The sequence below is a fragment of the Enhydra lutris genome, unplaced genomic scaffold (assembly GCF_002288905.1).
Source record: "Enhydra lutris kenyoni isolate GAN:26980312 unplaced genomic scaffold, ASM228890v2 scaffoldscaffold22, whole genome shotgun sequence".
NCBI lineage: Eukaryota > Metazoa > Chordata > Mammalia > Carnivora > Mustelidae > Enhydra > Enhydra lutris.
Window position 1 is genome coordinate 24,239,562 of NW_019154106.1, and position 72,089 is coordinate 24,311,650.

Sequence of the window (72,089 nt, forward strand, 5' to 3'; positions counted from 1 at the left end):
ATCTATAATTGGTATTTAAATCCAAAGTAAAAAAAAAAAAAAATCCATTAGTCCATAGTGATAGATATAAAGGATGCATAAATAAGTAATGATGAATCTTTAATGTAGAAGAATTCCGAATAATTTATGTCAATACTTTGCTTTTAAGGAGGTGAAGTGTAACTCTCCATTACTTAAGTGAAGGCTGTGTGTAGTGACCTCCTTCTAAAGACTAGAGTATGGAAAGAGAAGGGGGAAAAAATAGGGACAACCTACAGTGGAAAAACAAGACTAATACTGCCTCAAGCCAGGTGATTAGGTTTAAATCTGCACCCATATATTATACTGATACTGATATACAAGTATGTACTCTTGATGTGATGTGAAGAATACAGCACTTACCTCTGTGGTCTTCCTCCCCCAAAACCCATAGTCCTAGACTAACCATGACAGAAACATCAAATAAACCAAATTTAAGGCTATTCTATAAAATATCTGAGCAGCATTCCTCAAAACTCTCACAGAAAGTCTGACAAACTGTATCAGCCAAGAGGAGTCTTGGGAGATATGACTACTAATGCACTGTATTACCCTGGATGGGATCCTGAAACAGAAAAAGGATATGAAGGGGAAACTGAGGACATTTTAATAGAATAGAGACTTTCGTTGATAACAGTGTATCAATATTGCTCCATTGATTGTGACAGTTGTACCATATTAGTGCCAGATAACAACAGCAGAAACTGGGTGTGGGATAGCCACCAACTTTCTGTACTACCCATATAATTCTGTAAAACTATAAAACTGTCCTATATGTTATATTAAAAATGGCATTTAAGAGAAACTAAAAGAAGGAAACTGTGGGAATGAAGCATCTTAAGGGAGATATACTGCAGCATAAACTGAGAGACGTGAATTCAAAGATGATTTACTGACTGCCTTCCTTTGCGACTGTGCCCGGGCAGGAAGCACTGTGATCCTCATCCTCCTGGAGCTTTAACATTTCTAGTGGGATGGTGGGACAGTAAGCCATTAAACCCATAAATGAAAAAAATCATCACATATAGTGATCGTTCCTGTGAAGGAAATAGGCAAAACACCTACATGTAAGCTGAATAGGGACCCAAATGTTATTCACTTTTTTGTATTTCCCCCACCTACAGCACCCCTCAGCCCTGATGACAGAGCCTGCTTGTCAACTCTGGAGATCTGTAATGGGCCAGTGCATTTGCAGATGCAGATACAGTAAATAAATTTCTAATTGTCCCTGGGTGTGTTCACGTGTATGTGTTTTTTTCTTTATTATGTTCAGTTAGCCAAGATACAGTATATCATTGGCTTTTGATGTAGTGTTCAATGGCTTATTAGTTGCATATAACACCCAGTGCTCATCATAGCATGTGCCCTCCTCTATACCCATCACCCTTTACCCCCACCCCCTACCCTCTAAAACCCTCAGTTTGTTTCCCAGAGTCCAGAGGCTCTCATGGCTTGTCTCTCTCTCTGATTTCTCCCCTTTCATTTTTCCCTCCCTTCTGCTATGGTCCTCCATGCTATTCCTTATGTTCCACATATGAATGAAACCATATGATAATTGTCTTTAAAAATAGAGCTACCCTATGGTCCAGCAATTGCACTATTAGATATTTACCCCAAAGATACAGATGTAGTGAAAAGAACGCTCACATGCATCCCATCATTCATAGCAGCAATGTCCACAACAACTGAACTGTGGAAGGAGCAGAGATGCCCTTCAATAGATGAATGGATAAAGAAGATGTGGTTCATACATACAATGGAATATTACTCAGCCATCAGAAAAGTGAATACCTGGGGCTCCTGGGTGGCTCAGTGGGTTAAAGCCTCTGCCTTCAGCTCGGGTCATGATCCCAGGGTCCTAGGATTGAGCCCCACATCAGGCTCTCTGCTCAACGGGGAGCCTGCTTCCTCCTCTCTCTCTGCCTGCCTCTCTGCCTACTTGTGATCTGTCTGTCAAATAAACAAATAAAATCTTGAGAAAAAAAAAGGGGGGGTGAATATTCACGATTTGCATCAACATGGATGGAACTGGAGGGGATTATGGTAAGTGAAGTAAGTCAAGCAGAGACAGACAATTATCACATGTGTTTGTTTTTAAACAGGGTGGGAAGAGCTGGTACATGGGTCCTCATTTCAGTTTGGGAAAACAAGCACAGAAATGAAATTGTGACAAACCTGGAGATAAAGCAAATGTGAATGGTAATTTTTCCCTCTACAGAAACAAAAGAGATGTGTGAAATGTGGGTTGTTTTTTTTTTTTTTTTCAATCTTACTAGTTCTCTAGGATGTATTTTACTCTTCACTCTTTCTAGCATATTTTAATATATATTTTAGAAGCATAGCTACATAGATTCTAAAAAATGTTCACTTTTTTTTTTCTTTCTTTTTTAGAAGGCTTTCTCTCACCCTATAAGAGCGTTGAATTCTGAAGGACCATAGACCAAGACCGGGGGAAGGAAAGGAAGCTACCTAAACTGGGCAGACTGGGAAAATCAACCATGGCCTTCAGTTCACTGTGAAACATCACAGTCTCCCATCTATGTCCAGCTACTTTTAAGATATTTCAGTTTGCTGATTGAGATAAAAGCAGAATTTCATTTTCATTTGTTTTAAATGTAGTTCCATATAATCAACTTTTGCTTTCCTGAAAATTGTGTTTTAAAACTTAGTTTTGCATAATCAATAATATAAAGCAAACTTGCTTAGAGGAAGACAAATTTTTTGAAAAATTATTAGTGGACTTTTACAATTTTTTTCATGATCGCTCTCTCATTTGATAAGTGTGTTACAGTTTTGTTTAGAATTCTCATGTTGAATAACAATAAACAAAGTGAGCACTCAGTTTCAGAGATGCACCCATCCAACAAATTACACTGTAAAACTGAGTTTGGATTTGAATTGATCTTATGTTTGAAGTTTTGTCATTTCATTCATTTTGTTTCATTTCTTAAGCTGATGAGGTCACAGGCCATACCAAAGACGTTGAAGCTTCTGGGTGTCCTAACTTTTTGGACTTGAGACCATGGAGCTTCTAGAGCTATTTAGTTTGAAGAGAATTAGATAGAAAACACTGTTTCATCTTTGAAAGTGTCGACTGCATAATTCCAGAGTCATAAGGGAAGCAAGACAAATTTTCTAAGGGTGACCCAGCACAAGTAAACATCCTGGTGAGGAAATTCTTAAGATTGCTAACCCCTAGGTTAGAGGGCAACATTGGTTCAATGATTGCAGAGCAATGAAAAAGGGAAAAAATAAGACCGTTATTCAAAATATTTTGGAAAATACACTTTTTATAGGTATTCAGCTTGAAAAAAGGAATGAGTTAGAATGAGAATGAAAGAGGCTTGTGGATAGAGCTATTTCGAAATGGTTTTATACAAAGAATAATACTCTGATTTACCCAATTTAATTTCTCTTAAAGAAAATGAAAAGCCACAGAACAGACATGTGAGGATTATCTTACCAACACCTACCTATTCTCTTCTGAGAACATCTTTATTTCCTTTAAGTTTGTTTGTTTATTTATCAGACAGAGATCAAAAGAAAGCCAGCACACAAATGGGGAGGGGCAGGCAGAGGGAGAAGCAGGCTCCCTACTGAGCAAGGAGCCCAACTTGGGGCTGGATTCGAGGACCCTGGGATCATGACCCCAGGTGAAGGGAGAGGCTTAACCGACTGAGCCACACAGTGTTCCTTTTCCTTTATTTTATCTGATTAGCTCAGATAAAAACTGGGACATGGTCATCAAGAAATGATTATTAAAACCAGAGCAATCAGTCTTTAAATTTTTCAAATTGGAAAATGGGGGGAAAATTATCTGTGTATGTAATTCTTGGGTAGGGAAAAAAAACTCACTGAATATATAAGCTGAGAGTTAACAAAAGTAATTTAATTCTCAATAAGGGAGCTGAAAATATCATAATGGAGTAAGAAAACGTCAATAGTGAAGAATATGTTGTTACCAGTCAAATCCCTGTTCCCAGATATTTTCAGGGTCTTACTCCATGCCCTTCCAGTGGTTTTGTGGTTCAGCATTTCCTTCCTTACTGACTCAATAAACGACCTTTTTTTATATTTGTGAGTGTTCTTCCTACTTAACCATCTATCTCCTCCACCTTTTCCTCTTACTCATTACTGGCATTTAAGGTCGTTGAAGTATGTGTTGTAGAGATCCATTTTAGTTTATTAATCTTCACTACTTTTCAGGGTGGAAGGTTCTTTATTTCATTGATAATATAAATAATATAGATAAAACCAATGTTTTTTCTTCTCATTTCTTTTGTTTTACTTTGTTCTATTGCCTTTTTCCCAGCTCTTTTATTTCTTTTATTTCAGTGCCTAAGTTATTTAAAAAATAAATTTTAAAAATTTAAATTTTAAAAAACCCTATTATTATTATTATTATTATTATTATTAGGGGGGAAATAGTCTGCTTCTCCCTCTCCCTCTGCCCGTGTTCACCCCCACTCATGCTCTCTCTCTCTCACTCTATTCGCTCTCTCTCAAATAAATAAAACCTTTAAAAAAATAAACTATTTCAAAGTTCTTTATCTATATTTCCCTGGAGGTTTGTCTGTTGATGTTTTGTTATTTGTATTTCTTTTTATGATGGCTTTGTTTTGTTCAGTTGTTCTTTTATTGGTTTCTATTTTCTTCTTTCCTGATTTTTTTTTCATTTTTTCTGAATGAAACAATTAGAAACCCAACTTTGTTTTGCTTCATATTTTAATCTTTTCCTATTTTCTAAAATTTCAGTTTTTTTCAAATTTTATTGTTTTTTTCATCTTTTGAGAACATGTTGAAATTTTTAAAATTAATTTGAAAAAGTATTGTTTTTGCATCATGATTTTTTCCCTATATTTTCCCAAGTACTAGTATATCAAAACTCACTTTGAGCACTGATTTCTATTTCCTTGTTCTTTGTTTTGTTTTGTTTTGTTTTGATTTTGTCTATTAAGTTTTCTTCTGTCTTAAGATCTATATTATTTTTCTCTCAGTTACTCTCCTAATGCATACAGCATTTTACCCACTGATTTGTTTACTCAATATTTATATTGTGCAATAATATAGTTACTAGAATATTCTCTCATTTTACCTGTAAGTATCATTCTGAAATATTGTTAAAATTTTATTTTCTGTGTTTTTACAGACATACTTTCTTGTTTTGGAATAAGATACTTTCAGATAGTAATGCATTTTCATAAATTATTTGATTGACCTTTAATCTTATATCATTTTTCACACCTGTTTAATTATCTATTTTTAAAACTTCATTCAAGTTGGTACAGCCACTTTGGAGAACAGTGTGGAGATTCCTTAAGAAATTAAAAATAGAGCTTCCCTATGACCCTGCCATTGCACTACTGGGTATTTACCCCAAAGATACAGATGTAGTGAAAAGAAGGGCCATCTGTACCCCAATGTTTATAGCAGCAATGGCCACGGTCGCCAAACTGTGGAAAGAACCAAGATGCCCTTCAACAGATGAATGGATAAGGAAGATGTGGTCCATATACACTATGGAGTATTATGCCTCTATCAGAAAGGATGAATACCCAACTTTTGTAGCAACATGGACGGGACTGGAAGAGATTAGGCTGAGTGAAATAAGTTAAGCAGAGAGAATCAATTATCATATGGTTTCACTTATTTGTGGAGCATAACAAATAACAAGGAGGACATAGGGAGATGGAGAGGAGAAGGGAGATGAAGGAAATTGGAAGGGGAGATGAACCATGAGAGACTACGGACTCTGAAAAACAATCTGAGGGTTTTGAAGGGGCAGGGGTGGGACGTTGGGGGAGCCAGGTGGTGGGTATTATGGAGGGCACATATGGCATGGAGCACTGGGTATGGTGCATGAACAATGAATTCTGTTATGCTGAAAAGAAATTAATAAAACAAAACAAAACAAACCTTCATTCAAGGTTTGCCTAGGTGGCTCAGTCAATTACGTGTCTGCCTTCATCTCAGGTCATAATCCTGGGGTCCTGGGATCAAGTCCAGCATCAGACTCCTTGCTCAGCAGGGTGCTTGCTTCTTCCTGTGCCTTCTCCTCCATGTTCTTGTGCTTTCCCTTTCTCTCTTTCTCTCTGACAAATAAATAAAATCTTTAAAATCTAAAAAAAAAAAAATCTTTAAAAAAAAAACTTCATTCAAGAGTATTTTCAAAACAGCTTTCAAACATCTAGCATGCCTTAGGGCATTTTTATTACCTTCTCATATTTAAATGAAAATTTAGATGATTATAAAATTGTAGAATGAACAAATTCTTTTTCCTCCCCATATTAACCAGAGTAAGCTATAGTGCATTGTTATAATAAGCTAACCTGAAGTATCACAATAAAGTTTATTTCTTGGTCATGTCTAAGGCAGATCAGACTGCCCTCCCATGGAGCCTTCTCCGTAGAGTGACTCATAGATCCACACGATACAGATTGCAGAAATCTGTGTTTCATTAGTATTCCATCAGCCTAAAAGAAAGCAATGTACTTAGTGAGGGCTCAAGAAATATTTGGTGCAGGGACGCCTGGGTGGCTCAGTTGGTTAAGCAGCTGCCTTCGGCTCGGGTCATGATCCCAGCATCCTGGGATCGAGTCCCACATCGGGCTCCTTGCTCATCAGGGAGCCTGCTTCTCCCTCTGCCTCTGCCTGCCATTCTGTCTGCCTGTGCTTGCTCTCTCTCCCTCTCTCTCTCTGACAAATAAATAAATAAAAATCTTTAAAAAAAAAAAAGAAATATTTGGTGCATTAATTAGTGTATCAAAAGTAAAGGAAAACATAGAAAAAGTTTGTAGAACTGTACTGTTGAGGAAGTTGATATTTATAAAATAATATGGTTTGTTTAATGTATCAACATATACGAAGATGAAGTGTGTAGGACTTTCTTCTCATTTAGAATACAATTCATTTGCATCTTTGAGTGTGAAAGGGTGCCTAGACACATAAATATGGTGGTGTTTTTCTTAAGAGTATGAGAAAACTTCCTAAAATACCAGTTAATTGAGTATTAGATGAGAAAAAATTGCAGAATATAGAGCATATGATGAATCTTATGATTTCTCAATTTCTCCATTGCTCCCCTGTTCCCTTCATCACTTCCTCCTTTAACTGTGCCCCATGGTTTACTATCCAATACATTTTCAATAGAATTATTGGGTAATATTTATTTGGGGTTTGGTACAACCCAAAATGAGTTGTAGTTAGTTGGTCATTTGTAATTGTTGAATTGAGTCTATTCACTTTTATTTCTAACTGTTGTAAATTTAATTATAATTCTTAAAGATATGTGTCAGTGTATAAAACACATAATCCCATAAATAAATTTGCCGGGGTATAGAAATGTAATAACTAATAAGAAATCACGATCTTAACCATCAGACTTTTTGTGTTCTATTCACGGCTATACATGAGAAAGCTCAAAATGGAGTTAAAGGACCCAAAAAATGTAGTTATATTTTCAAAGACCACTCTAAGAATTATTTTCACTCCATGTCCTATTAATAATACCCTATCAATAAGTCATTGCCACCCAAGAAGCACTGGAATGCCCTGTAGAGACAAGTTTCCTCACTTCTACTTTTAAAGCTAACCCCCCCGGGGCACCTGGGTGGCTCAGTGGGTTAAGCCTCTGCCTTCAGCTCAGGTCATGGTCCCAGGGTCCTGGGATCGAGCCCCGCATTGGGCTCTCTGCTCAGTGGGGAGCCTGCTTCTCCATCTCTCTCTGCCTGCCTCTCTGCCTACTTGTGATCTCTCTATCAAATAAATAAATAAAATCTTTAAAAATAAATAAATAAATAAATAAAATAAAGCTAACCCCCACCTTGCTGCTACTTTAGCAAAGTGACTTTCCTGACATTTCATAGATCATTAATTATTTTTCCATTTTGCTTAATCTTACCACCCTCAGTAATTTGTCATATCCTTTGAATTCAGACACATGTGGTGGCATGCTAAAGGGACTGAAACACATCAGGAATCTAATTTTTCTTGACAACTACAGTATGTCACCTCTAGCATTGGCATATTTTAAATTTCTGTTTTCTCCTGATTTGATTGACACATAGCATACTAAATTGCCTTAACTCTTGAATATACTTAATTATAGCCTCGAGAAATCCACCCCCTGATAAGTGAGTATGCTCTGATTTTTAGAAGCAAATATTCTTGTAATTAAAGGAAACCTCTCTGTTATCCTCACACAGCTGTGTCAAGGGATAGCTTTCAATTTAGGACTGGAGCTTCAAACTTATTGGCTTATACATACTATAATTCCGTTTGATGTGTGGAGTAACAAAATATTACTATTCTATAGTACTTAGCTTTTAGTTTATCTAAAATTTCACAGCAGTGTCTATTCTGTAAGAATTAATGACTGTGAGTTTATTTACTTTTTTCCTTTTAAACATTTTGTTTATTTATTTAAGAAAGAGACAGCAAGAGGAAACCAGGAGCACCAACGAGAGGCAGAAGCAGGGTCCCCACGAACAGGGAGCCCAACATGGGGCTCAATCCTAGGACCCTGGGATCAGGACCTGAGCCAAAGGCAGATGCTTAACCAACTGAGCCACCCAGGTATCCCTAGTTTCTTTACTTTTAAATGTAAAGAAACCTGAAAGAAACCTAATGAATATATTGAATTAACCTAGCAATATGCCGTGTTTACACCATACATCATTTTCCTGAAGAAAAACAAAGTGATAAGGAAACCATATTCACAACAACAGTTTAGCAATTTCTTTAAAGATATGAAAATAAGATCATTGTTTTTCTCCTTGAAACAAAAAGGATGTCTAAAAAGGGATACAAATTCAAATAATTTGGTTTTAAAAAATAGTTCTTGGTCTCAGTACTAGTTTCCTAGGGCTGTCTTAACAAATTACCACAAACTGGGTGGTTTCAAACAACAGAAATTTGTTCTTTCACCGTTCTGGAGACTGGAAGTACAAAATCAAGACATCTCTAAGGCCATGTTCCCTCTGAAGGCTCTAGGGAAGAATATTTAGTTGCCCTTTCCTGGTTTTGGGCAGCTCCCAGAAATTCCTACATTCCTTGGTTTATAACATCAAGCTAAATCTCAGCCTCTGTCTTCACATGGTTTTCTCCTCTCTTTATGTCCACGTGGCTTTCTTTTCTATATGTCTCTGTCTCTGAATCCTCCTCTTGTTTCTCTTACAAAACCCTGTGGTAGGCCCCCTGTGGTAGGGGCCACTGAATCCAACCTCTTCTTTTTTTTTTTTTTTTTTTTTTTTTTTTTTTTTTTTCCAACCTCTTCTTAAGGAAGCATATATGCGAGGACTGAATGAATGTCCACATAGTCACACTCTAAGTTTGTAGGTAGATATGAATTTGGGGAGATACTGCTCAAACCATTACCATCTGCATTTATAAAGTAGAATACATGAGAAAACACTTCCTGAAAATGAATCTGACAGACAAATCATTTTAGAATTAATATTACCTCAATTGCCCATTTTTTCACTTAATCCTAGTAATACTACCTCATAGGCCCCCACCAATGTGCCTATATTTATCTATTGCAGCATAAGAGACATCCCAGTACTCCACGTGCTTTTGCTGGGACCGTCCCTTTCCTGGTGTTGGCACTACCTGGCCGATCACTACAAACCAACTACTTACAGGACTAATTATAATGAAACAAGATGGGATCAGGAGGGAGACAAGCCATAAGAGACTCTTAATCTCATAAAACAAACTGAGGGTTGCCGGTGGGGAAGGAAGTAGGGAGAGGGTGGTGGGGTTATGGACATTCAGGAAGGTATGTGCTATGGTGAGTGCTGTGAAGTATGTAAGCCTGATGATTCACAGATCTGTACCCCTGGGGCAAATAATACATTATATGTTAATAAAATAATTTAAAAAAAGAAATCTATTAATTAGCTCATTGCTACTTATTTCCATATATATTTATTAATTAGCATATTACATATGCTAATTTCCATATATTATATATATATTTTCATATATATGGAATATATGGAATATATATGGAATATATATATATGGAATATATGGAATATATGGAAACTATATATATATGGAAATTTAATATATATAATATAATATAATGGGATTTATATATATATGTATATATATACATTATATATATATATAATTTCCATATATATATAGTCTCAGCACAAAACCCTTTAGGTCTTTACTCCAGTTTTCCCCACTCATTTGTAGAGTGATCTTATTCTTTGTCTTCTAAATCAGGCCACTTTAGAAAGTAGAGGAAACACTTAAGAATTAAACTAGACCAATAAGCACAAATGGAAACAGGCATGTGCTCACTCTACCAGTAACTGCCCCTCATCAAACAGGTCTTTATTCTTATGTTGCCAGTCACTAAACTAAATGCACGTGGGACTCCACCCTCTGCATTTTTCAAACCCTTCTGCTATGTCCTCTAGAATGTGCATGAGCCATCACCAGTGAACTGTGTGTTATCCCCAAACCCTGCATGCTCCCTTCCCCATTTTGTTCCATCTGAAACCTAGCTGCAAACACCTCGAGTGTGGATTATTCCAACATTTCCTCTTACCAAGGAGCCTGGGGTGAAGTTGATGTCTTCTCATTCTTCAAAATGCCATTTCCTTCCTAAAAGGCATAACCTTGCGCTACACCACTGGTGTATGCTGTATGGTTTTGTGGTTATCTAGCAATCTCCAAATCATCCTCTATCCTTTCTTGAAAATTATATTATCCAGTTCACTTTTTTTTTAAAGATTTTATTTATTTATTTGAGAGAGAGCAAGAGAAAGAGAGAGAGCAGGAGAGCACAGAGGGAGAGAGAAGCTGGCACCCCGCTGAGCAGTGAGCCCAATGTGGGGCTTGATCCCAGGAGTCTGGGATCATGACCTAAGCAGAAGGTAGATGCTTAACCGACTGAGCCACCCAGGTGCCCCCAGCTCACTATTTCTCTCTCCAGCACTACTTGGGTTGAGATTTTAACGGCCAATAATTCCAACTGGATCACCCATCTCACAACTTGGTTATTCCGTTCCATCAGTTGGCCACTTTTAACAATATTCACCTACACCTTTCATCAGCCACCTGCTCCCATGTGAGACAGCACTGTTCCCCATACAATCTCAGTTTTAAACACCCACCCAAATCACCCCTCCCATCTCTCAGTTTATCATTCCGTGATCTCTCCATTCCTTCTGTATCATCAATATGTCCACAGTGACTATTCTTGTCATCATATAAACAGGCTGCAATATTTCTCATCTAAGGTAGAAAAACACTCTTAATTCTCACCCTCTCCCCCCCATCAGCTCCTTTCTTTATCTGGTTCACTTTGTAGCAAAACTCACTGAAAGTGTTGTCTATCGACCTGCTCAATTGCTCTCAATAGTCACATTACACTTTCATCCCAATAACACTACTGAGAAGCAGGGGAGGGCTCTTGCTGCAGCCAAGAATTTTTATCTTGCCAACACGTTTGGACCTCTCAGCAGTGATGACACAATTGATTTCCTCCCCCTTCTCGGAATACCCACTTCACTCAGCAGCCTGGACACTACAAGCTCCTGTCTGTCCCCCTTCTATGCTGTCAGCTCCTTCGCAGGATCTTTTGCCCTTTTCTCTCAGCTGTCTGTATTCACTCCCCTGAGTCATCTCTTTCACTCCCATGGCATATGCTTCATGTATATCCAATCGATTACCACATTTCCCCCACTCTAACCTGGATGTCATTGCCCAGGGCTCCAGACTCACGTGTCTATTTACTTACCTATCATCTATCCTTGGAAGTCTAATACATATCCCAAGTTGAACAGAGCCAGCAGCTCTTGAAGCCACCCTCCAACTTTTTTTTCCCCCCTCATCGTTCTTCTATTAATCAGTAAAGACCACCATCATTCACCTAGTAAATCAGTCTAAACATTAAGGAAACACTGTCACATTTTGTTCCTTCCCTCTCATACCACATCCAATTTCTTAACACCGTTGGCTCTTCTTTCAAAATGTATCATAAATCAGGACACCTTTTTCCATTTGTTACCATCTTAGTCTAAGACACAACCAGGGTTCTTGTGAAATACAAACATAGTCTCCCTAGGGGGATTTTTTTCTTCCATTATTCTTATCTGAAATCTGTTTTCAGCACAGCAACCTCAGTAATCTTTTTCAAAGGCAACTAAAATCTAATTCTTCACTTTCTCCATCCTAACACAGGTAGAAAAGCCAATTCTTTACGTGGTCATCCCATGGCTGACTTGGCCTCTATGCTGCTGACCTCTCTCAAGTCACCTCCTACTTCTCTTTCTTATGGCTTATATCTTTCTTGATGCCTCCTCAAACATACCTAATTTTTCCTATTTTAGAATCTTTCCACTTTCTCCCTTCTTCCTTAAATGTTCTTTCCCTCGATATTCACATAGTCCACACCCATTTCTTACAAATCTTTGCACAGCTATATCCTCAAACCACAGCTACCTCTCTCCATTACCCTTAAAAAAAAGAAAAAAGGTAAAATCAAATCAAAACTTTCCTATGTCTGTAGTGTCATTTGTGAATATCTTCTCCCATTCCATGGGTTACCTCTTTGTTTTGTGGACTGTCTCCTCTGCTGTGCAGAAGCTTTTGATCCTGATGAAGTCCCAGAAGTTCATTTTCACTTTTGTTTCCTTTGTTTTTGGAGACATGTCTTAAAAGAAGTTGCTGTGGCTGATGTCGAACAGGATACTGCCTATGTTCTCCTTTAGGATTTTGATAGATTCCTACCTCACATTTAGGTCTTTTATCCATTTCAAGTTTATCTTTTTTTTTTTTTCAAGTTTATCTTTGTGTGTGGTGTAAGAGAACAGTTGAGTTTCATTCTTCCACACATAGCTGTCCAAATTTCCCAGCACTATTTATAGAAGAGACTGTCTTTTCTCCACTGTATATTTTTTCCTACTTTGTCGAAGATTATTTGACCATAGAGTTGAGGTTTCATATCTGGGCTCTCTACTCTGTTCCACTGGTCTATGTGTCCGTTTTTGTGCCAGTACCATGCTGTCTTGGTGATCACAGATTTGCAGTAAAGGTTAAAATCAGGCAACGTGATGTCCCCAGTTTTGTTTTCCTTTTTCAACATTTCCTTAGCAATTTGGTGTCTTTTCTGGTTCCATACAAATTTTAGGATTGTTTGTTCCAGCACTTTGAAAAATGCTGGTGGAATTTTGATTGGGATGGCATTGGAAGTATCAATGGCTCTAGGCAGTATAGACATTTTAATGATATTTATTCTTCCAATCCATGAGCATGGAATGGTCTTCCATCTTTTTGTGTCTTCTTCAGTTTCTTTCATGGGTGCTCTGTAGTTCTTTGAGTACAGATCCTTTACCTCTTTGGTTAGGTTTATTCCCAGGTTTCCTATGGTTCTTGGTGCTATAGTAAATGGAATTGATTCTCTAATTTCCCTTTTTATATTTTCATTGTTAGTACATAAGAAAGCAACTGATTTCTGTGCATTGATTTTGTATCGTACCACATTACTGAATTGCTGTATGAGTTCTAGTAGTTTGGGGGCAGAGTCTTTTGGGTTTTCCATAAAAAGTATCATGTCATCTCTGAAGAGAGAGAGTTTGACTTCTTCTTTGCCAATTTGAATAACTTTTATTTCTTTTTGTTGTCTGATTTCTTTTGCTAGGACTTCTAGTACTATGTTGAACAACCCATGGAATGAGAGAAGATATTTGCAAATGACACTACAAACAAAGTGCTGATATCTGAGATCTATAAAGAACTCCTCAAACTCACCAAAACAAATAATCACATCAAAAAATGGGCAGAAGACATGAGCAGAGACTTCTTCAAAGAAGACATACAAATGGCTAACAGGCACATAAAAAAACATTCATAGTCATTAGCCATCAGGGAGATTTAAATAAAAACCACATTGAGATACCACCTTACACCAGTTAGAATGGCCCAAATTAACAAGACAGGAAACAACAAGAGTTGGAGAGGATATGGAGAAAGGGGAACGCTCTTACACTGTTGGTGGGAATACAAGTTGGTATAGCCACTTTGGAACACTGTGGAGATTCTTTAAGAAATTCAAAATAGAGTTACCCTCTGACCCTGCAATTGCATTACTGGCTATTTACCCCAAAGATACAGATGTTGTGAAAAAAAGGGCCACCTATACCCCAATGTTCATAGCAGCAATGGCCACAGTAGCCAAACTGTGGAAAGAGCCAAGATGCCCTTCAACAGATGAATGGATAAAGAAGATATGGTTCATATATACAATGGAGTATTATGCCTCCATCAGAAAGGATGAATACCCAACTTTTGTATCAACATGGACGGGACTGGAGAAGATTATGCTGAGGGAAATAAGTCAAGCAGAGAGAGTCAAGTATCATATGGTTTCACTTACTTGTGGAGCATAAGGAATAACACAGAGGACATTGGGAGATAGAGAGAAGTGAGTTGGGGGAAATCAGATGGGGAGATAAACCATGAGAGACTGTGGACTGAGGAACTAACTGAGGGTTTTGGAGGGGACGAGGGTGGGGAGTTGGGTGAACTTGGTGGTGGGTATTATGGAGGGCATGTATTGCATGGAGCACTGGGTGTGGTGCATAAAAAATGAATTTTGGAACACTGAAAAAAAGTTAAATTTTTAAAAAATTTCCTAAAAGTATAAAGTCTAATAATATATCAAAGATAAAATTTAATTCATTGATTAGTGGAGGAACCAGCAAAATGTTATAAGTAGTTCAAAGGAAAATTTAAATAATCATACATATATATGCAATAAGGATTTCTGAAATAAATTTATAAATAGATGCCAAACCAGTCTATCCACAGGGCAGTGATCAACAGCATTCTGCCACATAGAATTTATTTGCATTTTTATGAATGCAATTTTTATTATTACCAGTTTTCTATATTTTAGAGTTGTAAATTAGCTAAAAGGCAATGAAAGGAAGAGATTACCTGGAAGAATACACTGTATAGGACTCATCATAGTCTTTTTCTTTTCCCACACTTCAAAGTCTTTCATAATGTTTACTGACATTTGCTATCTTCCTATCCTCCTTTACGTTCTCTCACAGAACTTATTACTAAATGAAAATATATTATATATGCACATTTTTTATTGTCCATCTCTCTCATTAGAAAATAAGCACCATGAAAGCATAAAATTTTTAAAGTTTGTGGCATATGGTAGATGTTCATAATTTTTTGAAGGTTGAAGAAATGTATATATTTCATAACAGATCTTAAATATCATCTGTTTGTGGTCATATGTATTTTTAAAGGGTAAATAATGACTCTCATCAAAACATAAATTCAATATATATCAAAGATTTTATTTAACTCTTTAGTTAGCCAGTAAGAAACCCGTTCAAGTTAAAAGTAAACTGTTAAAACTGGTTTGAAAGATAATTTAGAGTAAGCATACACACATAGGAAATCAGGAATGTTTCACAAGAAATGAATTGGTTATGAATTCAAAACTGGTGTGAGGGGCACCAGTCATACTGTAATTGGACACATCTATTTGCATTTCTATGAAAACCAATAACTGGCATTATTATCCATTTTCTACAACTTACAGAATTTTATTATAGCTCAAATATAATGAAAGGTGGAGATAATCTGTAATATTAGGATACCTGGTAATCTTTTATCCCATTTCAAAATATTTCAGTTTTTTATTTAACCTCATGTGGACTATAAAAATGTAAGAACATTATTATGGGAGAAAAAAAGAACAAAAATATTAGTGTGAGAATTATCCATATATAGGGAATATACCTAAAATCTGAATGCTAGCCCTCTCTTTGTCTGCATTCCCATTTTGCATATCAATTACCAGCCAAAATATAAGCAAGTCATAAGCCAAAGAAATATGATTTTTTCACCATTAATCTTGCATTTTTAATGTATGTTTTGCTAATTATCTTAGATGTCTCAGTTTACGCAGCAGTTAAATGAAGTGTGTTTGAGTATCTGTAGAGACTAGTTAGCTTTTCACTCTTCCTTAGTCATATTAAACCCTTAAGTCAGTTTTTTTTTCCTATGCAATAGATTCTTGGCCACAAGGGATTGTGGCAAAAGATTCCAATATTAACTTGAATCCTTGCTCATTGCTTTAATTGCAACTAATGCTATAATGTGGTATACTGAGACAGAATTCTGAAGTGGTTCCCCTTACCTGTTTATATGACCAGCAGAATCCTAGTTCTAATAATAAAATGGGGACCATCCATTCCAAAGATTTTTATATGACACAGTAATTATAAAGTTTGGCTAAACATCCATGAATTTGATTTAAAAAGTGATTTATTATATATATTGATTGTCCATAGCTATTGATAATGGCCTATAGAGAATTTCCTATTAATGTCATTTCTTCCTAGTGCATATTTCCAGTACCTGGTGATAACTCTGATCATTATAGGTAGTGATTTGTTTCTCATGCTGTTTTACCCCCCCCCCCCCCCCACCATGTGGCCTGACTGAGATATCAGCATATTATTTCAGGTCCTTCTTGCTGTGTCTTAGACTTAATCTTTACATTGACTCAAACTAGAGCCTCTAATCACTGACTATAATCTTCATAATGGCTGTTTTATGACAAAAAATCTGCCTCTAAATGCGAAGTCTTCAATGAACTCCATTCTTCAACTAGGCCATCTTCTGTTCTCTTAGTGAGCATTACAATGCTAAGGGGCTGAAACAATTTCTGAGAAGAATGTTTTCCTGATTGGAGACCAAACTGGAAAAAGAAATACATGTGAGGTGCATTAAATCATTTCCTTTAAAACACCATTAAGCATGTATCAACCAACACCCGTACATCAGAACATTACAATTAAAATATCTATATTCAAATGCCTGGGTGGCTCAGCTGGCTAAGTGTCTGCCTTCAGCTCAGATCATGATCCTAGGACTCTGGGATGGAATCCCACATCTTCCCACATTGTCCTACATTGGGCTCCCTGCTCAGCAGGATGTCTGCTTCTCCCTCTACCCTTCCTTCCTGCTTGTACACTCTTCTCTCTCTCAAATAAATAAATAAAATCTTCACAAAAAATATTATACACTCAGCATAGTATAGGTTACACTAGGATATGTTATAAAGTGCTGATCATTTATACAATTTATGAATAGAGCACAAGGTGTCTTATAGAATAGTCAATATATCATGAAAATTTCACTTTTTCCAGGACCAAATGAGTTTGTATACTTCAGTAATCTTTCTATATATCGTTTTAGCTTGCTATTCACTTCTCCTAAATATTGGAAAGTACATCAGTAAGAGATTTTTCCTTGGCCTTGGATCTGTTTAACACTGATTTTAATCAACAATATGATGCAAAATTAAACTGCACAGATAACCCATGGTATGATTAAATTATTATCAGACAGTAACTGATCTAGGCCAAGGAAGTTCACAGCATTTCAGCATTGGTGTACCAGTTGCCAAAATATCTACCTAAGCACACATTGCTTTTATTTTCTATATTCTAATCAATAACACTCTGCATAAATATGCATGTGTGTGTAAGGGCAGAAACATGTGCATATAGATATATTAGATCGCTATAACTGTACCTATAGCTACTGATACAATAGTTTCATCAGTGTCCTAAGAGTAGTTTTCCAAATTTTCAATGATTTATCTAAAACTCTTAGAATTTACCTGGAAGACATTTAAATAACAAAGTCAAATACTAAATGCATGAGAGAGCATCTGATTTTAATGGTATAGTTTTCAGCTTTTCCTCATTCTCCCATTAGCTTTTGTCTTTCACAATATGAATAGTAACACTACTAGAAAGAACATTATGCTCCGTAAGAAAAAACACCATGGTGATGAAATAATTTATCTAGGAGGTCTAGACTGACATCCTCAACTAGGTGGTTTCATACGTTTTACGTATAATTGCTTGCCTGGGAGCCTGTGACTCTCAGGAGAGCAGTCTTGTGGGTGTGTAGGGACTAGATGTCTATATCTATTTCCTTAATTCCTAGCATGCTGCTTATACCAGATGAGGTGCTCAATCTACATTCTCTGAACAAGCAGAAAAAAGATCATAGGAGTGAATAGCTGAAAACAATTTTCCTGAAGAATTAGTCTTACAATCAAGACAAGATGAGAGCAACCATGAGAACTGATAAATACACATCTCCATTAAAATATTAGGCTTCACCATCATTTGAACAAGGGTAGGAAAAAAAAAACACCAATTATTAATCATAATTTATTTTAAATTATATTATTTAAATTATTTAATTATATTTAAATTATATTATTATATTGTACTAAATATAAATGACCTAGGTGCTACATAGGAACAAGGATAAATGGTCTTTCTCCTAGTTCAGAATCAAATATGACATATTGCATATGAACTTTGTAGTACGGATTCTACGTAAGGTATACACCTCACGGGATAGACGAAGAGCCCTGATTAACATCAGAGGAAACAGGATAAAGGCATCTTGAGAGAGCAGAGCATGCAACCAAATATAAACTTAATAATGGGATATAGAGTAGGTGGAATTTAAGGGGAAAAAATGTGGATCAGTAGTAACTGAGTAGGCTTTTCATACTATCTACTGATTTGACTACTATGGAGATTGTTAGACATATGTGTTTCTATCTCAGATAAATTAATGAAGAGATAGTGGTAACAAATTGTAGCACCAGCACTTACAAAAATATATGTTTGGGTGGGAAAACCAAGTGTTTAGTTCCTTGATTTGATATAGAGAAATTTAATTTTCTAAGTAACAGAATATGAACCCGAAGCTACAATGTTTCTGAACTATAGTATTCTGCTCTTAGTTGTGATTTTACAAAGCTATAGTTAAGCAACAAAAATGTATCTAAAATTATTCATATGTATTCTTTTTGTCCTTGCATATCTCTAAATATCTTTTGTATTTTTATATTTCTATCTTAGCATCTTCTTTCTATTGACTTTTATATGTATATATGTATATATATACACACACACTTGCATATAAAAGGTCACATAATACAACTGTATTCTATGTCTATATGTAGACATCCAATAAAGTATTTATTAAATGTATAATATGTGCTAGAAATATGAACACATAAAGGAAAATAAGATATACTCTGGCCTTGTGGAGCCTGGTGTCAGTGTGGAGAGATGAATGCATTAAACAGTATGCAATAAACAATCTTTGATAGAAATTTATCTAACAATCTATGGCAGTCCAGGAAATGGATATGCAGGATATTTATTGCATAAGGGAGGCAAAGAAGGCTTTCACGGATGTTAAAATACTTGAGTGCAGTTTCTAAGAAAGAGAAAGAACACAGAGGGCATAAAAGGAAAAGAGGCAATGTTAGAAAGAAAATAACATTTGCAAAGGCACAGAGGGGCATGAAGTGAAACATGTAGAAAATCGCATGCAGATCAACCTGACGACCTATTGACCTGTTACAAATATATGCAGATATGTAAGATTTAAATAAATGCACGCATATTTTTTTTATTCTTCTATGTTTAGATACACACCTTGTTTAATATTTTTTTCTTTCCCCAACTGTAAGAAAAAAAAAAAATGCTTGCTTTTCAAGGACATACAGAAGAAATCTGGCTAATACTTCCTCAAGGCAATAATGCAACAGAGTAATGTAATTCAATCCAACAGCTACAGGATACTCTACTCCCCTTCATTACTCCATAAAACATTTTGCCTATTTGTGAGGAAAACATTTCACTTTTAAATTGAGATTCCAAACTACTATCATAAAATGGAGGTGCCTCATGCTTGAATATTTCTTTCTGTCTGTCTGTCATGGTTGTCATTTCTTGCTTGTCCTGGGAAAGGGCTATTTCCTCTCACCTACCGCAAGATTTTTTTTTTTTTTTAATCACAACAGGGGAATGAAATAAAATAAAATCATGATTTACTGGTTTCATCTTTAGTCAGAGAAGCATTTTGTCATTTCTTTCTAAACACTTTAAAAAGAATTTACATCTTCAATGATACCCAAGGTCATGTGAATCTCCGAGGCTATTTTTGATGGAATATTTTTACCAGGTCTGACAGCAGTGAACATAGCACTGAAGCTCACACCTTACAAATGTAATTTGGAGTGTTAATTGGAAAGGACCTAGCTGACCCAGTGATTTCTACTCTCTAAGAATTGGTGACAAGATATCCCATCCTTCCTTCAGAAGTCTAGTGGACAGAAAAGGTGAAGATCGTGAGGGATTTTGTTGGGGGAGGAAAAGGTACAAAATATGGGAAATAGGAGAAGGTAAATGTAAAAAAAGAAAAAAAAAGTTTTGATTACTTGGTTAAAATAAAGGAAAACAAATTATAGCACTTCTGAAAGTTTAAGCAAATGATCTAAGAATGGTTGAGACTAGTCCAGCTTCTATGCAGAATGTCTTTAAAATAGAGTCAAGAAGGAAACCCAGATGTTTTGTGATGGGAAAGTCCAGCAAAAAACAAAACAAAACAAAACAAAGCAAAAAAAAAAAAAAAAACAATAAAAGGGAGACTTGTCACTTCTCAATAGAAAGCGTAAGCTTATGTAGTTCACTGTCCGAGAGTCTTTCTCTCATAGTCTGTGAAGTCAGACATGCGTACCTTCCAGATTAGGCGAGCATGGGGAGCTTACTTTCAAAATCCTACAAAGTATGTTCTGGGTTAGAAATTTCTGGGGACCTGAGAAGGATCTTCTATGTGAATCAAAAGTGTATGAGAACATTGGGGTGCCGGGGCTGGGGGTAGGGGTAGAGTAGAAGTCATGGATTAGGAAAAGTCACCCAAGTATAGAGATAGTACATGTGCCATTTACTCTCCAACTGAACACTTTTCTCACTCATAAAAGTAGTCTCTTTAAGGGAAGAAAATTTACTCTGTATTAAACTCATGTCATTTGCAAGAAGAAATGTACTAGTTTAGATCATACACTATGCAAAAGGAAGAAATTGACAAAATTTTTCTTGTAAGACTTCTATCAGTACTGACTACTAAATAGATTGAGAAAATCATTCCTGTTCCTAGTCTTAAACTTTTATAGATGTTCCTAAAATGTTCATTTAGCTCACCTCTGGTAACAGATTGAGCAGGATGATTTATGAACAGGACTGATTTCCATACCATTGATGGATGCTTTCTTCACTTAATGATCACTGGCAAGTAGCAGCTACTATAAAACCTCAAGTGTCACTAATAGGACTTTTTAGCTCTTATACTGTAAAACACAATTTGTGATTTTTTTTTAAAGACATAAAGCCTCAAAAAAAAAAACAAAAAACAAAAAACAAAAAATAAAAAAAAAAACAAACAATAAAAAAACTTTACTTTTCCATGTACTAAACATTTAAACCTCAGATCATGTATCCAACTATTTGACTGCTATGTTTTCAGCAACATATATAAAAACCAGGTCGGATAATATATAAAAGATACATAATACACTAAGCTCCCTGTAATTAAGAAAGGGAATCTCTGACAAAATAAACAGAAATATCTCCTTTTGAAAAATTATCTATATAAATAAATGTTATATGCAAGTAATTGATGTTTCATAATACTATCAAATGCAGGTGGCTTTAACTGTATACCATGTACTGTATGTTATTTTCAGGTGTTGAATGTATGTGTGTGATTTTAGGGATTTGGGATAAGAAATTTTTTTAAATGTTTACTTTATATATTTTGCTGTTTCATTACAGAAGATACAAACCTGTCTGACTTTAAAAATCCAAGGGGCCTACTAGATATCATTGTCGAATTCAGTAATTCAGAGGGTTTTGTCAAATTTACTCCCATATCAGTGATTTATAGTAGGTATGGTGAGGAAGGCTGGTGCTTGACATTGTTTTCCATTTGATAGAGGGCATCATGACACCAAAACTGGTTATGTGGGTCTTGATATCTCAATATTCTCATCTGGGTACTGAAGGGGGGTAGACTAGCTGATCTCAGAGGGCTCTGACATCTCATACATTATTCAGTTCTATAAACCCAGAACATAAAATGAGACAGTCCACAAATTTAAAACAATAAAGTGTACGATGATTGACATTTCCTCAAAAAATTTATTACATCCATTTTGAAACCACAGTCTTTAGGGGGTATAAAGGAATTTGGTATAAAATTTGTATTAGGCCCCAAAATACAAGGCAAAGACCACCTCCTGTTTTCAGTGTTCATCGCCTTAACTATACCCGAGTGTGGTTATGTATCAAAGCACGATGGTCAGTTAAAAATTTACTAATATAAAAAAGATCACCTTCTTGATAAAGTGCCTATTTCCAAGGTGAGGGGGATAGAGGACTGGAGATGCTGACTTTCCACAGCACAGATTAACCTATCCCTAATAAAATGAGAAGGTTAAGGTTCCCACTCATGCTGCCCTTCATGTTATAATCATTCCAAACTTCCAGATAGCACACGATGCCTTTGTAGGGAGAAATAACTTTGAGTTGAATAATTTTTTGTTAAAAATCCATCTAGGAACTGACTCTCTCTCTTTTTTTTTTTTTTTAACCTGAATGAAACTGTTCTTTGACACACAAACGTAAAATATAATGATGAAAAAAATATAATTTAGCATCAATCAGAAACCAGAAAAATTAGAAATCATTTTCATTTCTTCATTTTTTTTTCGATTTCACCAAACTGCAGGAGTTACATGTCTGTAACTGGATTGGAGACTGGACTCTGTTTATTTAGAGAGAATAGTTAAGACAGAAGTTCACCTTAGGAACGTGAAGCACATAGACAAAGCAATTTATCACCTAAAGTTCAAGAGTAGCTAGGGCCTACTTGAAAAAAAGCAAAATGTCACCTCAGTGGACCAAAAGTAAGGAACTGAAAGGGGTCCAAGTCATAAAAGGATTGCATTGTAGATATTGTCAGTTAAATCCTACTTTATGGGCTCTTAACTCCTGCCTTGCCTTGTAATAGTTCCCGTACAGGAACAACTGTGTTAAGCGAGATACAGTAAGCTACCTGGGCCCATTTGCAGTGATTTGCCCTCCAGAGACATGGCCATGGGCTGAGCTTCACCTCTCTGTGCCCTCCCAACTCCAGTGAGGCACACCATCTCCAGGGTCCAAGATAGTCGTGTTTACCAAAGGACCATTTGGCAGCAAGTAGGAAACAGGTGTCATCTTGAAGGTTTTCTAGTATTAACAGTTGTTAAAAACAGAAGGAAGAGCCAACTATTTTGGCTGAACTTGGAAATATGGGTCCTGAAATTTTCTTCTCAGCTTAGTAAAAAGAATGGAGGTAGGACTTTTCCTCCTCCTCCCCTCCTCCTCCTCCTCCTCCTTCTTCTTTCAATAAAGGGCATCATACTCTTTGGAAGAAACATCTTTTGCATTGTTTGCAAAGTGAAAACAGCCTGTTATTATAGACTAGGAAAATAGAGAGTACCAGAAGCTCAAAACTATAAAAACTAACCAGCAAGAGAGTTTATCATTTCATGTTGTATTTAGCAGCAAGCAATGGAAAATCTTACAAAATGGGCTTTAGTAAGAGTATATTTCTCTTGCAGGACAAGAAGCCCAGATGAAGCTGATTACTGACTTTATCAGAGATGCAGTCTCTCTAAGCCCTTACTTAGCACATTGCCTTGGGTCACAAGATGATGGCTCCACTTTCAGGAATCACCTCAGATTCCAAGCAGGAAGAAGTAGGGATGGTGAAATCAAAGGGTCATGATGTACAAGTCTGTCTCTTTTTATCCCAGAGGCAAGAGCCTTGCCAAATGTCACCCCCAGGAAATTCCAGTTATAGGTCATTGACATGACCTAGGATTCATGGCTACCAACTACAGCTAGTGCCGGCCGTGGGGGTTGAGATTACCTTGATGGACTTTGTCCAGTGATGATTCACCCGTTAATTTTATTTCTTTATGTGAGAGATAGAATGAGAGAGAGGGAGAGAGCATGAAAGAGGGGAGAGTCAGAGGCAGAAGCAGACTTCCCGCTGAGCTGGGAGCCTGATAAAGGACTCAATCCTGAGACTCTAGGATCATGACCTGAGCCAAAGGCAGTCGCTAAGCCAACTGAGCCACCCAGGCTCCCCAATAGCTGAATTTCTTATATGCACTAATGCAAGAAAGAAGGTAGCCCCATTGCTCGAGAAGAGAGTCAGTGCAAATTAATGGGCGGGCAATGAACTTGAGTTTTTAAACTCCAGCTAGTTAATATTTCTGCTTCTATATATGTATTTTTAAGAGTCAAGGAATTGTTTTTATCTTACTTATGTTTGTTAGTTATACACTTTTCTTATAAAAATATCAAAAAACAGTTATTCTGTACTGTCCTAGCCTTCAGTTAAAAGTGAATATAACCTTGGCTTTGGAGCTCAAAGCCAAGTTGAATAATCACCTTGGATGCAAGGCAATGAAAGCCACAGACAGCATTCTATAGCGATACATGAGAAGGAAAGAGACCTTACCCTAGGAGACCAGAAAAATAATTTGTTTTGTTTAAGACAGTAAAAACTCCTCCACAAAATACAGAAATATTTACTAGTGACACTATAAATTACTATAAATAAAAACCTGACAAGGAGAGAAATATACTTTAAAAGCTAAATGAGAAAAGTAATGATTAACAGAAAAACATCTATGTAGAGGACTAGCAAAAATGGTCTGAATTAGGGGCACCTGGGTGGCTCAGTGGGTTAAAGCCTCTGCTTTCGGCTCAGGTCATGATCCCAGGGTCCTGGGATCAAGCCCCGTATTGGGCTCTCTGCTCAGCAGGGAGCTTGCTTCCTCCTCTCTCTCTGCCTGCTTCTCTGCCTACTTGTGATCTCTGTCTGTCAAATAAATAAATAAAATCTTTAAAAAAAAATGGTCTGAATTAGATTACATATGACTTTGTATTACCAAATAAGAGGTATGAAACATCCTGGTCTCACTAAATATATTTCTGCACAAGACATGTGAATTCTAAACTTCCAATCTCTTTACAGTAGATGTGCTTTAAATTATTTCCAACTTGCTTTACATAGTAAATGTAACCCTATGTTTTTATATCTCGACTCTGGTCATTACACATAAACAGAAAAAGGACTTGTAAAAAGTACTAGGGAAGTACAGAAGAAACTGTAGTAAACAAGTAGATATTGGGAGGGGCATTTAGGATGATTTCACGAGTACATGATGCTTCGTTAGAATATTCGATCATTCAGAAATTATTTAGGCATTCGAGACAGAGAGAACAGTGTGCTGTGCAACTAAAAAGTAAGAAATTGCATTAAAGTGTGTTTTGTGTGGATTTCCTAGTAGCTATATTTAGAAAGGCAACCTGTGAAAAGTGGTGGGAGATAGATCTAGGAAAAAACCAAAATCCACATCAACTTCTTTCAAAATCCAGCTCAAAGGATGCTTTCACCTCCCTATCTTACTAATTTAATCCCTGCCCCATAATTTCTCTCCTTACTGTTCAAATGTGCCACCTCCCTTCTGTATCTTCCACCAAGAATGAATTTTTTTAATAAAACATTTTCAGTTATAAAAAAATCAGTTTTAAAATTAATTTTATTTTTTCCTTAAAATTTCAATTTTCTTATAATTTTGATCAAGTTCTGCCTTTCCTATTAGTTTGCTGTTCACTTGCTTGGTTTCTCTGTTAGAAATTATGTTTTCCCAGGATAGGTATAACCTATCATTTACCTTTGCAAGTCCCTTGATTACTTAGACATAAGAACACCCAATAAATACTGATGAGGAACTACTGCCTTAAATAACTGGTGACCTTGTACATTGGTTTGCCAGGGCCAATCTTAGTTTATGCTATTACAACAGTGTAATTATTAATAGAGCCAGCTTTCATTCTTAACAATGCTCCCATCTGGATGAATAGTTGTATAAACTTCTTTCTTGGGACCCACACTAGAGCAAAACCTATAATGCAAATGGTGGCAATTCAAGTTATAGTAATTGCAAGGAAGTACTGTGAACTTCTCCAGTATTTGGCAGCCCTTGTTCAGAGTCCAAATCAACTTCTTTATTCCATTCTTATGCAAACTCCACCATGGGTCTTTTCCTGAGATTTAGCAATTTGCAGCTATAATCTTAATTCCTACTCAATTTCCTTTTTTCCTCCTTGTGTAGAGTTTAGTTGAATTCTGACTTAATTTTTCTGTATTTTTTTATGTTTTTATTTAAATTCCAGTTAGTGACATTAGTTTCAGGTGTACAATATACTGACATTTCTCTGTTATTTCTAATGTGCTAAAAGACAGGACTGGTATCCTTGCCAAGGATTCACTCTCCAGTACATAATACAAGTTAGATTTCTCTAGTTGCAAATTACTCAAGCCAATTTTAGATAATTTAGAATAAAAATAATTTATTAGACTGACCCCAGGCATATTATTAATGGCCATAAGCACTGTGGAACTGGGCATAAGCAGAAACAAGTGGTCACAGATAGTGGCCAATGAAGATAATGTCACCAGTCCCTTCCTTCCCTACACTATGTGCCTGCAATTCGCACCCAAGAAACTCTCAACTATGCCTCTTTTCTCAGCTATGTGCTATACACAGTCTGTAACTGACCCTTGGCTTTTCCCTCACTACCTTATGATTCAAATTCCAGGGGAGGGATGTATTATTTGATTTGCTTGAGTGATGTGTTTAGTTAGCTGCACAAAGACAGCATGTGTCTTCCCATTCCTCCACAACCACATGACTGGCTGCAGTGGTTGGAGGGATTCCTCTGCTTTCCACTGAAATAGTTCTGATGGCCTGAAAAACTTACCGTGACTTTCCTGACCAATATGTCCCTCTTTTCATATTTATATAAAAATATCCCTTCTAAATAAATTTGACTATTTTTTGTACAACCAAACCCTCATTCAAATCACTCCCCCAGAGATACAATCTAATGTCCATAAATTACTAAATTCAGTTTCAAGCTCAGATTTCTGAATAACAGTCATACTTTGTTTCTGTTATAATTCTTCTTCAATATTATTTATTGTATATTATAGATTATAATTATAATAAATACACATTTAATAGAATATGAAGGAAAGATTAAAAGGAAAGTTAAACAATGGGTGCATACCCATACATGTGGTATTTAATAAAAGGAAAAAGAAGTGAATGGTATATTCTTCATTTCTGCAAATGGTCATAGGGTTTTCATGGTATTTTTTATTTGGGACTTTTCTCCACCATTATCTAATCAATAATCAACATCCTTTTTTGTTTGTTTGTTTTTAAATAAATGTTATTAGGCCAATAACCCAATTGCAATTTCTGAGGGAAACGATCTCTTGGTGAGCCGGTCTGGGACGGGTGAGTATTTTTCATTAACTTTTTCCTCAGATGATTTTTTTGCTTTCTTTCATATTCCTCCACACATCCATGGTATAGAAAAAATCTATTCCTCTATATTTATCAGGATCATTACCCAAACCAATACTGCAATCCTACTCTTGACCTCTTTAGTGGAATAAGGAAACAGAAAAGTCTATTAGCAGGTTCAGTTTCTGATTCAAAGTAGTTTGACTGTCATATTTTTTGGAAATATTTTTCCAAGTCTTTTAACCATGGGGCTGAGAGTTGCAGGGACACAGATATATTTCAAGTGGGCCAGTAGTTCAAATATCGGAAGATGCCACCCAATTTCCTCTAAGATGCCTCCAGTTTGGTTTGGGAATCACCGCCCTAACCTAATGCTAGAACTATGTGAATGCTACTTTACGAGGCAAAGGGATTTTGCAGATATGACTGAGATTAAAGATGTTGCGATGGGAAGAGTATACCACAGGGGTCCACATCTAACCACATGAGTGCTTAAACCATGGAGAATCTTTCCAGGCCTAAAGAACACGACAGATGGCAATCTGAGAAGGACTTATCTTGTCTCTCCTCCCCATTACTGGCTAAGAAGATAGAGAAAGGGGCCACATTCCAGTGAATGTGGGTAGCCTCTTAATGGGAAAATAAGAAAACATTCTCCCTTGAGCCTCCTGAAAGAAATTCAGACCAACTAACATCTCAATTTTAGACCAGTGAATTGTGCATTGGACATCTGGTAAACAGAAGTATAAGATACTAAGTTTATGGTGTTTCAATTCACTAATTTTGCAATAATGTGTTACAGAAGCAATAAAAATATTTTACATTGGCTATAGGAAAAAGGCACATTTACAATTGCTAGTTAACAGCATGAAAGGAATGATTCTCAGACTTGACTGCACATTAGAATTACCTGGAGAGCTTTTAATATTTGCAATGCCCAGGAACCAATATCCAGCCCAATTAAATCAGAATCACTGGGGCTGGAATCTGGGCAACAGTATTTTCAGAGCTCCCTAGATGATTCATACCTGGCATTCTTCAGAAGAGCACTTTCGCCTTTGGTACTGTGACTGAAATATTAATAGATTGTTCCACCAACCTGTAAGTATTGGCTACTTTTAGATGAGAAAGTATATCATAAAACTCTTGAACCTCCTCTCAGCAACTCATTGCCTAAAGATGTAGGGACCTTTCTCAGAAGAATGATCATTAGCAGAGCACTAGATAATATAACGTGGTTTTTTTTCCCCCAATTTTTTATTCTAAGCTAGAGTTCTTGAGGAAGCACTGCCTGTTTCACATTTTTTGATGAGATTAAAATAATTTTTGGAGGAATTATTTTAATAAAAGAGGGAAAGGACAAACATTTGAAAAGTGAATGGCCTCAGAATGGTAATGTAATGTTGTATTTTATTTTTTAATATTTAAATGTTTTTAAAGGTATATTTACTTATCTGAGAGAAAGAGAGAGAGGGAGGAGTGGAGAGGCAAAGGAAGAGGGAGAGAGGAACTCAAGCTGACTCCACACTGAATACAGAGACTTGATCTCATGATCTCATGAGATCATGACCTGAGCTGAAACCAAGACTTGGACCCTTAACCAACTGTGCCATCCAGGTTCCCCTATATTGGTGTGTTTTAAGGTAAGAATCTAGCCATCAAAATGAGGGAAACATACTAGGTTTATTCTTGATGAAAATTAGTAAATTTGCATAGTTGAAAATAAAAATATAATTTTAGATTGGTGCACATTTTTTTTCAAAAAGTAAATTTATGCTATACCTCATGCTTTCAATTAATAAAGCAAATAATTTAAACAGTGAAACTGTGTCTTTTCTGCTTGTATATTTTTTACATAGATTGAAAATATGATTCTTATAAATATGATTATATTATATTATCCCAAGATATAACAGATACTAGTAATAAAAGAAATAAATAAGAACAGATTAATAAGCTGGTGGCATGGCAGGAAGTACTATAAAGAACACTGGGCTGGAAGTTAAGTGATCTGAATATTTGTCCAAGTTCTACAGCTGACCCATTCACTTGTGACTCTGGGAAAAGAGTAACTTTTGAGAAAGAACATCAGCCAAGCAAATGTGAGTATATTAGAATATACTCACAGGCTAAGTTTAAAATTCTATTATTTGAGGTCTGGACATAATGCTAAAAATAAATAAAATACAGTGTTGAAAGAAAAACCCACTAACGTAGAATTCCATCTTCATTATCCTCAAGAGTGAAAAGAGAAATGGAGACCTTCTCACACAAAGCACTGAGGGAATGTATTGCTACCCGACCTACTTTAAAACAAGCACTAAGCACTAAAAAAATTTCTTCAGGGGGTAGAAAAATTATATAGGTCAGAAATTCGGATCTACATAAAAAAGAAAGAACCTCAGAGAAGAAATAAATGAAGATAAATAAAATATTTTTCTTTTTATTAATGATGCAATTAATAATTATTTGCTCAAAGTAATAGCAGGTAACAATATATTGGATGAATATACTATATGGGTAAGTAAAATGAATGCCAGCAATGCCATAAGGGTTGGGAGGGAAGAATTAGGGCTACTTTGTTATAAGGTATCTGCACAATACACTGTGAAGTGTAACAGTGTTATTTGATAACAGATTTAGATTAGTTGTGAATGCATATTGCAAAGACTGCAGCAACCCCTTATTTAAAAAAAAAAAAAGGAAGGGTAATTGAGATGCTGAAAAAGAAAATAGAATCATATAAAATGATCAATTCAAGGCAGGAAAGGCAGAAAATGAGAGAAAAAAACAAGGAACAAGAAAAAGAAAATAGGTGCTAACATAGCAGTTGTTAAATCAAACTTATCAATAATGTCTTTAAATGTGAATTGTCTAATTATGCCAATTTAAAGACAGAAATTGTCAGAGTGAATAAGAGAAATTTAAAAATCCCACAAGGCACAGCTATATGTTGTCTATAAAGAGCTCACTTTAAACATAAAGAAATGGACAGGTTAAAGTAAAGAAGCAGAGAAGATATACCCTGATAACAATAATAAAAAGACAGTTGGATTAACTATATGAAGATGAAGCAAATTTCACAGCAAAGAAAATTACCAGGGATAAGGAGAGACATTTCATAATAACGAAGAGGCCAGTTATCCTAAAGACATAAAAGTCCTTATCATTTATACATCTAGAGACAAGGTATCACAAAACTGTGAGACAAAAACAGAACAAGAAGAAAAGACAAATCCACTGATAGAGTTGGAGACATTGATAACCTTATAAAGTAATTGATAAATTAAGGAGGCAGAAAACCTGTAAAAATACAGTTGATGATAGGCTTGATCTAATTGACCTGCACAGAGTATTTTATCCAATAACTGCATGATACACATTCTTCTCAAACCAATACAGAACACTAACCAAGAGAAACAACATTCTGTGCCCAACAAATACACCTGAACAATTGTATTTTAATTTTTTAAAATTTTTAACAAAGATTTTATTTATTTATTTGGCAGAGAGAGAGCGAAACAGAGAGATCACAAGCAAGGGGAGCAGCACGCAAAAGGAGAGAAACAGGCACCCTGCTTAGCCAGAAGCCTAATGTGGGGCTCAATCCCAGAACCCTGGGATCATGACCTGAACCGAAAGCAGACACTTACCTGACTGAACCACCCAGGCGCCCCAACATGAACAATTTTAAAAGGATATAAATCATACCAAGTATTTCCTCAGACCATAGTAGAATTAAGCCAGAAATCAATAACAGTAAGATAGTCGGAAAATCCCCAAATATTTGGAAATCAAGAACAACAGACTTCTAATAAAGCATCAATCAAAGAGGACTCAGGATAAATTTTGAGCTGGGCACCTGGGTGGCTCAGATGGTTAAATATCTGCTTTGGCTCAGGTCATGATTTCAGAGTCCTGGGATTGAGTCCTACATCGGGCTTTCTGCTCCTTGGGGATCCTGTCTCCCCCTCCTCCTCTACCTCTCTCTCTCTCTCATGAATAATTTTTTTAAAAAATTATGAGTCCATTTGGGAGTCTCTCCCTCTGCCCCTCCCCCCACCTAATACACATGCATGCTCTCTCTCTGAAATAAATAAATAAATCTTTAAAAGTATTTTGAACTTAATGTAGATGAAACATTCAAACTTGTAAAATGCAGTGAAAGTAGTGCTTAGAGGAAAATTTATAGCACTAAATACATTTATTAGAAAAATAGAAAAATCTAAAAATAAAATCTGAACTTCTATCTTAGGAAAATAAAGAACAGTAATTTAAGCCAAAAACAAGTTGAAGGAAAAAAAATAAGGTAGGAATCAAAGAAATTGAAATCAGAAAAATGATAAAAGAAAGCAATGATATCAAAAAAAATTTTTGAAAGATAAATAAAATGAATAAACCTTTATTCAGACTAAAAAAGACAAAAATTGCTGACAATGAAAATTACTGAAATTAAAAATAAAAAGGAATATCACTTCTGATTCCATATAATAAATAATACTATAAGAATATCTAAGAATAAAATAATAAAAAGAATAAAATAATATTAAGAAAAAACTCTATAACCACCATTTTAAAACAAATAAAATGCAACAATTCTTTGAAAGACACAAACTACCAATACTCACACAAGGAGTTAAATATATAATCTGAATCAGCTTATTCCTATTAAAAAAACTGAATCATTAATTTATATAAGTTTATAAGAAAGAAAACATCAGGCCCAGATGATTTCAGTGGTGAATTCTACCAAAAATTTAAGAATACCACTGCTGTACAATCTCTTTCAGAAAACAGAAGCAGAGAAAATACTTCCTAACTCATTCTGTGAAGCCAGCATTACCCTAAAATCAGAATCAATGAAAAACTATAGCCCAATCTCTCTCATAGGTACAAAAATACATAGATACATAATCCCTGGGCAAAGTGTTAGCACATTAAGTAATGTATAAAAAATAATTAAACATCATGATCAGGTGAAACATATTCAGGAATGTAATCTTCCCCATGAATAAGCTAAAAAAGAAAAATTATGATCACATCAATTGATGCAGAAAAACATTTTATTATTGAGGAAAACTTTAAGCAAAGTGGAATTAGAGGGAAACATTCTCAACTTCATTAAAAAAAAAGACTACTAAAAAACCTTTAGCTAGGGGCGCCTGGGTGGCTCAGTGGGTTAAGCCGCTGCCTTCGGCTCAGGTCATGATCCCAGGTCCTGGGTTCAAGCCCCACATCGGGCTCTCTGCTCAGCAGGGAGCCTGCTTCCTCCTCTCTCTCTGCCTGCCTCTCTGCCTACTTGTGATTTCTCTCTGTCAAATAAATAAATAAATAAAATCTTAAAAAAAAAAAAAAAAAAAAAAAAAAAACCTTTAGCTAAAATCTTACTTAATGGTGAAAAACTGACTTTTTCCCTAAGATCAAGAACAAGACAAAGATGTCTCCTCTTGCCACTTTTACATTAAAAATACTAGCTAGTTCAAGAAGATAATAAAATAATAAGATAAGAAATAACTAATAAGGGGCGCCTGGGTGGCTCAGTGGGTTGGGCCGCTGCCTTCGGCTCAGGTCATGATCCCAGGTCCTGGGTTCGAGCCCCACATCGGGCTTTCTGCTCAGCGGGGAGCCGGCTTCCTCCTCTCTCTCTGCCTGCCTCTCTGCTTACTTGTGATTTCTCTCTGTCAAATAAATAAATAAAATCTTTAAAAAAAAAAAAAAAGAAATAACTAATAAAAGATTAAAACAAATCATTAACAAATGATTTAATGAGGTCAGAATTTATTAATGTAAACGTTAATTACTTTCCTATATATCAACAATTGAAACTGCAATTTGAAATTAAAAACAATACTATTTTATAATAGTACCAAAAATGAAATACTCAGGTATAAATTTAACAAATTATGAACAAGATCTACATGTGGAAAAATATAGAACTCTGATGACAGAAATAAAAAAAATCTAAATAAATAGGGAAATATTCTGTGTTCATAGATTAGGAAACTCAATATTGTTAAGATATTAATTATTTCCAATATGATTTATATATTCAATTCAAACTTAATCCAATTCCCAGTAAGCTATATTTTGTCTATCGATAAACTGGAGATATCAAAGGAGAAAAGATCCAAAATAGCCAAAAAAAAAAAAAAAAAATGCTGAAGAAGATAGTTGGACTACTGACACTATCTGATGTTAAGATTTACTGTTACTCTACAATAATGAAGAGATCATGTTATTGGTGAAATAATAGACACATGAATCAGTGGAACAGAATAGATAGCCCAGAAATATACACAAAAATATACTGAGCTGATCTTTGACAAAATCAAGAGATCTTTGACAAAGGAGCAAAGAGAATTCAATAGCGACAAGAGTCTTCTCAACAAATTATAGTGAACAACGATATCTATCTAAAAAAAAAAAAAGAAAGAAAGAAAAGAAAAGAAAAACTTTAAAGGTTTCATAAAATTTAAGTGAAAAATGGATCATAGATCTATATATGAAATGGAAAACTATTAAATTTGTAGAAAACATGGGAGAAAGTCTGGGAACCTTGGGTGTGACAATGCGTTTTTACATAAAACACCAAAAGCATGATCTGTGAAAGACAAAAAAATTTAACTTTAAGTAAAATTAATAATGTCTGCTCTGTGAAAGACAATACTAATAGAATGAGAAGACAATACACAAACTGTGAGAAAATACTTGTAAAACACATATCTGATAAAGTATTTATATCCAAATATATAAAGAGCTCTTAAAACTCAGTAATAAGAAAGAAATATTCCAATTTAAAGTGGGCCAAAGATCTGAGCAGAAACTTTACCCAAAGAGATACCCTCAAGACAGATGGCAAATAAGCATATGAAAAGGTACTCATCATCATTTGTTATCAGGGAATTGAGATTAAAACAACAACCTAATTCTACTACCTACCTACTAAAGAGACTGAAATCCCTGATCATTAGTAATTTGAGCATTTTTTCATGGCCATGTTGGCCATATATGTCTTCTCTGGAAAAATGTCAATTAAGGTCCTCTGCCTATTTTTTTTTTAAGATTTTATTTATTTGAGAGAGAACAAGAGCGAGAGCGAGAGAGACAGAGGGCACATGTGTGTGCACAATCATGTGGGGGAGGGGCAGAGGGCAACCTGGAAGCAGACTCCCCACTGAGCAGGAGGCTGCACACAGGAGCTCTCCACCTGGGGGCTCTCCACAAGGAGGCCTGACTCAGGGACTTCAACAGGGGGCTCTCAAGGACTTGGGGGCTTGACAGGAGCCTGGATCCCAGGGCCCCAGGATCAAGACCTGAGCTGAAGGGCAATGCTTAACCAACCAAGCCACCCCCTCTTATGTTTTATGTTTTAGTTGGGTTGTTTCGTTTTGACTTTTAGTGTTGAGTTGCATGAATTCTTGATATATTTTAGATACTAACCCCTCATCAGAGATATAATTTGCAAATATCTTCTATTCAGTAGGTTGCCTTTTTGTTTTATTAATGATTTTCTTCATTGTACAACAGCTTTTTGTTTTGATGTAGAGCCAGTAGTTTACTTTTGCTTTTGTTTCCCTTCCCTTAGGAGACATCCAGATAACCACTGTTGTGGCGAATGTCAGAACAAGTTCTGCTTGTGTTCTCTTCCAGACTTAGAGGACATTATGCTAAGTGAAATAAGACTGAAAAAGACAAATACTCTATGATTTCACTCATATGTGGAATCTAAATAATAATAATAATAATAATAGTAAATAAATAAAAAACAGAATTAGACTGTAAAACAGTATTGCTGGTTGCCAGAGGGAAGAGAATGGGGGAATGGGCAAAATAGGTGAAGGGGACAGAAGATACAGGTTTCCAGTTATGGGATCAGTAAGTCACAGGAATAAAAGACACAGCATAGAGAATACAGTCAATGATACTCTAATAGCATTGCATGGTGGCAGACGGTAGCTACACTTGTGCTGATCACAGCATTATGTATAGATGGTGAATCACCATGTCATACACCTGAAACTAACATAACATTGTGTCAACTACACTTAAATTTTAAAAAGTTACTTTTGAAAAAAAAAGTTACTTTTGAAAAACAGAAAAAAATAGCAACCAAAAAAAAGCCCCCTAGCCCCTCCCCACAAAACAAGTCCAAATGCTGTCAACTATATGGAGTAATAGGAATGCTCATTTGTTTTGGAGGAGAATACAAAATGGTAGAGCCACTATTTTTAAAACATTTTATTATGTTCAGATAGCCACCATGTAGTACATCATTAGTTTCTGTTGTAGTGTTCAGAGGTACCGCCACTTTCAAGGACAGTTTGGCAGTACCTTACAGTGTTAAGCATATTCTTTCCATAAGATCCAGCAATCAGGCTCCTACTTATTCATCCAGTTTATTTGAAAACTTAAATTCACACAAAAATCTGCCCACAAATATTTATAGTGGCTTTATTTGTAGTCACCAAAAAAAAAAAAAAAGGGGGGGGGAAGCAAAAAAGATGTCCCCCCAAAGATGTATGGGTAAACAACTGTGGTACATCCATGCAATGAAATACTATTCAACAATTTAAAAATGAGCCATCAAACTGCAGGAAAATCTAGAGAAACAGTAAATGAATAACACTAAGTAAAAAAAAAGACAGTATGAAAAGACTGCATTTTCTAAGACCCCAGTTGTATGGCATTCTGGAAAAAACAAACCTATAGAGACAGTAAAAGAATGAGTGCTTGCCATGGTGTTTGAGGGGAAAGTGGAAGGCTGAAGAAGTAAAGCCCAGGAGAGTTTTAGAGCAGTAAAATGATTCTGTTCAATACTCTAAGGGTGAATTTAAAAACCTTATGCTTTTGTCTGTATCTTTTGAACTTCACAGCACAAAAAGTGAATCTTAATGTATGCAAAGTAAAAATAAAATCATTTAGGAAGCTGTAGTATCCCTAGAAGAAAGGTAGGCAGTGACAGGACAATCTAACGGTATAGCAAATTGATGGAACTTTACTGATGGGAACAGGAAAGGTACTAACCTAAGTAACTGCAGAAAAGAGCAGAGTCTGTTAAAATAAAGTAAAAAAAAAAAAAAGCAAAAGGAGTTGCAGTTAGCTGTTTTGTTGTTGTTGTTGATAAGGTTGTATCCAACAGGAGTACACATTAACAACTGTGATACTTCCATTCATATACACCAGATTGAAAATTTAAGAGAATTTTCATATTATGAGCCAGGTTCCTCACTGTTGAGAGGAAAGTTTTACAGATAAGAGGAGAGGAGGCTACACTGATGTCTGTGGTTAGTAATACATTAGAGTTAGAAACATGAATATCAACTCTTTTTTACTTAATATATAGTTAGTTAAATATGGAAATATTTATAGATATCTGTATATACAAAAAGTTAACGCAAACCCAAAACGTTATTGCTTTGTCAGCTAAGGGCAGAGCAAAAGAGATGATACCCCAGTAACAATGAGAAGAACTTGTACCCAGATTTTGGTTTATAATATCTTTTTCTAATAAAAGGAACCATGACTCCTTGGAGAAAGGTCTGATTCTAGGGCTAGGACCAGAAATATATAACGTACATATTTAGTAGGGTCAGAAAATAAGACAGTGCTCAAAACAAAACAAAACAAAAACCATCATCAACAACAACAACAAAAAGAAAAAACCCCAAAACAAAAATACATTGGAGCCAACTAAAAGAGCTCTCAAAGGACAAAGCTGGATTTGTTTGAGAAAAAAATTAAAGTAGTACTGGATTATAACTTCAAAGTATGAAATAAGTATTATTCCATATTGATATAAATAAATGATTTACTAAGTTAATAAATTGGGGAGGGAAACTAATCCTCCATGTGGAAGAATTCTAAATAATTTAAGTAGATACTCCTTCCTCAAGTATATAACCACTCCTTTGGCTGTGCATAGTGACTTCCTTCCACAGTGTACAGTCTAGGAAGGGGGGAGAGAGAGTAACCTTATAGTAGAAAAATCTGACAAACACTATCTTCATTGATGATCATGGACAACATCAACAGTCATATTGACAATAGGCATTCATACAATGTGATAAAAATGACACTTTATATATGTGGTCTTTCTCCTAATAACTCGTATACCAAATCTTATCATAGAAAAATGTTGGACAAATTCCAGTTGTGTGCCATCCTATAAAATATCTGGTCAGTGTTCCTCAAACCTATCAACATCATCAAAAAACAAAACAAAACAAAACAAAAATGTATGAGAAATTACCAGAGTCAGGAGGAGCCTAAAGAGACGGGAAAACTGAATGCAATGCGGTATCTTAGAAAAAGGAAATTGGGTTAAAAACATTGAAATTCTAAAAAAAAAAAAAAAAAAACATTGAAATTCTAAATAAACTATGGATTTTAGTTAATGATAATATGAAAAAACAGAAACCAAATCTACTCAATGTCTTTGTTCACCTGTAAGCCAACATCACATAGTATCTGAGTAGTTGTGAAGTCAAGTATTTTTAAAGTTTGTACATACAACAAAACACAGTAGGGATCAGGGATGCTGATCCCTTGCATAGTGGAAAGTTCACATATAAATTTTGACTCCCCAGAAACTTAACCACTTACAGCCTTCTGTTGAACAGAAGCCTTATTTAAAACACAAATAGCTGATTAACATGTTTTAGGTTGTATGTATCATATATTATATTCTTATATTAAAGTAAGCTTAGAAAAAAGAAAATGCTATTAAGGAAATCATAAGGAAGAGAAAATACTTTTACAATACTATACTATGAAAAAAAAAACATATATAGTGGACCTCCACAGCTCAAATCCCTATTGTTTAAGGGTCAACTTGTTAAGCAAGTAAAACAATTAATGAATGCATACAACCCCACTAACACAATATTTGCTACTATATTAAAAGTACTTATTTAAACATGTCAGTGTCTTTCAATAAGATGGAAGACACAGGGGCTCATTTCTTATGTTATAAGGTATATGGCTTCAACAAAAATCTTGCATGTGAAAGGACCATTGGTAACCTAAATGTAAAGTTGAACTTTGGCTAAAATATGAATGCTATAAAGAATAACAGAGCTGATAAGGAAATACATAGGTTTACAACATTTGTCCATATCATGGCCCTGTCCCAGTACACACTGCCCTTTGGTATGAGGAGTTATAATCCTGTCCAAAATGACTGAATTTTAAACATGTGGTCTGCTGACTTACACTTATTTTTCTCTAAACTAAGTAACATCACTACAGAAATTACATTTTTAAATATTTGAAACACATGTTGAATTCACTGGTTCCTATGAGTAGAGAAATATGTGAATTAAAGAAAAGAGACATTAGCTACAATTTGACCAAGAGGTTTCCACTGAAGAGAACAGAAAAAGTCCGTGTTACCACCAGTATCTATGGTATATATTCAGTTCCCCATTATTCTCATTAAAGAGCTGCTTAGGCAAAAGCAACATTCTTTACAAATAATGAACTATTTTTGGCCATGTGAATGGCAAACAAAAGTTACTCCAGTACATTACATAATATAAAGCATTATGGAATAAAGACTAGATTCTTATTATAGAATAAAGACTAGATTCCTAGACACTACTCCAACATACCAAAACATTTGAGTTATTAAACATTACAAAACCAAAAAGAAGAGCAAAGTGAACATCTTAAAATACTGCTAATACATGGGGAAGAAACATTGTAAAGGTGTTACTTTAGCCACAAAATTAATAGTGAATATTCCGATTACTTCATTATAAGAACAGACTATTTAAAAAAGTAAATAGAAATTACTTTTCATAAGAGATTGTCTTAGGGGTGCCTGGGTGGCTCAGTGGGTTAAAGCCTCTGTCTTTGGCTTGAGTCATGATCCTGGGGTCCTGGGATCGAGCCCTGCATCAGCTCTCTGCTCTGCAGAGAGCCTGCTTCCTCCTCTTTCTTTGCCTGCCTCCCTGCCTACTTGTAATCTCTGTCAAATAAATAAATAAAATCTAAAAAAAAAAAAAAAGAAATTGTCTTAGAGATACATGTTATTAAAGTTTTTGTTTCAGTATCATATGTAGATTTTATATATATATATTTTTTTTTAGATTTTAGTTATCAAGCAATTGTGATTACTGCAGTGCCTGTTCTCTGCTTTGGGTCTGGAACTTCCAGAATACCAAGGATGTTTAGAAACACCTATGCTCAGTTTTCCTAGACAACTAGGAAGTAGTTGTCTAGGAAATAGCTAGCTGATAGAATTCTTTGATCACACTTGGTTTTGAGCTCAGTTTTTTTTTTAATCCAACTCTGAGAACTTTAAAATTGAAAGTTTTAGAACAAATTCAATAAGCTTCATATATATACATATATATATATACATATATATATATATATATATATATATATATATATATATTTATAGTTTGCCAACAAATGTTGTCATTTATTTCAAACTGTCTTAGCAGAAATGAAATTGCCCAGCAGGTCTATGTCTGTTGTATTTGCAGGGGATATTCAAGCATATGTGTATACAAGGATTTCTTATTCCTTATATTTTTGAAAAATTCAAAACTGCCAGCTTAATATTCCATCTACTTTTTATCCCCCCTGTAATCTAACAGCACCTTCCATAGGCAAGTGCTTTGAATCACCATAGCACCATCTGTCATAAATGTTCTCTTGATATTAAAACATTACTTGACTACTTCTTTCCAATATGTGCTTCACTTCCTTTTCATTACCCTCTTTTTCTGATACTGTAATGCCTTTTCAGGTGATGTATTATTGCCTCTTCCAGGAAGTCTTCCTTGACTCCTCAGGAACATGAGATTGTCCTTTCCTGTGCAGGCATACAACCTGGTAGTCCCTGTGGCCCAGTACGAGTGCATCCCAACATATTCACTGGATTCTTTTACTGCCTTGGTCTTGTTGGTTTATCTTTCTACCTACCACTTGCCTCATGTCCAGCATATGCTACTCTTTCAACTGGTAAACAACTTAAACATAAGTGAATGTTTGAAAAGAATTTCTTCTGTTTTATATTGACCCGCATGAAATAATATTAAAGTGAACAAAGAAGTTTTTCAATGTAATTTTACCTTCTACATCATCATTTATAAATATAAGTAGACACAAAATAGTGAATTCATTGGTGTTTGCTAATAAAAAGGATGAATGAATGCTCATTAATAAATTCACAAATGATTCCCTCTTCCATTTGTTTTTTGGCTTTTTGTCAAATTGACTTTAAAGTGAACTTGTTGGTATTATTAAATGAGGCACTGGAGCCATGTGACTTGAGATGGATTCACTCTGGGAATGTTAATTTATTGGAAGGGAGGAATGTCAGTTTCAGGCTGCAAATGAGGTGCTGGTATTCAGCACTGGAGAATATCATCACTCAAACATATATATGCACAGGTGCACACATAGAAATCACTGAGTATTTTATTTACGTGTATGTCAAAAGAATTATGCGAGCCTTATATTTTTTGGAAATGACAGGATAACTCAATCAATGAAATAATACATATTAACAAGAATGTGTACCTATAAATATCTTAGATAAATGCACTATTCAGTAAATGAAATAATGGCAATTTGCCACTATTATGCCTTAGTAGAGCTTGTAAAATGAATGTCTTGCTTTTAGCACGTTAATAATTTACATCAGCAAGTTTATAGGAGACATTTTTGGCTTTAGGTAATAATGCCAACAAGAAATAAATATGAAGTCTGTTTTGGAAAGCTTCATAATTTCTAAAGATCAGATTTTGTTGTTGATATAATTTGATTCACTGGAATCTCATTTTACAGTGGCACAAGGACAAGAAAAGAAAAAACATCTAATGGCTGTGCAAATAGAAGGTTTGGTGAATCGACAAAATACACAAAATACATTTAATATGTTCTTTAGTGGAAATAATAGTAATAGATTCCACTCTCCAAAAATTGTGTAAGTATCTCTACTAGAAGATAGAAACTGGACTTTATTTGAGCTCAGCGTTAATCAAACCCTTGAGGGCTAGCTAGAGGGATATGAGGGCTACGCAAATTCTCTGTGTATGTATGTGTGTGTGAGTGTGTGTGTATGTGTGTACTCAAAAGAGCTGTCCCTTCCATTGTTAGAGACCTAGGGAAATTCCTCTGGCCCCCTTCTTCCCCATATATTAGTCTCCCCATAGATAATATTTGTTGATTTATTTTTTTTAAGACTTTATTTATTTGATACACAGAGAAAGTACAAGCAGGGGGACTAGGAGAGGAAGAAGCAGGCTCCTCGCTGAGCAAGGAGCCCAATGCAGAGCTGGATGCCAGGATCCTGGGATCATGACCTGAGCCGAAGGCAGACGCTCAACTGATTGAGCCACCCAGGTGCCCCTATATTTGCTGATTCAAATGTTAATTTATATTCATTAACATGGAAAGTTTTGATATACAATGGGAATTCTAAATAGTGAACCCACATCAGACATTATTAATGGGACAACATAAAATGTGAGAGTATACATTTGTATAGAGATATGTCTCTAAACGTAATAGCCATCTCTGAAGAGGAACTTAATGTCTCCGAAGAGCAGAGCAGGACAAAGGCTTAGGTTTTTGGTTTTGTTGTTGTTGTTTCAACTGTTTGAACTTCTTTGAATTTTGCAACATGTAGAAGTATTATCTATTCAAAGTTTCATGTACTTAAATTGTGAGAAAGAGAGAAAGTGAGAGCAACAGAGAGGGAGAAGTAACTGTAGCCTAAACCTAATGCTTCACCAATAAAAAAGAAACTATTAATTATAAAAACTAACTAGCATACATCTAAGGCTTTACCTTTTCATATTAAAAGCCTAAATATTACATGTTGCTCGGCATTTAAAAAAATACTAGTTGGGGATGCCTGGGCAGCTCAGTCTATAAAGCATCTGCTTTCAGCTCAGGTCATGATCCCAGAGTCCTGGTGATCAAATCCCTCATCCTGTTCCTTGCCCAGCAGGGAGTCTGTTTCTGCTTTCGCCTCTGCCTCTGCTGCTACATCTGCTTGCATGCTCTGTCTCTCTGACATAGAAATATCAAGAGAATAACTTTGCTTTGACTGTCAGAAGAGATTTGCAGACATCAGCTAACTTCAAGATGTTCACTTCTCATCTCTGGTAAGAGGATATATCGTCTGCACACTTGGCCCATAACTTCATTTTTTCCCTCCTGTTGAAAGTATTGGAATTGCTTAATCCCCATAATCCTTTCTGTTTGGATACTGCTTCAAAGACTGAAAAAAATATATAAATACTATTCAGCAGTGAGTGTAGAAAGGGAAGCATCATTGTATTTGGATATTGAATATGGCCTAGAGAAAAAGCCAGGAGTTATTTCAATAAAGTCATAGAAAAGGACAAGGACAAAGGAATTCAGAGAAGTACTACCTATCAGAACAAAGACTTTAACTCCAAGAACAGAACAATTATAATATTGTGCTGGTCATACAACCTATTAGGCAATAATTTTTATGATAGCTCAGTATTCCTTTTTAGGCACAGGAATTGAGGCATCTTTACAAGATTGCATGGTAATCATCTGCATTCACAAATTCAAAGGCATGACACCCTGAATTAGGAGTCTTTAATAAAATTCTGTTTCTGAATGGAATTCTGGCATCTGGACAAGGAAGACAAAACATTAAAAGATGGTCTATCCTGTGGGTGGAGAAGGAGGAACAAAATAGTTGTAAACAGGAATACAACCTTATCAAGATGGCAAACTCACCTGAAATATGTGACATGATTTACATAGGACAGTGCAGTGACTATGGGACCACTTTCAGATGTAACAAATTGTAGCCTTCAGGGCTAGGTAGGTTCTGCTTGTGTTAGACCTCAGAACAACAGACACAAAAAGGATAGCTAACATTTGTCAAATGTGCCCCATATACTAATTACCTGAAAAATATGACCTTATTTAATTCTCATAAGCTCTGACGAACGTGCTGTTATTACCTCCATGGTCCAGTAAGGAAATTAACATATACAAACCATAAGGAATCTTGACAAAATACACACAATGAATAAATGATCATCACCCCATATGACTACGTTACACTGGTACTTGGTAACTCTCAGGTTTCAAAGCCTGAATCTAAATACTACAAAGTTTCAGTCTTTCTTGAGAGCAATAGTTGCAACCAGATCTTAGCTCATCTGCCTGGACACCACAGCCCATTGCAGACTAAAGCAGAACTGGAGATATATGTCCTAAACTCTCTTATGTATAGAATTTTACCAAAATTGTGGAATTCAAACATGTTCTAATTTTGATCCTGGGGGATTTTAGGAAATACTGCCTTTGAAAATGGGAATGGAGGACATTCTTGACTCTTTTATCATAATGATCTTTCTCTCATGTGGGAAAAAGATGAATTTAATCATCTGCCACTAGGAGTTCATGATACTGCATGGTTTGGACCACTCCATTCCCCAACATCATTTATTTGTTGAGGTAAGAGTAGGAAACTAAAGAGTGAGCTGTTTTAAGTGTTTTTTTTTAATATATCACTTATTAATATTACAGGTTGATCAATTGGTAATAATTCATCAATCTTGTATGTGCGGGGGAGGGTGGTTATTCATCTATTCACCTCATCCATTGGGGGTAAAAATGACCAAAGTATATTAACAAAGTTCTAATGAACTTGTATTTCTCTGCCTTCCTTCCTAAGATAAAGACATCTGCAGTTGGGGGAAAAAAATTACAAGAAGAGAATATAACCAGAGGAGTGCTAACAAGCCAGTGAAAATAAATGTGATTAATAGTTAATACTATCATAGAGATTCATAAATCCATTTTAACTGATTTCCTGGCAGTTTGACCATTTCACATATGATATTAAAAAAAAGAATAAATAAATTAAATAAAAATGGCAAGAGCGTATTTTCTCTCATCATCAGCTAAGAATTCCTCTAAGACAAATTGTCCAAATTTATAACATTTCCCAAGGAATAGGAAATAAAAGCTCACAATTTAATTTTTAATGTAAATATGACCCAATATGCTGTAAATTCATCCTGGAAGCTTTATTAATATTAACCCATTAATAAACAAAAGCATCAACAACAGAAACCTTCAAGGCCCTATAACCTAATAAATTCTATGAGGCTCTAAATGGGATTCTAGCCATTAAAAAAGAAATAATTCACATAATAGCATTTGATAGATGTCAATGAAAAGATAAGAGAATAATGAAACTGAAAAAGTAAGTAGATGTTCTTGGTAACAAGGCTCATACGCTATAGATCTAGAAGTTGAATCCAACATTTTCTGATTACTAAGTAGCCAATATCATCTTTATTTCCCTAAATTTAGAGGTAGTGCTCTATACATAGAGACTATCTACCCCTACGTCAATCCTAACTGAAATCAAAACAAAAACCCTCATATGGAGGTAACTCTCAAGCCAATATTTTACTCTGAAAAAAATAGTTAAAACAGAAGATCTAAGCATTTTTTCTGCTTTTTTTAAAACAGAGATATAATTATCATTGCTTATTGAAAGAAAATTCTTTTTCACAGATAAATAATGCCTAATAAATATCAAAGAAATCACCGAGTTTAAAAATTCACTTCTATGTGTAAACCTGGCGATTCACAGACCTGTACCCCTGGGGATAAAAATATATTATATGTTTATAAAAAATTAAAAATTAAAAATTAAAAAAAAATTAAAAAAAAATTCACGTCTATGCAAAACCCAATGATGTACCTGACTGTAGCATACATAGTTAATGGATAAGAACATTATTGGATAGAGGCATTGGGTGAAACTGGTTTTGGACGATAATTTTCATATGCCAAATTATGACGCCCACAGATATTGTTTGCTAAATTCAAAGGGGAAACTAATTTTTATAGTGAAGAGATCTATTGGTCACACCTATGCTAAACCCAGCATCACTCCTGGCGAGATGAACTAGTATGTGCACCATGGTATGTTGCGATGTGAAGTACGTAGTCTCACCTGTAAGGTGTTCTTCCTGAAATATTCTAATCTGCATCTAATGTAGGCATTAGTTCCGAATTTCTGGTTTATAAAAAGCACAAGGACAGAGGAACAAATTAAATAACCCTATAAGGAAACAGCAAAACAAAGCAAATATTGGGAATATTCCATGAGATAACTAGCTCAGACTTTTAATACATTTAATGTTATGAAAAATAAACACATGAAAAGAAATGGAACTTGTTTAAAATTAAAACAGGTTAAAGAGAATCAGATATATTTAATAAACTTGAAGAGAATCCAAACCTTAAAAAAATTATAAAACACACTTATTGTAGGCAACTCAGGAAATCTGAAAATAATCTGGATGTTGGATGATATTAGGGTGTTATTATTAGTTTTATTAGGTAAGATTAAAGTAGTAGAGTTATATTAGAGAATGCTTTTTGGAGGGGGAGAAAATGCTGGAGTATGCAGGAGTGAAGTGTCATGACACACCTTAAAATGTTAACAAGTATCAAATTTACATGGAATCTATGTAGTTCATCCTTTTGACTTTTTTGTGTGTTCAAAAATATTATAATAAGGACCTGGAAAAAACATTTGGTGATAAGTATATGCCAATAATACATTACCTAATCTCTTATTTTAGAGTCTTTAAAATATCTAGTCAAGGGCGCCTGGGTGGTTCAGTCATTAAGCAGCTGCCTTTGGCTCAGGTCATGATCCCAGGGTTCTAGGTCAAGGCCCACATCGGGCTCCTTGCTCAATGGGAAGCCTGCTTTTCCTCTCCCATTCCCCCTGCCTGTGTTCCCTCTCTCTCTGTGTCTCTCTGTCAATAAATAAAATCTTTAAATATATATATATGTATAAATATATAAATATATAAATAAATATAAATAAATATATAAATATATATAGTCCTTATATATATAAAATCTTTATATATATTATGTATATGTATGTGTATATAGAGATATATATATTATGTATATATATGAGTGTGTGTATATATATGTATGTGTATATATATATATAATCTTAGTCAAAACTTAAGGAGAATTACTTTTAAGAATAGGAAAAAACATCAAATAAAATTTATTTCAAAGGCAGAAAGTCACACAGCCAGCCAATAGCCCTATCCAAAATTACCTGTGTCTAAAGCTGATCTAATTTTTGAAAGATTTTTTAAAAGAACTTAGAAGGTTTTGTGGAAAAAAATACAGCTCACAAATTTATTTTCTAATCAGCAACGTGTCCTTTTTTCAGCAACAGCAACACCACCACCACCAGCAACATGAGATGGAAGCTGACCAAAGTAGGTATTGCTACTTTCATTGCTCTGTGATAATGGCTTGTCATTTCATTAATTAAATATTCATTTGTAGGATCACCCTACTTCCTGGACCCATTCTCTTGGATTTCCCCTGAGAACATGCCAAAAGTTGGTAGACCATTGTGAGTCACAAAATTCACATCTTTTTCTCTCACTGGGGCTTTTGTAGTCCTGATGCTTCTTCCCATCAGTAATTTTGTTTAACCATGAGATGAAGAAGTAGCACATCAAAAAAGAACATGTGATGTACTCAGAAAACCAGATATATTTTACCTATTGACCAAGAGTATGCAATAAGATCTTTTAATGTTTCCTCAGCTCTAAAATGAAGAGAATAATATGAACCACCTATATCTTAGTGTTATTTTGCTTAATATTTTATTCTTCAGAGAAAAATTTTTGAGGGACATCTGGGTGGCTCAGTCAGGTAAGTGTCTGCCTTCTGATTAGGTCATGATCCCAGGGTTCTGGGATTAAGCCCCGCACTGGGCTCCTTGCTAAGCAGGGAGTCTGCTTCTCCCTCTCCCTCTGCTGCGCCCTTGCCCCTGCTTGTGCTCTCTCTCTCTCTCTCTGTCAAATAAATGAATAAAATCTTTAAAAAAAAGAAAAGAAAAGAAAATTTATTTGAGCATATATCAGCCAGACAATGTGCTGGTTGACCAAAAGAATTTTATGGTCTAGAGGGATAAATAGATGATAATAAACTGCAGTAGATATAAGAACTATCTTATGGGAATACAAAAATAGGCCACTAATTCAAGGCATTATTAGGATGAGTCTCTTCTAAGTTGATATCTCAATATCTCCATTGATTCTTGAATATCTAGAACAAGCTTTCTAAGTGAAGAAAGTCAGTAAAGCCACTCTGGGATGATGGAATAAACATGTAAAGACAATGAAATTTAAGAAAGGATGGTCCATCCACTGAACTCATCCTTGGAATGATATGCAGAAGTTTTGGTAAAACCCAGGGTATGAGAGTAAGTAATAATGAAAGAAGAGGCAAGAAAAGTAAACAGTTAACGGAACACAAGAGTCCTTCTGAATCTGGACTTCTATTCTTAGCAAAGACAGTTACTGAATAAAGTTCAGTGCAGAGTGATCTATGTTTTAAAAATCCTATGACTCAGACAGCAATGTTGAATACGGTTAGTGATAAGATGCTGCATTGAGGACTCTATCTTCATATTTGTATCCTCATCACTGAGTACAGTTTGTAACTCATAGTAGGTACTCAACCCTAGAACTGGAGGCAATAATTAACTGAGATATCAAGATCAGGGAAGCTCTCTGGAGATGTTAAATATTATTCTTCAAGTTGAACGTAAGCGAGACAGATTTGTGTATCGCTCCCCTTGGAACCCTCACTTGCCTCCTATTCATTTCCCTCCTCCCCAGTGGCCTGAATATGGCATTGCCTCACTGCTTTCTACACCTTCAATAAAATTCTGAATTCAGAGCAGACTTTGAGGAAACTAAAATCTCCTTATAATATTCATAACCTTTTGCTCACTTAGGTGTCTTGGGATTGAGAATGTCAATTCAAATAATCAATTTCACTCTCAGAAATAGAGTCTGTGAGTGAGAACTAGCTGGGGGCTTCACTAAGCACTGTGCAAAAGCAGACATGATTAATTCATGGAAGTATTATATTTGAGCATTAGTTACTGTTCACTTGCAAATGTTTATTGATACAGATCTTTGTCCACAAATATGACAGAAATTTTAAATGTTCTTATTATTAAATTATTCTTCTGTGACTATATTCCGTGTAAAATAAGATTTCATTTTTTTTCTGACTTGGTATCATAAATAAGATTTAAATTAGATTCCATCAGCAGCTTTATGAAAAGGAAGTTGATACAGTGTCATGGAGTCACTGAGACAGAAGTTCCAGAGATTGTCCATGCCAACAATGCCATTTCTAAAAAGAGCTATCTCAGCCCTGGAACATCTATCACTTGCCTAGGGTCATACACACCTAGTCATTCCAAAGGTTGGCATTAGACTCTGTGTTCCTTAACTACTAGTCCAAAGATCATTCAGTATACCAATGACAAAAAGCAATTTGGAAATTGTCCTACAGTAAAACACAGAAGGAGGAAACCATTAAAACAATTCATAATTAAACATGTGTTAATGTACTGGTTTAAGAACAGCAGGTCAACAGATTATGTTTATTTGTTGTGGCATATTTTTTACCCTGAGTGTCTAAGTGTCTAAATGAAAAATGAAAGCACCAAGAATTTAAAAAAAAAAATGCTGAGGGAGGTTATGGCTGTTTTAATATCTGGCATTGTCCTACTTTTGTTTTATCCTAATTTAGACCAGAGACTATGAAGGAGGTTGCTGCAGAAGAAACAAGACAATGAAGAAAACCACTTTGGGCTGTCAAGAAAATTCCCTTGGCCCTCTTAGCCATCAGATGAGCAGACAGGAGAAAATTCCAAATTGCCTGAGAAATGACATGGAGCTCCACATCATAGAAATCGTGGTAATCAAGATTATTAGCAAGATGGCACCTTTCTCCACCAGCCTATACAGAGGATTCTTATTCGTCACAACAGGTTTATCTTCTAGGAGTTCTGTTAGCTCATACCCAAACAAATGTTTTAATATTAAAATATGTTTCTTGGGAGTAGACAGCACTCTGAAAACACTCTGAAAGGACCCCCAGGGACGCCTGGGTGGCTCAGTTGGTTAAGCTGCTGCCTTCGGCTCAGGTCATGATCCCAGGGTCCTGGGATTGAGTCCTGAATTGGGCTCCTTGCTCAGCAGGGACCCTACTTCTCTCTCTGCCTCCGCCTGCTGCTCTGCCTGCTTGTGTTCTCTCCCTCTATCTCTTTCTTTCTTTCTCTCTCTCTCTCTCTGACAAATAAATAAATAAAATCTTAAAAAAAAAGGACCCCCATATCTCCCTAAAATATTTTTTAAAACACAAAAATAAGGAAACAAGAATTTGGAATGTACCACCTTAGTGCTTCTCAAACTTAAGCACAGATTACTGTTTATTGTGCCTGCAGTGGCTCCAAAATTTTGCAGCTATAAGAAACTCTTAGGTGCTATCAACATTGCTAATGTGCAGATTACGATTTGAGTAGTAATACTATTAGGCAGTAAATTATTTTCAGTTATTGCCTGAAGACCTCTCCAAAGCTGAACATTTCACTCTCATATCTCCTTCCAAATTCCTTAAAATATATTCCTGAATTTTGGAAAGACCTTCCAAACGATTTATCTTTATATGGAAAGATGAACGAGATAAGAGTAACTTTAAAAAACTTCTGTATTTTCTCAAAATAAAATAAATTTGGTTTCAAATTATAGTTTACCAATTATGTTTGCCTGAATGATGAAGCCAATAAAATATCAAATAATACTTTAGATTACATTTGGAAAGCAAACCATAAATTTTTATTAGACAACTTATGATGTTCCCAGATCTATGCTAGTAGTGGCAGCAGATGCAAAAAGGTAAAAGGAGACTCTTCGCTCTTGAGGAATTTAATTTCATTGAGAATACAGATAGGTGTATAGACATACACATGCACCAATTCACAGAGTCATTCAATACCTATTCAATGACTTTTTATTTTTTTCCAGGCATGGTATGAAGGTAGCGTGGCTATACCTTTAGGGGCTTAAAGACACCCCACCTGCAAGTCTTTCATACAGTATTTCAAGTCTATTATACAACATGTGAAGATATAATGAGTAGAATATAAGACCAAATTAAACCCTCATCTTTTACATTTGAGTTGCTTAAACAAGTATTTTGTTCAAAACTTTATAGTTTATCAAAGGCTCCTTTTGATACTTACAATAGTTTCTCAAAATGGACTGTATTCAAACTCCAATTCTAATAATTCCAGTGATTAGCAAAAGAAATGAAACAATTCAATTAAATAACATATGGCTTTTATTCTTTTCCTAATAAGCACATCAAATGAGATAATAAATGATTTGTGAGGGACTTTGAATATTTTAATAACTGTACTAATAATCGGATTAAGGGATTAACACGATTCTCCTGACCTACAATAAGAAATCAATTGTGTAAGTCATAGGAAAGTTTTCTTATTGCTAGGAAAGCTTCTTACCAGTTTAAGGACCCATGAGGACAGGTAAACAACCTGCTGAAGCTCTTTCTACCACCAAGGAATATGTTAGTGTTATGGGTTATATTGGTTAAATTGCACATATTGTAATATGATTTTTATCATAAAAATCAAGGTCACGTTAACATGTGTGTTCTGTTGAAAGATTCAGAAGACTACAACTTGTCAGATCTTGAGTTTTTCTTGAAATGCTTTAAGTATATTAGAACCCAAAAAAGATTGAACTGCTATTGTGTAGAACACACCCTCCAAGATTCTGACTTAACTGGTTTAGTGAGGTATCTAACTATTGTACTTTTTTTTAAAAGATTTTATTTGTTTATCTGACAGACAGAGATCACAAGTAGGCAGACCAGCAGGCAGAGGGTCGGGGGAAGTAGGCTTCCTACTGAGCAGAGAGCCCGATGTGGGGCTCCATCCCAGGACCCTGAGATCATGACCTGAGCCAAAGGCAGAGGCTTAGCCCACTGAGCCACCCAGGCACCCCAACTATTGTACATTCTAAAAGTGATTTGAAATGTGTTGTTTGGATTGATAACAACTGCATTAATCTAGTAAAAGGGTTAAACACAGCATGATATAGCCCTGCCAGTTATAAGCTGTGTAACCTTGGAAACCTTATTTATTTAAAATTTTTTTTAAAGATTTATTTATTTATTTGAGAGAGAGAGAGCAGGGGGAGGGGCAGGAGAGGAAGACAAGCAGAATCCCCATGGAGCAGGGAACCCAAGGTGAGGGGCTCATCCCAAGACTCTGAGACCATGACCTGAGCCAAAATCAAGAGTCAGACACTTTACCAACTGAGCTGCCCAGGCATACCAGAAGTCTTATTTAAACTCTGAGTCTTAGTTTTCTCCTCCATAAAATGTGATAATGCAGTGATTTTTGTAGACTACTTCTAATTTATTTAAAGCATCTTGTGCATAGTTAATTTTCAGTAAATCAATTATTAATCATATCTGTGGTGCAGTGGTTGCAGACGATGCATTATGGGTAGTAAAGGCAGTGGTAAGACTCTTTAGGGAGGGCTGGCTAAAAGTATTCTGAGAACTTTGCCAATGTCATGGAACAAACCCAACCACCACCATAGCCAAGGAAAAATCAGCGTAGGAATCACCAGGGAAATATAAATCAAAACCACAATGAGATACCACCTCATACCTGTCAGAATGGATAAAATTAACACAGGAAACAACAGATGTTGGTGAAGATGTGGAAAAAAGGGAACCTTCCTACACTGTTGGTGGGAATGCAAACTGGTGCAGCCATTCTGGAACACAGTAGGTTCCTCAAAAAGTTAAAAATAGGGGCGCCTGGATGGCTCAGTCATTAAGCATCTGCCTTTGGCTCAGGTCATGATCCCAGGGTCCTGGGATTGAGCCCCACATCAGGCTCTCTGCTCAGTGGGAATCCTGCTTCTCCCTCTGCCACTCCCCCCTGCTTGTGTCCCTCTCTCACTGTGTCTCTGTCAAAAAATAAATAAATAAAATCTTTTAAAAAAAAGTTAAAAATAGAGCTACCCTGTGGCCCAGCAATTGTACTGCTAGGTATTTATTCAAAGAACACAAAAATTCTGATTCAAAGGGCCACATGTACTGTAACGTTTACAGCAGCATTATCAACAGTAGCCAAGTTATGGAAAGACCCCAAAGGTCCACCTACTGATGAGCAGTACACACATCTCACACACACACACACACACACACACACACACACACACACACACACACCGGAATATTATTCAGCCATCAAAAAGAATGAGATCTTGCCATTTGCAATGACGTGGACAGAACTAGAGTGTATTATGCTAAGCAAAATAAGTCAGAGAAAGACAAATGCCATATGATATAACTCATATGTGGAATTTAAGAAATAAAATAGATGAACATAGGAGAAAGGGAAAAAAGAGAGAGGGGAAGGAAAACCATAATAGAGACCCTTAATTAACTGAGGGTTGCTGGAGGAGGGACGGGTAGGGGAATGGGCTAAATGGGTGATGAGTATTAAGAAGGGCACTTACGATGATGAGCACTGGGTATGATATGAAAATGATGAATCACTAAATTCTACTCTTAAAACTAATATTACACTATATATAATATACACTATATGTAATATGTAACTGGAATTTAAATAAAAACTAGAAAAAAAAGAAAACTGGCTAAAATTACTTTTATTGCCTCTGGGATTGAAGGTACTAACTAAAGAGCTACTAATGGATCAGTGAAACTGACTTCTGGACATTTACACTTGGACAAATAAGCATCTGAAACTTAACATGTTCAAAACTGAAATCTTAATTTCAGTTAAACTGAAATATAATTCATATACCATAAAATTTACTCTTTTAAAGTGTATGATTCAGTGTTTTTTCATACAGTTGACTCTTGAACAACACAGGTTTGAACTGCAGGGATCCACTTATACATGGACTTTTTTTTTTTAATAAATACAATATAGTATTGTAAATGTATTTTTCTCTTCCTTATAATGTTCTAACCAATATTTTCTTTCCTCTTGTTTACTTTATTATAAAGATACAGTATATAATGCATGTAACATATGAAATCTGTGTTATTCGATTGCCTGTATTATTGGTAAGGCCTCTGGACAACACTTGTCTATTGGTAGTTTAAGTTTTGGGGGAGTCATAAGTTATATAAGGATTTTTTATTACACAGGGGGGTAGCACCCCTAATCTTGTGTTGTTCAATCCCACATTATTCACAAGGTTGTACATCCATAGCCACTCTATAATTCCAGAATATTTTCATAAATATTATGAAATATCAAAATATCAAATAAAATAACCATTATTATTCATTCCACATTTTTTCCCCACCAACCCCAACTCCTGACAAACACTAATCTCTTTCCTACCTGTATGAGTTTGCCTATCTGGAACATTTCACATAAATGGAATCAGATAATACGGGTATGTAGAGTCAGGTTTCTTTCATTTAGCATGATGTTTTCGAGACTCATGCTAATATATCAAAGGATATGTTAGAACTTCATTCCTACTTATGGCTAAATGGTAAGTATTCCATTGTATAGATATACCCCATTTTTTTGTTTATTCATTCATTTGTTGAAAATGTGGGCTGTTTCCACTTTTTGGCTATTATGAATAATGCTACTATGAACATTTGTGCAAGTTTTTGTGTGGACGTGTTTTCAATTTCCTTGGAAATGTGTGTGTTTATGTATAATTGTTTTCTTATACTTGCATGAATGTCCATTGAATAAATTATCAGAAAAGGGCTGTATACCTAGAAGTACAACTGATGAGTCACATGGTATATTTAACTTTTTAAAGAACTGTCGAACTATTTTCCAAAGTAGCTATAAAATTTTACATTCCCACCAGCCATGTATGAAGATTTCAGTTTTTCATATCTTCCCTAACACTAGTTATTGTCTATCTTTTTGATATAGCCACCCTAGTTGGTACAAAATGATATCTCATTATTGCTTTGATTTGTGTTTACCTAATGGCTAATGATGCGGAGTATCCTCACTTTACAACTTGTTTATAACAAGTGTAATTCATCAGTCATCTTTATAAGTACAGATAATGGAAACATATCTGCAAGATATATTGTTAAACAAACAAAAAAAATAGAAAGTTGCAGAATAATGTATGTAGTATACTATCTGTTGCAAAGAAAGGGACAGTCCTCTCACGCACACACGCCCCTAGCACAATCCTATGAAATAATCACTTGGGAGGGAGACATGAACTAAAATATAAAATATACTGAGCCTCTTCTTCTTTTTTTTTCTTTCTTTTTTTTTTTTTTAACACTGAGCCTCTTATAGTTGAATACGTGGTAGGCTCCTTTTTGCTTAATTTTGTTTCACTTACTTCTCATAATAATCCTAACAGGAGGACATTTTTACATGGGATATATTGTGGGAGTTTATGGGCTCATTTGCCCAATATGTCACTCTTTTTCCATCTTCTACTATTCCATCTTTAACCACATGGCTGTAGCAAAAGATGACTTGTTATATAAGGACATAACTTGGACATGGTTTGGTTTAGAAATGAAGATTTGACTTAGATGGGGCTACAGTGTCACTCATCCAGGGATTTAGGATGCAAAATTGAAAATAAGGGTCCCCTTGGGTGGCCACATATATGTTAGAAATGTTTTTAGCTGAAGTAATAGGAATCTAAGTGCACAATGACAATTTAATGGCATCAAGTCTGAATTCTGCCTTTGAGTGGTTTCAAGGCCTTTCTCTCTAAGAATCGTACTTATTCTGTGTGTGGCCCTATTTTGGGGACATCACAGAGTGTAAAAATAATGAGATGACAAAAATTAGTCAACCTATGGTGAAGTGAATGATGAGTAATGATTGGATGAGTAAAGAAAAGTTGGATAAAAGAGTTGTGAGTTTATTAGTATTTATAGGAACTACCAAGATAGTTGCAATTTGATTTTGTTTTTAATTTTATAACATAAATTCAACTTCTATAGAAACACCCAGCATATCCTCCAAGGGATATATAGAAGGATATTGACTTAGAAATTCCATGTGATAGAGAAGAAATAGATACACTCGAAAGGTCTATTAGTATGGAAAGGAAACACAGACACAGCGTATACCCATGAACATTGCACCCTGTGCAAATTAAAAGAATGGGTATATCTACGTGTAGTGACATGGAATGGTTTTGAAGACATAAGAAGTGAAATTTTTCAAGTTAAAAAAATATATAGCAATTGTGATATCATTTAGTTTAGAAAATAAAAGGAAAAAATAGATATAAATACACAAATAGGTGAGGGGTAAGAGAGAGGGAGAGAAGAGAAAGATACTTCTGCATCAATAAAATTCAAAGTTAAAAAGAAAAAAAGGTAAAGAGTAAGTCTGCCAGTGCCCAATTGGATTAATGATCATAGACTGTCTTTGTATGTCCACAAACACCACCACCTTAGGAATTTAGAGCCACAAGAACATTTCTAATTTTATAACAATTATCAAGAGACTACATCCCTTTACACATGCTTTTAAACAGCCCAAAGGTAACATTATCCCAAAGCCCACCATGCACCATTCTATTGTTTTGTTACTGTTTTGTTACTGTTACTGTTACTCTATTGTTTTTGTTACTGTTTTGTCACTGTCCCATTGCTGCATTTGGCTCTCTGGGCTTCCCAAGAATTAAATCATGTTCCTACATCTTATGCAGCCAAGGTAGCAGCTCTGTCTTCACGGCAATCTATTTCTTAGGGAAGTGTGGCCAAAAAGAGAAGGCACAATTTGGCAATGATTATGATGTATATGGAAGACAAACCGGTAGTGACCTTTAGACATACAAATGTGGCTTTGAATTTACTTCTGTTTGGTGTCAGAAAAGATTAAGCAAAATAATTTGGGGAAGATGACATAATAAAAATGTGATACTGTTTATTTCTAATTCTCATAACCTAAAATAGATTCAAGTTTCTCTGTGTAACAACCTGGGCCTTTGAGGTTTTGAATCCAAAAGCTGGAGAGATCAATTCAATTTATATATAATGTTTTTCTGGATTTGTAGGGATAAACACACAAATCTTCAATGGATTTGCTGAAATCTATATCCTGCATAATTGGCTTTTATTGTTATCAAATGGATCATTTTACCATTTGCAGAAAAGAAGGACAGAAGCTTCAGATGACAATTAAATTGTATTACATATTCCTTTAGAATAATAATTTTGCACATAAAGGAGAAAGGATTTTTGTATGCGTCAACTTCCTTTCTTAATCCATAGATATATTCAACTTGGAAGGAGGAGGGAAATGCAGGGACAGTTCTCAAAGTTTGCTTCAAGCAATTTCATTACACAGTCATCTGCTGATTGATTAAATGGTGTTCAAAGGCATATCATCCCATAATAGACTGTAAGTAATTTATTAGAAATGCATACAATATTGCATCTGTTTCTCAAAGATGTTCTCTAGTAATTATTTTTGGCTTTCTATTACAGGCACAATACTAATATTCTAAGAATCTATGTGGTTTTATTTATAAATTCATCTAATGTTAATGCATTCATCAGAAGCTGTTGATACACTAAAAAGCTCACTATAAAATGCAATGGTGAGCAAACAAATTAATCATAATTTTGCTTAAATCTCAATGCTTAATCTTAAAGTTTGATTAAATAATGTGTTAATGACTTAATAAAAAATTCCTATGAGCTGAATTTCTTCCATTGCTAGAAGAAAGAAGTATTTACCATGATTGTGTTTACACACCATTTTAATGCTTTTACCATACTCTAAGTGACCTTCAACCCCTTTACTTTTACTGATGGGATACTGTTCTCCTTGATGATGAGCAAATGGACAACTATTAGTAATAAGGTCCTTTTGCAGCTGGGATTGACTCCTGGTGAGATGGTACCTAGATCCAAACAACAGATGTCTCCTCTCTGAAAGACAGGATTTGGAGGACTCCCATACCCATTCACAGGAGACTTCTCGATGGCAGGAGTTATTTAAGTATAAATAATGTCTCTCAAATTTCCCATTGCCTGGGTCATTAGAGTATTAGGGTATCATCTTTGTATCATCTTTGCTTTAAAAAAAAACTGTCCTGCTTCAGAGGAAGTACTCAGATGAAAATGTTGAAGGAAATATTCTATCCAATTGGTTGCTTAGTATTGTAAACATATTTTCACTCAAATCACTATACCAAATTATGTTTGTTTAGATTCAACGTTTCTCCACCTGGAGGGAAAAACTTAAATATGATTTATCTTTTCACAGTTCTTTACCGTAATACATTGTGTCAGCTTGGGTTCTGCAGGAAGGATGTGATAAAACACAGAAGACCAAGAGGTTTGTTAGGAGTAATGCCAGTGAAAGATAGAGGATAGAGGGGAGGAGTAGGAGGGCGAAGTCTATAGACCATGATGTCATGAAAGGAGAGGGGAAGGAAGGGCTGGGGTGTACCACAGCAGACTTTTGTGGAGCTCTGAGGAAGCCTCAGCCAATTCAGTGGGAAGTTCTATTACAAAAACTGCCTGGAGGGGAGCCCCATGTTGAGCAAAAATGACTAGCCCCTGCTACCCTATGCATGCTCAGTTATTGGCTTGTGCTGTCTCAGAAGATCATGTCCTTAACTTGGAGGCTAAATCCCCTGCAAGCAGATAACAAACCACAAAATCTCCAATGAGGAGAACTTCAAGTGGCCTCCTTTTACGGCCTCCATGAACATCTACTTCCATCCCTAACTGCAATCTCAGAAATGCCCTTTCCTGAATTCTCTACATGGCGAACTTCTACCCTGCCACTAAACTTCTTTTAATGTCCTTTAAACCCCTCTCTCCCATCACTAGCACAGTAAGTCTTCTATACTTACTTATCTTTTTCTATCCCTTTGTACTCACCATTAATAGACCCTTTTGTACAGTGCATTATACTTGTACTTTAGAACACGATGACAACGCCAAAAACCAATCACATTGCAGAGGACGAGTCTAAGACAAGGAACCGATTTAGAAACTTATTTTAAATATCCAAGCAAGGCTTGAATAAGACCTGAATGACAATAACAGTAATCATAGGAACACTTGAGAAAAAAACTAAAATGTCAAATCAGTAGACTGGAAATCTCCTAAGAGCAAAGACTGTTTCTTCTTGGTCTGTATTCCTAGGAGCATCAGCACCATATTTTTCACAGATGCATACTCATTAGGTATTGGTTAGATGCAAATTATTATTTAAACAATGCATCAGGTTTGTATTTACTTGGTCTCATAAGATGTTTTTGTGGAATGGCCACATCCAACATGTTGAGTTCTTTAAGGGCAAGGGCTAGGTTGTTACGGCTTTCCTTCTCCCTGTGGCTAGGAAAGCATTTCAAAGATCTGTTATTTTTGCTTGTTCTTTGTTTTGTTTTGTCTTTTTGTTTTGTTTTGTTTTTTTGTTACCATAATGTGTAAAAGAAAACTTCACACAAGAAATAAAAAAAAATTATAATTAAAATGTACTGAATTATGATGCTATATGGACAGCATTAAAATGTGCTGAATCATCACGCTATATGGAAAACATAGGGGAAATAATACAAAGTTCATAGAAAAACTTTTGCATCCTGTTTGCATCCTGTCTCAAATATATTGATCTGAAGCTATTTTCTCTCTTTGAGTATCAGCTTCCTTACTCATATAAAAGAAAAATAATTATAATACAAGGTATTAAATTCCTAACCCAGTTAATGGAGATCTAAAAGGAAATATATCTACAAAGATTATGTTATTGTATTAGGTCATAAAAATGATCTGAATTGGGGCACCTGGGTGGCTCAGTGGTTAAGCCTCTGCCTTTGGCTCAGGTCATGATCCCGGGGTCCTGGGATCGAGCCCTGAATCGGGCTCCGAATCGGGCTCTCTGCTCAGCAGGGAGCCTGCTTCCCCCTCTCTCTCGCTGCCTGCCTCTCTGACTACTTGTGATCTCTATAAAATAAATAAATAAAATCTTTAAAAGAAAAATGATCTGAATCTTCAAACCAAGACAGTGTGGTGGGCATTATATCTTTTTGGTATCACATTAGGGAAAAATCTATTCAAGGATTACCTTGGGTAATGTTCTTAATTCAAATGTTTACTACTAATTAAAAATCATAAACATGGTGTAGACATGTGTTAACTTGATTCTGTCTGAAAATAAGCTAATTATTTCAGTACCGTTGAATGAAAACCCTAAAGTTGCGTGGTCCCATTGGCCAGTATTATATTGAAGCCAGTAACCTATCCTAACATTACCTATAGATATGCAGCTTCTCAAAATGTTCTTTGTACAGATCATAATATCTTATTGGCCCCCTCCCTAATTAATGAACTGAATGGAAACTTTGATATGTGTTCATTTTCTATATTCATGAAAGTCACAGTTTTTCACCTTTTAAAAAATTCTACTTAACAATAGATTAGAATCAGGCTGTTTGAATTTGAGTCCCTGTTCTACCATTTAATAACTGTTTGACCTTGAGCAAATTACTTAACTCTTCAAATCCCTTTTCTTATATGTAAAATAAGACCAACATTTCTTCATAGGACTTTTTATAGGATTATTGATATGCACATAAACTTCTTAAAATGTTTCCTGGCAAATGAGTAATCAATTAATGTTTTCCCTTTTCCTTTGACTCCTTCTTCTCCTTCATCTTCTTACATAGTTTATCCAAACCCATTTGAAAATCATTCATTTAACTATATTGTATATTTTCAGAATACTTTTCCATAGGTTTCAATAATAATTCATGTTCTTTTTAGCAATTATTTATTTTGTCTTATTAAGAATATTAAGTAGCTCCTGCTCAGCAATTAAGTAAGATAAGATTGTTCAATATTCCTTTTTTTCTTCTCTGTTTACTGTGGTGTCCGAGTTAATATAACTGCTTTCTCTCTGGTGTCTGACTCTTTGACCAACCAACCTCTTTGACCTCCTGACACCAGCCATGCATTCACACTTCTATCTCCAATCATAGTCACTCAGGAGAGGTCATTCATGTCCTTAATTATTTCCATGACCAGCATGCTGCTTCTAGATTTTTGTCAATGATACTGTATCATACCAGATATGATCCTACCTATTCAGGATTATTTAGGACTTTTTTCGTTCTTTTTTTTTTGTAAGGAAAGTGGTAGTAGGAATAATAACAAAGATGTGACTCTTCACATGCTTTCTATAGAGTCTCCCTAAATAATCTGTACAATTTCTGCAATTTACATAATCTTCCTTTTACAGATGCAGGAATTGACGGGAGACGTTTTAACTGAATTGCCCCAGCTCACAGAGCAGCAAGGAACAGAAGTAGGGCTCCAATCCAGCCAGGTAGCTTGATTCCAATCCCTGCCTTTCCCCATTGTTCCTGCTTCCCCTTCTCTTATTGGCAAAATTGATCTTCTCAGAATAAGACTTGTTCAGGAAAAAAAATGTTAACACAGGTTAACTATTAAGTTTTATGACTACTCCAAGAGAGCTACAGCAATATGCATGCCAGAAAACAACACATTCTAAAAGATATACTCAAATTACCTGCTTCTTTCTTAGATCACTTTTGTGAATGTGTGATGTTTCAATGTTTGTTTTTTAATTTCTGTAATGACCCAACATCTAGTCTAAAGGCCGGTATGATCTGAAACTGCTTTCCTTCATTTTGGTATTGCTAAACTAGTATCTCTACTTGAAGAAACCTCTATGTAAATCTTATTACCACTTGATCTAACACCCAGGTTATCCTAGCATGATCTCATTCAAATTTGATTTACCTCACTGGCAAATTCTTAGAGATTCATAGGCAGAATTATGTGACAGAACAGCAAGTGATGCTAGGAAGAATCTTTGACTACATTGGTTCTGGAACAGGGCCCGTAAGTTATAAACAACTCCAAATAATAGTCTTACAAGCTCCGAGTGCTCTAAATCTTTGTTTTCGATCACAGCATCAATGTTATCTCTAAGAAAAGCATGGTTTTACTTACCATTTGTAAGCTTCATAGCCGGAGGGATAAACAGCCTAGACAAAAAAAAAAAAAAAAAAAAAAAAAGTGAGAGACATAAACTTGGCTGGATTTTAAAGGGGTAAATGTATTATAATAAGTAAATTACAGGAATAACCAGGGGTCATAAAAATGAATGCCAAAATATTCCAAATCTAAACATCATTGCCCCTGAAAGTGAATTTGTTTTCCTTGATCAGTAATCAAAAGCCTTCCTCCAGAAAACTTACCTAACAGGCAAGATTACATTCACTTTGCCTTATACCTATAGTAATGCAGAAAAACTGACCTAAATCAAGTTTCTGTTGGTAGAAGTTAAACTTTTTTTTCTCAAAACTTCACATTACAGGAAGAAAAAAAAAACCTTCTTGCTTGAAGCCACTGTAATACTGCTCCTTTCTGGTGCATTAGTTTAATAGAGGTTTTGTGGGGGTCTTGTTATTTTTTAATTTTTTTTTTCTCCAAAGGAACATTAGCGCATTTTTTTAAAAGCAACTATCTATCAGTTGAATGCCATCTCCATAAGAAGTAATAGTCTGTTTTCTTGTGCACACAACATGAATTTTAGTCATTTTCCCTATGAATATATTTAAAGAAATTATTTTCTGCCTACTTAAATGGTGACTTTCCCTAATAAACTGTTTCAGAAAGCAATCTTCTAAGGTAAGTGAAGGGAATGACTTTTTTTATGGTTCACTCATGACTCTGAGTGCAGAAACAAAATTATAGCCATCAAACCAACAAAAGACTCCATTATGGCCTTTCTCTTCAAACTTCAACCTTAACTTCCAGAAAACCCCGTCAGAAGTAAATTAAAATGGGTAGTACATTCTTTTACAAAGAGATTCAATGTAGACCAACTACATTTGTTTTCAGTGTGTGGTGAAGCATTTTATCCTCATGTTTATAAATCTAATGGTCAATAAAACTGGAAGTGGGAGAATCGATTGTCCTTGCCATTAAGTCTTCAGAATTACACCTCTCTGAGCATCCTCCACTGTTCTGCAGTCCCTTGCCATTGGATTTCGCAAATTTAAAAGTTATTAATTAGAAACATGCAGTCCTCAAGTATAAACACAAACAGAGTGCCACCCAGTGAGATGTGCTGGGACAATGCAACAACCTATCACATTTGTAGTCAAATGCCCACATTGGTAAAGAGGAAGTGTTGCGTACAAACGTGACTATAATGCTGCATTGGTTTTTTATGGGGGGGGGCATCTATCCATAGTTTGGTCTTATATAATATCACTGTTTCCTGGTGAGAAATGAGACCAATGTATCTTGAAATTTCTAAGCTAAACAATAGTGAGACTGGGCATACTTTTGTATCATTGTGTTAAACAATATGAGACCAGGAATATTTTCCTGGGCCTATGTTAAGCAATACTGAAACAAGTAAAAATATTTTATTGAGTTGCTCAAAAAAAAAAAAGAAAAAGAAAAAAAACTTCCTTTGGAAATATTGGACAATGAATCAACTAAAAAGTTACTTATCCAGTCTAATAGGCTGCTAATGTTTAAAATGAAGACTAGTTTTAAGACTTTTGCCTTATTGTAATCACTAAACCAACTATGTGTCATAAATGGTGCCCAGAACAATCAGTTCCCCACCTTATAAGAAACCTTAAAATCACCCACTGGAGACTGAATACCCCTCAAATAACTTCCCCTAACTTAACTGACTGAACACCACTAAGACTCTCAAGTTCATGTTCTCCATTACTATAGTAGGTCTAATAAATGTAGCTTCACTTGATCAGGTTTTTCTGATGGTTTTGGGAAGATCTGACAATCGGCTCATCATTCATCACACATTCAAATATCTCTCCTTGAAAAATTACAGAGTAAGAGAAAATCTTTTATCTCAGTAGTGTACAAAGGGTAGTCACTACATAGATGATTTCTGGTACAGTAAAACCAAGAAATTCATGTATTTTTCAGGTACCAAATATGTACCAGGTACCATAGTAGGGGCTACTAACAGGGAATAAAATGGACTCCATCCCTTCCTTATGGAATATAAATCCATGTTCAATTCTGTAACCAGCTAACTAGCTACAAAATTGCAAGTAGGTAATAATCTAGGCTTTACTTTCCTCATCTTTAAAGAATGATTAATAATAATTTCTCTATAAAATTTTTGCAAGGATTGAATGTGCTCAGTATGTACAGAATTTATAATGCTGGGCACATAATAGACCCTTAACAAAATGTAATGTGTTCCCCCCACCAATCTAGTGTTTTTAAAGAGCAAAAAACATAAATAAATCCAAATAAATAATAAAATAGTTGTAAATTATATTGATTAGTATGAAAGAAATAAAGGGAAATAAGAAAAGAATATAAGTGAGCTAATGGGATATTCAAAGGATATTTTATCTGAGAATATGATATTGTAGTTGCTACTCAAGGAGTAGGAACAAGCCAAGAGAGAGGTGTGCACATTCAAAGTAGAAAAATACTCAGATGAAAATGTAAAGGCCCTAAAATGGGGAGTAGGGAGAAGAGAGTCTGCAGGTTTTAAGCAAGTCCAGTATGGTTAGAGCTCCATGACCAAAGTGAGAGAATTACTACTACTACCAGTAAGCCCTAAGAGGTAGAAATATCAAAAAGCAAAGGGTCAGGGTAGTGGGCAGAGATACTGCTTAGCCTGGAGAGTCTTCAGTGCTTAATTTCGCCAAATACATGTCACCAAGTTGGACAGTTCTACAAATCCTCAAACTACATCAGAGACAGATGAAGGCAGGGGAAGACTCTAAAAGAACACAAAGATTCCATCCAGTTTTGTCAGGCTGAGACAGCTTCCTGGAAAGGCTGAAGAAGTCAAATGCATATCATGTTGTATGGTGGGCCAACTCTGATTCTAATCTACTCTACAGGAAGCAAGGTGGAGGCAGGTTTATTGGTTAGAGCTTCATGAATATCATCTACTTCTACATTGTTTACTGAGAAAATGAATTCAAATGCACTATCTTGATTTATGAAAGTAGGCAATGTTGCTATGACTAAATTTATTTTTTTAAATACAGAATGTCTAGAAATACGAACAGAAAGTGGAGAGTAAATACTATATGACTTTTTATTTCTCTAGAGGTTAAGGCTTTTTAGGTTCATTTTTGGAAAAGTTGAATCTATCAAAACTCCCAGACAAATCTGTACAGTAGTTAGTACAAGTGCTCAATGTTTTCCTACTTGATTTTTATCAAAGTATTTTTATTAAATATTTATTAAATTAAAACTTTTATATTTGGTATTATAAAGTCCCTGAAATACAAGTCAAGGAAATAATCTATTCATTTTAGGTTTTACTGATCTATTCCATGAATCTTGAGCAGATTCTATTATTTCACAGGAGTTTGGTCCACAATTATTATTACATTAAATCCCCATCATCTAGATCAAAAAGCCTTTATAAAAATCAAAATGCTACTCACATGAAAATAATCAAAAACTGTGGAATATTTCTTTTGGAACAGTTCACCTCTCATCCTCTACAAATACATAATTTTGCTTGCATAGCTGCACAATTACAACATTATAATTTAATCAATCTTATAAACGTCTCCATCTCCCCTAATTAATTGTGTTTTATGCTCAAGACCAGATTAGTTATTCAAAAGTCTTTATATATCTTCTTTACAGAATCCATCAGGGAATCCTAGCGTGTCCAAGATAAGAAAGTGAGATAAAAATAACTTAGCCTCATAATTATAAGATGATGTAGGCTACAGTATACTTTCATTGGTAGGTTAAAAGTCTATGTATGTCATGGGGAAATGGACCCATTAAAATTATAACACCAATTGAAAATATTAGATTATAAAATATGATCACAATATATGTATATATATTTCTTGCTTGAACATAACTAGCAAACCTTCACTTGGCTAAAAAGTTTCTCTTTTAGAGAGCTGATGTTTCTCAAGTTTTGAAATATGTCTCTGGATCCTTTTTTCTCTTTGTGTTCTCATCTTCCTTATTATGAATAATCTCTCTACAGTGGTGATATTTTACATCTGATTGTTACATTTTTGCAGATAATATGTCCAAAGAAATTATTGTGACTACAATGAGGAAAAACAATCAGGTTCTCCTTAATGCTTATAATTTCTTTCTCTCTGTGTCCCCATTTCTATCTCTTTCTGTCCACCTATCTCTCTGTGACATACACAGACACACACACATGCACACACACACACAATGAATCCCTTTTCTTTTCTTTTTTAAAATATTTTATTTATTTATTTGACAGAGAGATCACAAGTAGGCATAGAGGCAGGCAGAGAGGGGGGGGAAGCAGGCTCCCTGCTGAACAGAGAGCCCGATGCAGAGCTTGATCCCAGGACCCTGAGATCATGACCTGAGCTGAAGGCAGAGGCTTAACCCACTGAGCCACCCAGGCACACCTTCCTTTACTTTTCAATAGAGAAATAGAGAGTAGGCTAATGCAATTATAAAAAAACCCCAAATTCAGACAACTCCAACATTTTCATGGTTTAACATAAAGAAATCACTTCACTCATAGCCAATAAGAACAGAAAGGCTCTTCCCATGCAATTATACAAGGATCCAGGATCTGTCCTTCTCAGCCTCAGCTATAGTACAACACAGACCTGCACTTCACCTTCTGAATCCAGCCAGGAGTCAAGAGAACACTCAGATTGTGGGGTGTTTTGTTTTTGGAGATATAATAGACATAGAACATGATATTAGTTTCAGGTATATAACATACTCAGTATTTGTATATACTGTGAAATGATCAGTGTGAGTATTTTTGCTTTGCTTTTTTATGTTCCAAGTCTGGAGGTAGCATACATCACTCTGCTGCATTGTACTGGCCAGAATCCAGGTGCATGCCTCTATCCAAGGGACAGGAAGACAAAAGCTCTTGCCTCACTATGTGTTGGGAGGATCTGAACCCATATTATTCTCCAGAACAAGTTTCTTGTGGATTATCCAACCACTGATGCATATAGTATCATAGACATGAAATGAGTTGGTTGAGATAAGAACACAAATTGACCTGCACAAAATTATGTCACCAAAGTTGTAGAGAAATGATGCAAAGGAGACATGTTTTCATAAACTACCGCAAACAAGCACCGATACATTTGAAAGGGCTGGGATTTGAATGATATATATTTTTTTAAAGATTTTATTTATTTGACAGAGAGAGAGAAATCACAAGTAGGCAGAGAGGCAGGCAGAGAGAGAGGGGGAGGAAGCAGGCTCCCCATGGGGCAGAGAGCCCGACTTGGGGCTCGATTCCAGGACCCTGCTGGGATCATGACCTGAGCCGAAGGCAGAGGCTCCAACCCACTGAGCCACCCAGGCGCCCCTTGAATGATATTCTTGAGGAAGAATTGGTTAGTACCATAAATGCTTTAACACAAGTATTAGTCCCTCCTATAATAAGTATCCACAGTCAGTTTCATTAAATGCCAAAGAATGATCTAAACTTCAGGTCACCTCATTATCAAAATTACCTTTATCAACACCAATTTACAGATGAGAAAAACTGGTTCTTAGCAAGACAGCCAAACCAGAGTCCATAATCAAAGATTTTAATCAGAGTATTACCCTGGCTTACATAATACCTCCCACCAACACACACACATTCACACAAACACACATTTGGAGGGGAATACTGTGTGTATGTTTTTAAGAACATATTTTATGATTTGAATCAAATCATTTGGAATTCTAAACCCTGTTGTGTCATGCATGGTTCCAATGCTCCTTTTACAAGGAATTAATCCTCCCCAAGAAACTTTAACTCTCAGAATGCCAATACACATTTTACTACTTTTAAACTTATATTTTTATTAAGAATGTATCATCACTACTTGAATGTGAGAACCATGAGAGAAGGGATTTTGCTTGTCTTCCAAGTTATAACCACAGCACCAAACCCCATACTTGGTAAGAACTGAATGAATAAGAGCCCTAAATCAATGAATCACTAAAAGCTAAGACTCCATTGCTGGGTAATACAGACACTATCCATGCTTCCCACCACCAAGAGTTAATCTTCTATCTCGAGTCGGTTAAATAAGCTATCGCCATACAGGAAAGTACAAGTTATGGCAGAAGAAATAGGCTGAAATATGAAAGTAGACCACAGTAATTTTCAAATCCCATGTGAATATGAGTCATTATTTTTATGTTATTGCTAAAAATAAAGATATAGAACACCTATGCCCATTGAGCTCAGCAAAAAAGTTTTCGATGAGCTGCAGGTGACCGTTTTGTGTGAAAGAAACATTATCCTATTCAAAAGTGGCCTTCAGAGAAGATGAACTGCCCTGCTATTGACCACAAAAAGAAGGCAGATCTGAAGACAGCCAGCACATCCTCTGCACACAAGACCCAATGAGTCACACGTGTGACTATAGAGGAATAATAAACAGCCTTTGGTTATTTGTGGATTTGCACAAAAGTCAAAGTGACATTTTTTTTTAAAAAATTGGGAAAAAATGACAATCTTTTTCCCCCCCAACAAAGTCAGTAAAAAACATACTTCCTGGAGACATTTTTGACATTTACAATATCAATTATTACTTAGCTATTGTGTTTTTTTTTTTTTTTCTTCAAGTGTTGTCTAGCATTGGTGTTATTTATTCAAATACTGCCTTTGTCTCTGAACTACTGTTTCATGAAGCAGAGCTCCCTACCCCAAACTCCTTTTCTGGGTCACTTTTTGACAAGAAACAAGTACTAATAAAATTGTCCTGCTAAACACACACTGAAGGACTAAATAATACCTCTTTCCCTTCTCCCACCGCTGGTTATATTATTTATGAGTTGCTAAAACTCTTTCCATGCACAGGCTGTGCCTCTGGATTTTGTTAATAGCATGGACACTGGCAAAATAAAACAATGTAATAGGAAATCAAATAAGATAATAAAAATTGTCCTTCTGGGTTATTGTTTTGCTTGATATTATAAAATTGATGCTAAATCTAAGAGTTTTCCATTTTGTCTGTTCAAGACAAGGGCATTCATAAACTTATTATATCATTTTAGGTATATTTAATTTTACTGAAAAGCAAAATTGGACGAGGACTTCATTTATCCATCAATTTCACTTACCATTTTACTAAAATTAATCACTTCGAATTTGCAAATTATTTAAGTCTAAGACTCACTGACAAAAAACTTTCAGATAGGTTAGATAGATGATAGATAGCTAGCTAGCAAATGCACCAAACACATTTAATCTTTCCTGCCACGTCCGAAAGATAATATGATTATAATATGATAATATATATATTATATTATTATAATATTATTTTATTATCTGATCATGCAATAGTTTTGCTGTCACCTCCCAGGAATTAATAATTATTATTGTAAGAGATTTTTACCATTTTACAATTATTATTGTAAGAGATTTTACCATTATTCTTCCATACATATGTATATATATATATATATATATATATATATATATATTTCAATTTACTAACTTCTTGAAAAATTAAATAGATTAGATTAAATTAGATAGAGTAATTAAATTAGATAGAGCACACTATGGGTCATGGATTCCAGCAGAGGACCAGTTTTGAAACCCACTAAGTAGCTGGGTAAATTTGGGAAAATCACTTTTATTTTTCTTGTATGTTTTAAAAGTTTATTTCACTACTTTACAGCGTATTGTTAGAGTTGAAATATGTCATGCCTGTATGACTTCTATATAAATATGTAATTTGCTTTTCCCTTCTTAAAAGCTTTTTTTTTTTTTTTCCATTTAGTTAGGAAATGTTAGCAGTGTATGTCCATGTAGAACACTTTAGGATTGTTTCTCTGATACTTGGTGGAACTTTGACCACGAACAAACAATTCCTCAAATACGGAAAGTTTTCTGTTTTTTTCTCCTCCCCATTAATCATTTCTTGCTTCATTGACTTTCTTTCTTCTAAAATTTAATCTTTTTTTAAACTTTAATTTAATTTAATTCAATTTTAATTAATATATTAATAAAATCAATTTTAATTTAATTAACTTTAACTTTGTATTCTATTTACTTTGTCATTGTATTTTTTATTTTATTTTATTTTTTAAAAGATTTTATTTATTCATTTGACAGATAGAGATCACAAGTAGGCAGAGAGGCAGGCAGAGAGAGAGGAAGGGAAGCAGGCTTCCTGCTGAACAGTGAGCCCTATGCGATGCAGGGCTCTATCCCAGGTCCCTGAGGTCATGACCTGAGCCAAAGGCAGAGGCTTTAACCCATTGAGCCACCCAGGCACCCCTGTATTTTTCATTTTATATCCAATTTCTCATTTCAGTTATCTAATATTTAACCAAGTCTTTTCTTTCATCTTACCCATTATTTGTTGATTGTTTTATTTTGAGATAATTATTAAGTAATAGTTTATAATGTTACTAAATAATATATTATTTTATAATATTAAATATCTTATATCAAATAGATTATTAAATTAAACAATATATTGTTTTCTAATATTAAACTTATATATTTTATAATATCTAGCTAGTTAATGTCATTTACTAGTTATTAAATAGTAAATAGTGATTAAAAATGGTTATTAAATAGTAATTTTTTCTTATATGAAATATAATTTTATACATGTAATATTCTTGCTAATTTCTGTGAAGATAATATGTGCAATTAACTGAGTATTTTATATTTTCTTTACAGATATTAATTCTGTGTCCTCAGGGGATATTTTTCCTTTTAAGAAATTTCTCTGATGGTCTTAGTTTTCCTAAAATACATGATCTTTCTTATTTACAATTCATTAGTATATGCAGTGGTTAATTTCATCAACTTGACTGGCCACAGGGTATCCAGACTAAATGTTATTTTGTGGTATGTCCATGAGGGTGTTTCTGGATTACATTAACAATTGAATCAATAAAATAGATTTCTATCCCCAGTGTGGATAGGTTGTGTCCAATCTGTTCAGGATCTTAATAGAACAAGTGGTGATGGAAGGAGGAATGCACCCCTTTTTTTCCATCTCACCACTTGATCTGGGACATCTCATCTTCTCTTCCGCCTTGGACTAGGATTTATATCATCAGCTCCCCTGCTTCTCAGGCCTTCTGACTCAGACTGAATTATACCATTTGATTTCCTTGGTCTCCAGCTTATAGATAGCAGATCACGGGACTTCTCTGATTCCATATTTGTATGAACCAAATCTTAATATATATGTTGTGTTGTATATATAATGTGTATATATGTGTAAATACATATATACGTACATATATAGGCATATATAGATGTATACATATAGCATACATATATGTGTATATACATATGTGTGCATATATACACACATACATACACACACATGCCCTAAATTGGTTCTGTTTCTCTGGAGAATATTGATATCTAGATTTACTTCTTTAGTCCAACAGTTAACTAACAGTTAACCACTAATCTTCCTAGGTTCTGATTAGAAAAGTCTGACACCAGAGGCGGTATAGGGATTTGAGGTAAAGAAGAGAAATATGGAAACAGGCTCTTCCTGAAATGTAGTTGCTTATGCCTTAGTATGGTTTTCTCCTGGATCTAAGGAGTGGGTAGTTCCAACTTATTTTGTATAACTCAACTCCTGGCATCTGTTCTTATGAATCTCTCGCATCAATAATTCAAATTTTATTTAGGCTACCACTTTGTTTGGTTTCCTGTTGCTAATTTGGTAGAACATTGCTACCTTCTATGATTTAAAACAATATTTCACAGTATTCCCATTCTTGTATGCTCTCCAATCAGAGTTTACCTTTATCACAGCAACTTGTTCAAGACTGAAAAGGCAGGTGGAACGATACAAAATCCATCATTTTCCAGAGGCAGTGGGAGCCAGATACTCAGAAGACAATCCCAGCAACAACCCGGTAAGCTCTTAAGAATCACTCGTATCATGCAGTAGAGTAAGATCTGAGAACTTCTCAGAGATTCTTGAGAATTGCCACAAATTCTACGTGATTTTTTTTTAATTTTATTTATTTATTTGACAGAGAGAGAGACAGAGAGAGATCAAGATCACAAGTAGGCAGAGAGGCAGGCAGAGAGAGAGGGGGGAAGCAGGCTCCCCGCTGAGCAGGGAGCCTGATGCAGGACTCGATCCCAGGACTCTGAGATCATGACCTGAGCCAAAGGCAGAGGCTTAACCCACTGAGCCACCCAGGTGCCCTCTAGGTGATCTTTTTAAGTTACTCACTGTGATGACGCAAGCTGAGACCTTCAGTATTAAATACTGACTTTTGGAAGCAGCTTCCAGGACCTTCATGCCCATCTCCTCCAAAATTCATGTAAGCCTCTTTCCTCTATCTTAAACCCTTTATACATATAAAACATAGCATAGTTTCTGTTTTCCTGACTGAACCCTGATAAATTCAATCACAGATTTGGCTTTTAGGCAAACACTTTGTCAGTTGTTTTAAGGATAAGAGAGTAGACTTATGATAAATTCTTTATTAATTAATGTCCATACCATGCCCTGAACACACAAACCTGATCTCTCAACTCTTGTGGTTATCTACTGGGAAAATACATATATATTTTTCTTTGTGTTTTGTATTTTTATTTGGTTGGGTTTTGTTGGGGGATTTTTGGTGGTGCTGTCTTTTACCTCCATAAGATGTCCACTTTTTAGTTGAAATTTTCTTCAATGTGATCCTAACATGTTATATTATCTAGGAAATTTCTATTATTCTCTTTGGTTGATAGTATCTCCCAGGATTTGCAGCACAGTATCTGATCTATATTACTTTTATATGTTTAGATCTTCCAATGAGACATGAGAGAAGAATAATAAATACATGTGTCTAGTAAGCCAAGGTTTTAGAAATCATTTTATTCCAC